The sequence below is a fragment of the Miscanthus floridulus genome, chromosome 8, assembly GCF_019320115.1.
Source record: "Miscanthus floridulus cultivar M001 chromosome 8, ASM1932011v1, whole genome shotgun sequence".
Taxonomy (NCBI): Eukaryota; Viridiplantae; Streptophyta; class Magnoliopsida; order Poales; family Poaceae; genus Miscanthus; species Miscanthus floridulus.
Window position 1 is genome coordinate 70,796,945 of NC_089587.1, and position 66,709 is coordinate 70,863,653.

Here is a 66,709-nt window from a genome sequence, read left to right on the forward strand (position 1 = left end):
CCGAGGGTTTCCCACGGGAGAGAGTTCAAGCGAACACGTAGGGACGGGTGAAGGTAAAGATGCATAAGGTGATGGAAAAATGCAGATTAAATGTCCATTAATTTGTTTGAAAAAGATGAAATCTGCCTTTCTTACACGAGCGCCCCGGGTATTTATAAACCACACCCGGGGTCGTGGTGAAGTTACACTAGGGTCGGACCTAAGAAGACAATAGCTATACAACAGTCAGGGGTATGGTGGTAATTCCCTTCCCTTGGCCAACCACTCTGTGCCCTAATCGCCTAGACAGGGCTGTCGCCCGCAATCACTGAAGCGGGCCCTTCCCGCGATGGGCACCAAACCCTCGTGCATCCCGGACAGGGGTCCGCTCTCCGTCGCCGGAGCTTCGCTTGTCGTGGATCTTCAGTGAGGCAAGCCTTCAACGGCGACACCTGCGCACATGGATAAAACAAGACGAGCGTAAACCCTCGCAGCGAAGAGGTGAGCGCCCATCGTGAGGGTCGTTAGATAGGCTAGCAGAGGTCGGGGACCAGGGTAGGAGCTATGCCAGGCGAGCCTTCGCCCAACAGTGTTTGGATTGGTGGGGATTAGAGTGGCTTAAAGAGGTTAGGGGATTAACCGAATAAGATATTAATGAGCTGCCAATCGGGGGGTATATACGATTAGTGTTGGATCATGTGGGTTTTTTACATATGTTTTGCAAAAAGAGATAGAAAGAATATCTAGAAAGAAGTTACAGAAGAGGGTTTATGGATGAGAAACTTGAGGAGATGTATGTTGCACTTCAAGTCATGATTTCGACAAGTTTCTAGGCTTCAAAAACACCTCTAGATTCACAGCATCCACCACATCAGCATGAAAAAGTCTAAAAATAGCTCAAAAAAGATCAATTTAGGATTTAAAGAGGGGAACAAACTTGCACAAAATCAATACTTGGATTACCTTAATTAAGACATTTGATTAGAAGCCTCTCCCAGCCTAACATAAATCTAGAATGGTAAAAATCTCAAGAACAAAGAGACGCTTATCTCTCCCTGATCTCTTTCTCTGACCATTGAAACGGAGTAGGAATTTCTAACTAGAAATTCCAAGGCTTTTGCATTTCTGTGATAATCCCAGGGCTCATATACGTATAGAGCATTCACACCAATTTATATTGCAGTAGATTGAAGTTACATTTGAGTAGACCTAATACAAGACTACATGTACAAGTCTATATAGGGTATGATTAGTTGGTCCCATAAAACTTATGTTTTATTAAGAGTTGTGCATTATAGGCTATTCCTGCACAAGTGAACACAATTTGGTGTTGTTTGGTAAGGGGGGTGAACTGAAATTGCCTCATCTTAAGGAGTCAGAGTAGGGGTTCAAGGCATCGGGTTGTGAAGGAAGATCACACACTTAGGTCAAAGTGGTTGCCTGGAGAACAGGAGAAGGCCGACGGAAGCACCAAGGCACCAAGCCTGGGTAAAAGGACCGAAAAGCTCCAAGAAATGATGAGTTAGGGCTCTAAAATTTAAAGCAACAAACTTTATCTATGCAATTCTATTTCACCCCTTACATCGTTAAGTCCTAATAAAACTAGATAAAGCAAAACTAAAGAGTGTCCATAGGGCCACCAAAGTAAATCGAGGTCTTACAAATGCCGCACCATGTCTAGGTTTACCATATCCCACAATAAACCAAGGGTCTCTAGCCTAATTCAACTCAAAAGATTAATCTCATAGATGAAGGCTACTTTACCTTATATGACGTTCTCCCTAACCTTCAACATGAAACTAAACCTAACAAACTCGACAACAATGATGCAAGGATGCTGCTCTCTAACAAACTCGCTAACGATGATACATTAATGCTCTATTATGTTGTTTGCATCCAAAGTGTTAGTCGTCCGAGAAATTGTGCGTTGGGAAAAATATTAGCTTGATATTTTTCTATCTATGGTAATGGAAAAGTATTAGCCTGATATTTTTTGTATCTACGGTAAGGACTTCATTTTGAGGCTAGCAATTCTTGTTAGCCTACATTAGGACCTTTAGCAGTTTTTTTTTGGGAAAAAAAAAGGAACAATTGGGTCGCTGGGAAAGTCACGAGCCAAATAAGGGGTCAATTTGCAAACTTTGTTGACCGAGTCCACCATCTCTCCACCGTTGTCGCCGGCGGCGGAGGGCACAGCGGACAACGGATGCTCCCGCCGGCGGCCGGCCTCCACCCTTGTTCCGGATGGAGAAAGTTTCCAGCATCACGTTGCTCCAGTTATTCGCCGGGTTTGTCGGAGGACGCCAGCATGAGACGGTGCTCTACACTCTACAGGACGGACGCCCCCAGGCGCAACCGCCGCCAAAGCTTGGTGGCGCTGCCTGCAGAACTCGCAGCCCTGAAGCGCCGCATACGAGGATGATGCCAATGATCCGGTGAGCCCACCTCTTCCCCCTTCAATTTATGCCCTGGATTTGCTTCCCAGTGTCTCTACTACAGCACCTATACATAGACCTATAATGTTCAGCGTTGCATATGAACGGGACGGGAATGGGTAGGGTAACGGAATTTGGTCCTGCATTTCATTCCGGGATTGCTAGTTCAGTTGCACTCTTGTGATCGGCCACTTGATTCCTCATCGTTTCAGAGCTGCATCATCCCATCATACCTGGGTTGCAGCCTTGCAGGAACATATGTTTTCGAAGACAGGAAGCGTCGAGAGTTCAATGAGATCTGTGATCGAGAGTGCAAATCTGGATTCAGAAAAAGATCGAAGGGAAGTGATCTGAGATCGTACGATCAGATCCAACAAAGCATTGAACTGAACAGTAATGAAATTTCTTTGCACATAGCAAGAAATATTCTTTGCGCCTATGATGCCTTGACTGTGAATGATTCTGGCTTATATCAGGTACCAGCTAAAATCAAGATTTTTCTGTGGCTTATGCTGAACAACGCAGTGTTAACAAAAGATAACATGGTGAAGAGGAAGTGGCCAGGTGATCCAACCTTCTATTTTTGTAATCACAATGAATCTCTTTCTCATCTATTCTTTCAGTGCAGCACAGCCAAGGCTGTGTGGGCGATAATTGCAAAATGTATTGGTGCTAATAATGTGCCCAGATCATTTGACCAGTGCTGAAATTGGCGTGACATGTGGTTGCCTGCAGGAAAACAGTTTCACACTGTTGGGATTGCGGCAATATGCTGGGCTATTTGGAAAGCTCGAAACAAAGTGTGTTTTGAGGGGAAACCTCTAGTAAATCCCATATCAATCATATGTCATGCATATGCCCTCATGAATTACTGGGCAGGTTTATTCAAGGAAATCGACAAGGAGGCTCTGGAAGCTGGAGGGAATACAATGCTGAAGATTGCTGCTTCTCTGCTGGGCAAGAAGAGGAGCCAGGATGGTCAACTGTTACTGAAGGATGACGATGGCGGCAACAAGAAGGGATGAGAAGCTCTCCTATTCGAGATTTGACTACCAAAGAGTCTGGTCCAGTTTTGTGGGTGGGTGGGTGGGGGGGGGGGGGGGGGGGGGGGGGGGGGGGGGGGGGGGAGGGATTGGGATCCTTTAGACAGTATGTTTTGGGGTATCAAACTTCTTCTGTTATGGCTCCTCAGCATCTCTGCTGTTGGTTCAGGTTTATCTAGTTGGAACATGTATGCTAGCGTTAGTAGTTGTAAGTTTGCCTTGGGTCCTGTTCTTCTTTCTATCTGAACTGTCTTCTAAAATGGTGTATTTCCGTTAGTAATAATGGAAATGGGGTTTGCCTCCGATTCAAAAAAGAGAAATATTCTTTGCAGGTAACGGAGGAAAGGGAGTAACATTTATTTATAAGCAAGGTCCTGACTTAAAGCTCGTAACAGAGTCAGATTTCAGAACAGCATATTCTTAACAATATTGATTAAAATACATAGGCTTATGTCTATCACACAATTTCCTTCTGAATGTCTGAACTGAGTGAAATATTCTCTATATAGTTGATTGATGCATGTAATAATATTTACTTTTTGAGTATGGCTCTCACATTCTTAAATACATGGGAATTCCAATCCTTCAAAATATTCGAGAAAATAGTTGCCGGAAAACCAATGAGAGCAAAACAAAGGCTAAGCCAAGTTGTTGGAAGGGTAACTTACTCTAGGAGGGCGGGAGGCGCTTGTAAAATCTTTTTTTTTAACGCAATGGCAAGAGCTCTACCTTTCAATTAAGATAGAGAAAGAGAGTTTATGTACAAGGAGGAAGACACTCCGAAAAGGGTTTTAAGGACCCCAGGTGCAGGAAAACACCACAAAAACACTTTCCTCACGGTTAGAAAAAGGGGAGACTGCTAAGCGTAAGCGAAAGCCCTCTTCCTTTGCTCTGTGTCCTCCTTGATTCTTGTGGCCACTTGTGGCACCGTCTCTGTGGTATTGTTGAAAATTCTCCTGTTTCTCTTTCCAAATATTCCAAAATATATAGATCACTACCCCATTGAGCCGTCTGCGTTCAGTGGTTGGCACTTTTTTGCCGCTTCTTCCCACCATGCTCTGATCTCGACGGGTCCCCCTGAGGCTGTGACTGCAGCACACTGAAGTTCTCCCAAGAGAGGATTTGGTCCCAGACTGCCTTTGCAAATGGGCAACACAAACAAAGGTGTAGGCCGGTTTCTAAGGGCCCGTTGCAAAGCACACAGTGATCTTGATGTGGCCACCCTCTCTTTTGTAGGTTTTGTGCTGTGAGAATTTTGTCTTGCACTAGAATCCAAGCGAAGATCTTGCATTTGTTCTTTATCTGTGCTTTCCAAATTATGTTAGTACGGAAAAACCGGAATGAACCTTGGAATTGGATTCGGTAAGCTGAATGGGTGGAGCAAACCCCATCCGGGGTCCATCGCCAGGTGATGGAGTCCCGAACGCCCTGCTGCAGATGGACGTCCTGAATTCGTATCCAAAGGGACACAAATTATTCAATGTGGACAGCCGATGTGATCTTTCCCCTTAGTGAACGCATACAATTGTTGTTCCAGAGTTCGTGTTGCACCGATGAGTTCTTTCTTGAAACAAGTCGAAACAGGTTTGGAGCTAGGTACCTTGGAGCTTCCCCATCCAACCAATTGTGGTGCCAGAAGTGAGTCTTTGCGCCATCACCCAAAGTAATTTTGATTGAAGCGTTGAAAAGGAGGTGATCCACATCACTACATGGGAGTTCAGAGCCTAGCCATGGCTTAGAATCCTCCACCCATTCTTGCCATAGCCAGCGTAACCGGAGAGCTCTTCCAAATCTATCAAGGTCAGGCACCCCCAGACCTCCTAGGTCTTTGGGTCTGGTAACTGTTGGCCAGTTGACCAAGCAGTGTCCGCCATTGGCGTTGTCCTCCCCCTTGCAAAGGAACGATCTCCTGATTTTATCAATCTTCCTTCTAGCCCATGCTGCCAAGGGAAACACCGTGAGGTGGTAGGTTGGCATGGAGGAGAGGACCGAAGTGACTAGTGTAAGATGTCCCGCTTTGTTCAACCATCGCCCTTTCCATTTGGGCAACCTTTGCCCCATTCGCTCGATGAGAGGTTGTACATGGACTTTCTGAAGTGATCTAGTGTGGAGTTGCAGCCCCAGATACTTGCAGGGGAAGGCGCCCCTGCTACCGGTGAAGGGTGACAGGACATGGTCAAGGTCAACATTTTCACACCGGATTGGATGCACAGAGCTTTTTTCTAAATTGATGTGTAGTCCTGAGAAGATGCCGAAGGCTTGGAGGATAATTTTGATAGCTTCTACATCCTCTATTTTTGGGTTGATGAAAATAGCCGCATCATCTGCATACATGGAGGTCCTCCATTTTGCCGCCGTAAGGGGTAAGGTGGTGAGTATCCCATGTTGGGTTGCCTGATCAAGCAATCGCTGTAGCGGGTCTATGTCCAGAATGAAGTGCATGGGTGAAAGTGGATCTCCCTGCCGGACTCCTCTGGCATGGCTGAAGCTGGGGCCATGTCGCCCATTGAGCAGCGCAATCGAGGAGGACGTGCGGAATAGGATAGAAACCCATTCACGCCAGCGTGGTCCGAAGCCCAGGGCTTGTAGGACCTCTAAAAAGTACCCCCAATTCACCGTGTCGAAAGCTTTGTGGATGTCCAATTTCATGAATAATGCTGGTATCTTCTGCCTGTGTAGCTTTCGCACTGCTCCTTGAATATAAATGAAATTGTCATGGATGCTTCTCTGCAATTGTTCCTCGACATTGGTTTCACCAGAGCGAGGGGTTGAAGGCACACTTGCAGATCTCAGATGGAAGGCCATGGTTGTGATGGATGTTTTGAAGCTTCTCTTCGCTGGGAATAGAAGAGAAGGCAAGCTGCTGCTTCTGTTGCTGCAATGGTTTCTTTCTGGCCTTGTGTTTCCTCTTTATATAACGAGAGCTGGTGAAGCAGTTGAGCATGAACCAGCAGACATCACAAATCATTCTCATCTGTAGCCAAGTGGTGACCTGCAACAGAAGACACAACCCAAGAAGCATCCTAGTTAGTTGAGTTTGATTATAAGGCTGTCATGTCTGCATTTTTGGCAGCAAACTCACCTGCACGGGTGAAGAACGCCAAGATCAGAAATCACTGCATCAGATCCAGATCTGGATTAATTAAGATGCAAGTTGCTGGTTGATGAGTGAGCAGCATGTTGACTTTGCTCACCTCCAGCAGTCCAGCTCCAGGCTTCCAAGCAAGCCGCGTGTTAACATCTGATTCTGATCTGATCACAGAAATACACGGTGGCTTAATGATAGCACTCGTGTCATGTCTTGGTCTCCCCAACCCCAATGTTTCTCCAATTTTCTAGTGCACTAGGTGAAGGCATGCGGCTCCTGCATAATCAGCTTATGGTGCTGTAATGTCCTAATTCCCAGCAGCAAAGAATCTGCTCGAGTGTGTAATATGAACTAGGTTTCTGCAATGTCCATCCCTTCCAAACATTATGAGAGAAATATAAGTTCTTTCTAAGGGAAACAAGAGAGAAACAGCGACAGAGAAGATAACTTGTTAATTCAAAAACAACATACTTGTTGCTCCTCAACTTTATATAGGCCAACATGTTTCTGTTTTCAAAAGGGACCAGCATTCAAGTCATGTCTAGCAAGGAGAGATTGCAAGAGCCCTTCCTCGTTATCAATCTTATGGTGAGCAATGTGCAACATCTTGTCTTCTATCAGTTGTTGTCAGAGTAAGGAAAATATCACGGTGCAAAAAAAGTACCATCTAGTAATTAACTAGACCCAGGTGTACCCATGTAGATAAAGGCGGTTTAGTGGTGATTGACCCTGGTTTGTTAATTTTAAATCTCTTAGGAAAGTATTTGTTGAAGATTGATAACGAGGAAGGGCTCTTGCAATCTCTCCTGCTAGACATGACTTGAATGCTGGTCCCTTTTGAAAACAGAAACATGTTGGCCTATATAAAGTTCAGGAGCAACAAGTATGTTGTTTTTGAATTAACAAGTTATCTTCTCTGTCGCTGTTTCTCTCTTGTTTCCCTTAGAAAGAACTTATATTTCTCTCATAATGTTTGGAAGGGATGGACATTGCATAAACCTAGTTCATATTACACACTCGAGCAGATTCTTTGCTGCTGGGAATTAGGACATTACAGCACCATAAGCTGATTATGCAGGAGCCGCATGCCTTCACCTAGTGCACTAGAAAATTGGAGAAACATTGGGGTTGGGGAGACCAAGACATGACACGAGTGCTATCATTAAGCCACCGTGTATTTCTGTGATCAGATCAGAATCAGATGTTAACACGTGGCTTGCTTGGAAGCCTGGAGCTGGACTGCTGGAGGTGAGCAAAGTCAACATGCTGCTCACTCATCAACCAGCAACTTGCATCTTAATTAATCCAGATCTGGATCTGATGCAGTGATTTCTGATCTTGGCGTTCTTCACCCGTGCAGGTGAGTTTGCTGCCAAAAATGCAGGCATGACAGCCTTATAATCAAACTCAACTAACTAGGATGCTTCTTGGGTTGCGTCTTCTGTTGCAGGTCACCACTTGGCTACAGATGAGAATGATTTGTGATGTCTGCTGGTTCATGCTCAACTGCTTCACCAGCTCTCGTTATATAAAGAGGAAACACAAGGCCAGAAAGAAACCATTGCAGCAACAGAAGCAGCAGCTTGCCTTCTCTTCTATTCCCAGCGAAGAGAAGCTTCAAAACATCCATCACAACCATGGCCTTCCATCTGAGATCTGCAAGTGTGCCTTCAACCCCTCGCTCTGGTGAAACCAATGTCGAGGAACAATTGCAGAGCCTGAAGGTGACCGTCTCTGCGCCTTCCATGACTGTCCAAACCATGAGCGATGGTCTGACAAAGCTGGGGAGCATCTACAGCTGCATCGACGAGCTCACATGCTTCCCTAGCAGCCAGAGGAAGTTGGCGGAGGAGGAGCTCGAGCGCTCTCTCGTTCTGCTTGACCTCTGCAGTGCCATGCAAGAGAGCTTTGCAGAGCTCAAGACCATTGTCCTGGAGATGCAATTGGCTCTCAAAAGAGGAGATGAAGCAGCTGTTCAGGCCAGGGTTCAGTCTTATGCCCGCTCTGCGAAGAAGGCGCAGAAGCAGTGCAAAAAAATCAACAAGGCTGCTTCTGGCATTGAAGGAGGCAGGGTGGTCAAGCTGCTGTCTGAAGCAAGGGAGGTCACTGTCATAATTCTCGAGTCAACACTGCAACTCCTATCGAAGCAAGTTGCGCTTCCAAGTCCTGGCAAGTGGTCTCTTGTATCCAAGGCATTCCAGAAGAAGAGAGTTGTATGTGAGGAGGAGCAATTGCAGATGTTGGCGTTGGGCATTGTGGAACTTGAGAGCGGAGTTGAGACTTTGTTCAGGAGGTTGATCCAGAGCAGAGTTTCACTTCTAAATGCTCTTAGCTTGTAGATAGGTCCTACACCAACTCTAACCCTGCGATTAGCGTCCGCCTTTTAGAGGATTTGCTGATCATCCAAACAAATTTTGTTGTATATATGTGACAGAAAATGTACAAAAAATTATTTGACTGAAAAAGAAAAAGTTTTTGGTCCATTTCACCGTGTAGAACTACTTTGTTTATGGTTGCCCATGTTGCGTATACATTTCATTTCACATCTCCATGATTGAATTGTTATAGAAGTACACATCATTCGTCTTCATCGTTAGTATGAGAAAATGAGTTGACCATGATATTCTTGTTCACATGAGATGTGCCTCAACAGCAAGCACAAGATCCATATGCAGTGGATCTTCCTCTCAATAGCCAAAGCATGCACCTTCCAAGAAACGGGTACCTAAACAATTACAAATGCAAATGAGTGTTGAATCCTTGGAGACTCAGCAATATTCTGTTAGGGTTGTATATTTCTCAGAAAACAATCTCCATTAAACAAGTGTTAGAGCATGCACGTATGCACACTTTGGGAGTTGGAAAATGAGTTGGTCATGATGATTCCTGTTACCGATAGCTGGAACAGGACATCGTGATAATCTTCATTAGGAGTACAAAATACACCACTGAGGCCATAAAATTTTATAGCATGTGGATCCTCTTGAGATTGCCAAAGATGCCACATGAAGGTTCAGCAGGCATGGACAGTGAAGTCAACTGCTGCCTCCACCGGCAAGTAGCAACCAGCGTCGGCACAGCTCTGCATCGCCCATTGCATAGCTTGCTCACTGATGCTGCGATCTGGATCCAACATTAAATTAGGCACTCGTGCACTTCATTTTGCCGCTTACCTGAACAACAACAAAAGGAAAGGCATCAGGTTGTCGTGCAGACAGGTGGTTTTGTTGCAGCTGCACAACAACTCCCATTGATGAGATTACTTGCTGTCAGACACCGCCAATGATGACATTTCTTCATCTTGTTTGGCTATATAAAGAGGTGAACTACAGACCGGTGGAAACCACCAATATAGTTCAGCATCTGCTCTCTTCTCTTACATTTCTAGAGAACAAAAAGACATTACAATTTCCATTCCTACCATGGCTTACCACCTCAGATCTGCTAGCGTGCCTTCTAGCCCTCGCTCCAACGAAAACGATGCTGATGAGCAGCTCCAGAGCGTGAAGACAACAGTTTCTTCATCATCTGTGACCATTGGAACTATGTGCCATGGCTTCAGAAAGCTTGGAGAAGTATACAACTGCATCGGCGAGCTCGCGTGCTTACCCAGCAGCCAAGTTACACGGCAGAGGAAAGCAGTGGAGCAAGAGCTGGAGCGCTCACACGTCTTGCTCGATCTCTGCAACACAATGCAAGAGAGCTTCGGAGAGCTCAAGATGAGCATCATGGACATGCAGATGTCTCTCAAGAGAGGAGATGATGCAGCTGTCCAAGTCATGATCCAGTCCTACATCCGATTGGTGAAGAAAGCACAGAAACAGTTCAAGAAGATCAACAAGAAGGCCATTGCAGTTGATCAGGAAAACTGCAGGCTCATCAAGCTATTGTCTGAAGCCAGAGAGATTGCGATCTCCATGCTAGAAACATCATCACATCTCTTGATAAAACAAATTGCGGTGCCAAGTTCTAGCAAGTGGTCTCTTGTCTCCAAGACATTCAAGTAGAGGAGAGCTGTGTTTGAAGAGGAGCAATTCCAGGAGTTAGTTGGACATTGTTGATCTTGAGAGCGGAGTTGAGGCTTTGTTCAGGACACTGATCCAGAGCAGAGTTTCTCTTCTTAATGCTCTTAGGGCCTGTTTGGGACTACTCTGCTCCACCTTTTTCAGCTCTGCTCCACCAACTCCACCACAGAGCAGCTTCACTGTGGAGTTTCTGGAGCAAGTGGGCCTGTTTGGCACGTAGTTTAGCTCAAGCTCTGGAAACATGAGGTTTCTATAGGAAAGGTGTACTATGCCCCTGATTGATGTTTGGTGTATGTTCTGTTATATGCAGAGCATGTGTAATTGAATATTTTTTTTACCAATTCAAATATGGTGTAAATATTATAATCTCATTTAATTTATTGGAGAAAAGTAAAAAACAAATATTTCGGCCAAATAATTTCATACTTTTGTCACGTAAATTTCAAAGCGCTTGATGGATAATTGACAAAGTTCATATTTCGGATACAAATAATTGTCCATATATGACTAATGATAAATAAGATAACAAAGTCCATCATTTTAATAGAAATAGTTGTCCATAGATAACTAGAGAATAGTGACTGATACATAATTCTAGTTCTAAGCTAGAGAAAGAGCGGTGGCCAAGTCATCACGGAATTTGTCCATAGTAGGAGCATTCGGTGCATCAGTAGAGCCATTTGATCTAGCCACATATTTTAGGTACCTTTCCAGAATCTCTGGAACATAATTTGGATCACGGTCGCACCGAGGGAAGTCCAAGTCTTCACCGCTATGCTCACGAATGAAGTTGTGAAGGACCATAGTAGCCACAACAATCATTTTTTGCTTGAACATTGGGTAGGACGTCATTTTATATAGAATCTGCCATTTCATTTTTAGCACTCCAAATGATCGCTCAATAACATTGCGGATGGATGAGTGAACACGATTGAACCTTTCTTTAGGAGTCTTTGGTTCCATTCCTCTATGCCACTCCGGCATATGATACCTCTCACCTTTATAAGGACAAAGGTACCCCGGACGATTAGGATATCCCGCATCGACAACATAATATTTGCCTATAATTATTAGAAACAAAATATCAGATCACATTTGTAAGCATTTGATCAAACAATAAAGTGCATGGTCATATTTTTAATACCTTTCGGAGGGTGTGGAAAAAAGCTCTCGTCCACTCTAATTGCATTGTACAGGACACTAGTATCATGCATAGAGCCCGGCTGGGTGGCAATGTCATGCTGATCTGATTTGTCATTGTGCCTCTTCCTAAGTCAATTGAGCCTAATTTCTCTAGTAGGCAAGGTCATAAACATTTCTCTGTGTTCCTTCTTCACAAACAGCTGGGTGGCAATGTCATGCTCATCTGAACCATACGCCGCACCACAGTCCTTCACATGCTCCATTATTTCCGTGATGGTGATCCCTTCTTGCTTCTTTGCTGTAAATGAACTTGAACAGTCAGATATCTTCGAAATTGCTTCAACCATTAGAAGAGTTGTGCTTGACTTTGCCTTTTTCCTATCCACAGCAGCAACACGAGGTTTTTTATTTGGAACCACACTTGGAGTGACTTCCTAAACCTCCTCATCCCCCACCTTGTTGGCATCAAATGGGTCACCTTGGGCATTATTCTCTCCATCAACATATTCATTGTCGTCTACATCAAAAGATTGCTTGTACTAACTTGTTCAGCCATCAACTTGTAGGCTAATTGCAAATGTGCATCGTTCTAGTCCATTTGATCACCCTGACCATGATATTGCAATAGTATGTTCAAGCACTCAGGACAATCTATTGAATTTTGCTAGCACTGTCGCACAAATACTATCTATTCAAGGCATCATGAAGCTCATTTTGAAGTTTTACAGCAAGGAGCAATACCTGTTCATCTTTCTTCTTCGCTGGTAGTGGTCGTTTGCATGAAGCACATGCCAGAGGGCGTTGGTCGGCCGTGGCTTGTGGGGCGGCCTACCCTGATCGGCCAGCAGCTGGTCCTGGACGGCCACCACCCGTCCCGCCCTAGATGGAGGCCACCGGCGGCGCCACCGGAGGAGGCCGCGCCAGTCCCACCCTAGGCGCCGGCGAGCTTCCTCGACCCATGGACACGCCAACAGCAGCTTCATGCGAAGTTGGGGGAGGGAAGACAGAGGGGATTTGGGGGTAAGAAAAGAGAGGATCCAGTTCAGGATCAACGGGTCTATCTTCTCCGTCCATCACCTGGCCGGATGTCTTGCCGTGGCGACCGAAATGAGCGGCGTCGGCGCTAGGGTTTGGGGAGGACGGGCTGGAGCCTAGAGGAGAGAGGCGACGGGAGTAGAGGATGAGGGCGTCGGGAGGAAACAGGAATAGAACGAAACGGTATTTGCGTAACGAGTGGCAATTGCGGGTAATTACCTCCAACTCCACGAGGACATACGAAACGTTGGTTCGTGGAGTACCCTCTGAGGAGCTCCGAGGAAAACATGGAGTTGGACCAAAACTATCTTTTTTGGGAGCAGAGTTTGTGGAGTTGGACCTGTTTGGCAGGAAAGTTTAGGAGCAGAGCTACAAAAGGTGGAGCAGAGCAGTCCCAAACAGGCCCTTAGTTTGTAGATAGATCATACAAAGTCTGACAGCCTATGATTAGCATCCACCTTTTATAGGATCAGCTGATCATGAAAACAATTTTGATGTAAATATGAGAGAAAGTATATAGAAAGAAATCCAAGTTATATAAAAGAAATATTTTGGTCCATCTGGTGCTGTCATTTTTTGTCCTCTCCTTAATTTTCCTATGACTTGGCATGGATAACAGGTAAACAATCACCTGAAATTGGGTGTTTGATCCTATAACTTGGCATCATGAAAGAAATTAGTAGCAATTTATGTTTGTATTTGAAAATTATAGATGATATTGTTAAGTAATCTGCTGCTCTCCTCTATACAGTACGGCAGGGGCAGGTGCCGAAAGGGCTCCCCTACTGCTGCATTGTAGCAGCTGCAGGGGCAGGCGCCAAAGTTAGCCCTGCTGTCACATCTAGTCACTGTAGCAGCATGACAGCCTGACATGTCTATACACTAGGATTAGATGGGTAGAGTTGTATATATAGCTTCCCACTGCAACTCAGTAAAGTGGACGAGTTCAGTTTTACTATCTCCTCTGCAGAGCTCCGACTAACGCTGGTGCTTGTGCTGTGTGTGCGCTCTGTTCTCCCTCCCTTCTTCTACCTCTAGCCATAGCGTGTGGTCGGCAACGCCGGTGAGCGGTCGGCTCACCCGTGTGGAAGATGGGGCCAACAAGTGGTATCGAAGCCATATAAGCGCCGTCGTTGGGCTAACTGTTGTCGATGACGGACGGTTCAGAGATGGGCGACAGCAGAGGCGCTGCTATGGCTGCCCAACCATGACAGGAGGTCGTCGTGCGCATGGTGCGGGAGGTCAGTGGCACCAGTTGGCCGACGCTGACTCGCACCAACTATGATGAGTGGGCGGTGACCATGAAGGTCAAGCTCAGAGCCCGACAGCTGTGAAATGCTATTGACAAACCGACAACGAAAAAGACGACATGTCAGCGTTGGAGACTATCCTCACTGTTGTGCTAGCGGAGTATAGGGAGCTATTGGGGGCGAAGAACTCTGCTAAGGAGGCGTGGGAGGCCATTGCAGCGATGTGTGTCAGCTCCGACCGCTTAAAGAAGGCGATGACCCAGCTGCTGAAGCAGGAGTACACCAACCTCAAGTTCAAGGATGGTGAATCAGTGGAGGACTTCTCCCTCTGCCTCTAGCCACTCATCAGCAAGCTGAGGAGCCACGGCGTCACCATCGATGAAGAAGAGGCGATCTCCAAGTACCTCCACTCCATGCCGGCGAAGTACATCCAGATCGCTCTCTCCATAGAGACGATGCTGGACTTGTCCACCCTCACCATTGAGGATGTGACAGGCTGTCTGCGGGTGGTGGACGAGCGCATGAGTAGCCCACATCAACGATGGACAGCAGCAAGCTGCTACTGACAGAGGAGGAGTGGGCTGCCCAGATGAAGAAGTTCGAGGAAGCCTCCTTGAAGGGTCGAGATGGCGACTAGAGGGGGGGTGAATAGTCTTTTCTAAAACTTAATCGCGTCGGCTAACCGATACAAATGCGGAATTAAAACTATCGGTCTAGCCAAGACTATACCCCACTATATATGTTCACTAGCACCTTGCAAAGATAACAATTATGCAACAAAGGTGCCGGGCTAGCTAGAGCTCTCCTAAACAATTTTAGGAGCAAGGTTACACAAACCTATGCCACTAGTACTTTAAGCGACAAGGGAGCTCCTACACATGCTAGTAAGCAAAAGCACAAAGCTAACTAAGCTCACTAGCAATGCTCAATAACAAGGCAACCAATGCCTAATTAGAGAGCGCAAATACTTAGCTACACAAACTAAGCAATGTGACTAACAAGGTTACTAAAACCAAATTAGCCACGCAAGGGAGCTACTTCTATGCTACACAAGCAAGAAGGTAATTAGCAAGCTACACAAGCTATCTAATTACAAGAGCAACAACACAAGCTTAATGTATATGAAAGTAAACGCAAGCTTGTGTAACGGGGATGCAAACCAACGGGAAGAACAAGGTTGACACGATGATTTTTCTCCCGAGGTTCACGTGTTTGCCAACACGCTAGTCCCCGTTGTGTCGACCGCTCACTTGGTGGTTCGGCGGCTAATTAGCATCACCCGCTAAGCCCGCACGTCGGGCGCCGCAAGAACCTACCCCTTGAGTGAGGGTAGCTCAATGACACGCTTTACTAGAGTTGCTCTTCGCGGCTCCCGCGGGGCGAGCACAAGTACCCCTCACAAGCTCTTCTCCGGAGCTCCGCACAATCTTCTTGCGGGCTTCGACGGAGACCACCACCAAGCCGTCTAGGAGGTGGCAACCTCCAAGAGTAACAAGCACCACCGGCTTGCAACACGATCACCTAGTGCCACTCGATGCAACCTCACGATGCAATCGCACTAGAATCGCTCTCTCACACTATCGGATGAACACTATCATGTATGTGTGAGATGGAGGGCTCCCAAGCACTACTACACAAGCCACCAAGGCTCTAGTGTGCTCAGCTCCAGCCATGGCCGAGGGCCACTTCTATTTATAGCCCCAAGGGCTAAACTAGCCGTTACCCCTTCACTGGGCAACGGTCGGGCCGACCGGACGCTCCGGTCCGATCGACCGGACGCTGGACCTCAGCGTCCGGTCACGCGATACTCGCCACGTGTCCCCTGCGTTCAACGGTCATCTTCCGATTCCAACGGTCATCTACCGACCGGACGCAGCACTTCAACTGACCGGACGCTGGACCCTCAGCGTCCGGTCGTTTCCAGTAAGCTCCCGAGCATGACCGGACGCGTCCGGTCGAACGCGATCGGACGCAGCCAGCGTCCGGTCGAACGCGATCTACTGCGTCACCGTACGTCAGCCTGACCGGACGCAGCCAGCCAGCGTCCGGTGCTTTCAGACCCAGCGTCCGGTCAGTTGACCGACGCCAGCGTCACTCCATGTCAGCGCGACCGGACGCAGCCTGCCAGCGTCCGGTGCATTCAGATCCAGCGTCCGGTCAGTTGACCGACGCCAGCATCTTCTCCATTCTCTTCACCCTTGCTCAAGTGTGCTAACCACAAGAATTTGCATCCGGCACAATAGAAAATAGGCATTCCATTTTCCCGAAAGCGCCGAATCCCGCCTCACAAGCTCGGCGGGAGGGAGAGAGGGACCCAAACCCATCTCACCCCTGCAAACACCACCTCCTTTGTAAATGTGCCAACACCACCAAGTGTACACCACCATGTGTATGTGTGTTAGCATTTTCACAATCATTTCCCAAAGGATGTTAGCCACTCAACTTGCCACGCCACTCGATCCTAGCGACAATGCAAAGTTAGATCATTCGAGTGGCACTAGATGACCGATATGCAAACAAGTTTGCCCCTCTTGATAGTACGGCCATCTATCCTAAACCCGGTCATAAACTTCTCTACACACCTATGACCGGTGAAATGAAATGCCCTAGGTTATACCTTTGCCTTGCGCATTCCATTCCATCTCCTTCAATGTCGATGCAACACATGCACCAACACGATCAATAATGATATGATCCACTTCATATCATCACATGATCATATTGGTTCATCGATCTTGACTCTACTTGCTCTTCACCGTTGCCATCGTCCATCGGCGCCAAGTCTTGCTCAAGCTTCACCGCCACGCGGTCCATCACTCCAAAGCCTCCGACTTGCCCTTCACGCTTGCAACCGGTCCATCAAGCCAAGTCTTGTCTTGATCTTCTCCACCTTGATCACATGACTCAATGTCATGTCTCATGTGCAATAAGCTCCTTCATCATCACATGTACCTGTGGACTAATCACCTGTGTATCTCACATAAACACAATTAGTCCACCTAAGTTGTCACTCAATTACCAAAACCAAACAAGGACCTTTCACTCCTCCAGCCACGGTGGCGATGGCAAGCACCGCGGCAAGGCTTCTTTGAAGAAGAAGAAGAAGAAGGTCGACTCCAATGCCTGCCGGTGCTGTAGAAAGATAGGCCATTGGACAAAGGAGTGTCCAAATCATAAGCAGGAGAAGAAGGCTGAGGCTCATTTAGCGCATGCTGATGAGGATGGTGAGGCCACTCTCCTAATGACAATGTTCTGTGCACAACACGACATTGAGGCCAAGGAGAAGGGAGAGGTGAAGTTCGGTGAGCTCGACGGCAACATGACCGGCATGGTGAAGTTCGGTGACGGCTCAAGGGTGTCAATCCGAGGGCGCAACACCATCATCTTCAGGTGCCAGAACGGCGAGCACCACGCGCTGAAGGATGTGTATTACATCCTGCAGCTACGTTCAAGCATCATCAGCATCGGGCAACTAGATGAGCACGGATATGAGGTACTGATTGAGAGCGGGATCCTAAAGATTCAGGATCGGGAGCGGCATCTTCTCACGAAGGTAAAATGCTCACGTAATCGATTGTATATGCTCGACTTGAAGGTGGAGCAGCTGGTGTGTCTGGCAGCACAGCACACCAAGGAGCCGTGGGTGTGGCATGCCTGTTTCGGCTATCTCAGCTTCGACGCGCTCGATCGGCTAGAGAAGATGGTCCGAGGGCTGCCCAACATCAAGCACGGAGGCAAACTGTGCGATAGCTGCCTGGCCAGGAAGCAGAGGAGGCTATCATTCCCAAAGGCGGCCAAGTATCATGCGGCGGACGCTCTCGAGCTCGTCCACGACGATCTCTATGGGCCAATCACGCTAGCCACAAATGGTGGTCGGCAGAACTTCCTCCTACTCGTGGATGATTGCAGTTGCTACATGTGGCTATAATTCATGACGAGGAAGGATGAGGCAGTGGAGGAGATCAAGAAGTTCAAGGCACGTGTGGAGACAAAGAGCGATAAGAAGCTGCGCGTGCTGCAGACTGATCGGGTGAAAGCTCTAGTTTGGTTTTGGTGAATTGATGAAACCCTAAGTGCTAACCTAGTTTATCAAGTGATTATGAGATAGGTAGCACATTCCAAGTGGTGAAGCAAATGAAGATCATAACATGATGATGGTGATGCCATGGTGATGATCATGTGCTTGGACTTGGAAAGAAGAAAGAGAAAAACAAAAAGCTCAAGGCAAAGGTATAAATTATAGGAGTTATTTTATTTTGGTGATCAAGACACTTAGAGAGTGTGATCACATTTAGGTTTGATAGCTGTACTATTAAGAGGGGTGAAACTCATATCGGAATGCGGTTATCAAAGTGCCACTAGATGCTCTAACTCCTTGTATATGCATTTAGGATCTAGTGGAATGCTAACACCCTTGAAAATGTTTGTGAAAATATGCTAACACATGTGCACAAGGTGATACACTTGGTGGTTGGCACATTTGAGCAAGGGTGAAGAAGTTAGAGGTGAAAATGAGTTAGTCTTGCTAGTCACTGAGTGACCGAATGCTGGTCTCAGAGGGACCGGCGCGTTCGGTCAAGTGTGGCAGCGTAGACGCTAGCGTGGGTCATCGACCGGACGCTAAGATCCAGCGTCCAGTCTTGTTGTCGGCAGTCCAAAGAAAAGTCACTGAGTGACCGGATGCTTGCAGGGTCTGGTCAACCATGACCAGACGCGTCCGGTCAAAGAAAATCATATTAGGAACCTTACTGGAAATGATCAGACGCTGGAGGCTGAGCGTCCGGTCAGTTTGTGCACAGCGTCTGGTCAGCTGATGACCATTGAAATCTGACGAACAGTATTTGAAGTAGGGGACACATGGCGTGAATCACATGACCGGACACTAAGGTCCAGCGTCTGGTCAATCCGACCAGAGCGTCCGGTCACCCTGCGCTACGCCCTGTGAAGGGGTACAACGGCTCTATTTCATGGGGGCCTCTATTTAAGCCCCATGGCTGGCTGAAGCTCATACCTTTGCCCATTTGCATTGACATAGCAACCTTGTGAGCTTAGCCAAAGCCCTCCCACTCATCTCCATCATTGATTCATCATCTTTGTGAGATTGGGAGAGAATCCAAGTGCATTGCTTGAGTGTTTGCATCTAGAGGCACTTGGTGTTCTTGTTTTGCTGTGGGATTCACTTATTACTCTTGGTGGTTGCCACCAGCTAGATGGCTTGGAGCGGTGAGGATCGTCGAGCGGAGGGTGGTGATTGTCTCCGGCTCCGATCGTGGTGATTGTGAGGGGTTCTTGACCTTTCCCCGACGGAGAGCCAAAAGGTACTCTAGTGGATTGCTCGTGGCTTGTGTGATCCTCATCTTGTGTTGGTTGTGCGGCACCCTATTGAGAGTTTGGCGTGTGATGCCAATTAGCACGTGAACCTCCAAGTGAGTGAATCGCCACAATGAGGAGTAGCTTACCGGCAAGTAAGTGAACCTCGGTAAAAATCATTGTGTTCATCATTTGATTCCAAGGTGATTGGTCTTCATTGTTATTCATCCTTGTGATTGATTGGTTCCTTCATCTACACGGTGGTATAACCTTTTTGATCACTCTCATTACATTACCGCAAACTAGTTGTCAAGCTCTTTAGTGTAGCTAGTTGTGAGAGCTTGCTTGCTTGGTTGGTGTGGCTCTTTAGTTAGCCTTTGAGAGCACACTAACATAGGGTAGTGCCATAGCTTTTGTGTGAATAGATACTATCTAAACTAGAATTGTGATAGGTGGCTTGCATTTTGAGTAGGCTAGCGCAATACTTGTTTCGCCTCATAATTGTCTAACCATTTTGTTAAGTGTTGTTGTAGAAATTTTTTATTAGGCTATTCACCCCCCCTCTAGCCATTAGGACCTTTCATCGGGGCGGCGAATTCACTTCGGTGGAGTTCGCTGCGTACTGCACGGATCAGGGTATGGTGCGACACCACATCGTGCCATACTCACCACAGCAGAATGGTGTGGTGGAGCGGCGGAACTAGACGGTGGTCGGCATGGCTTGATCCATGATGAAGGCCAAGAGCATGCCGGCAAGGTTCTAGGGTGAGGCGGTGACCACGGCGGTGTTCATCCTAAACCGCGTGCCCACCAAGGCCCTGAAGGGCAAGATGCCGTTCGAATCTTAGTATGGGCACAAGCCGAGCATGTCCTTCCTCTAGACATTCGGCTACATTGGCCACGTCAGAAAGACGAAGCCGATCCTCACTAGGCTGGAGGACAGGAGCACACCGATGGTGCTCCTAGGCTATGAGGAAGGTACCAAGGCGTACCGGCTCTATGACCCATGCGGAGGCAAGGTGGTTGTCTCGCACGATGTCGTGTTCGATGAGAAGGTGGCCTGGGACTAGGACAGTCCGAGCATGGGGGAAGCTGGCGGCTTCACCAGCACCTTCGTCGTCGAGCACTTGGTCATCCATGATGGTGGAGACGCTAGAGAGGTGCTGACCACTCCAGCAACAGAGCCGAGCACTCCTGGGGTAGTGCCGAGCACTCTAGGAGGGGTGTCGAGCACTCCAGGAGCAGTGCCGAGTGGTCCTATAGTGGTACCGACCACTCTAGGATGGGTGCCAAACGCTTCCGTAGCGGAGCCAAGAGGTCTTGCATTGGTGCCGACCACTCCAAGACTGGTGCCGAGCACTCTTGCAACGATGCCGACCACTCCAGAAGTAGTGACGAGTGGTCCAGAAATAATGCTGAGCACTGCAGCCAAGGTGCCAAGCACTCTGGCGAAACAGGGGACTCCATCGACGCCGATCGAGTTTGCCTCACCTCGAAGCGATATCACTGAGTTCGTGGATGCCTTCCACGATGGTGAGGAGGTGCGGTTCCGTAGGCTGGACGACATCGTCGGTGACATAGGGTCCTCAGGCCTAGCGGGTCGGCTGCTCAATGACCCAGAGCTACTTCTCGTCAGTGCAGAGGAATCACCCATGTTCGTGCTGGCCGAGCGCGATGCAAATTGGTGATGGGCGATGCTAGAGGAGATGAAGGCGATCGAGGAAAATGAGACTTGGGAGCTCATTGATCCACCTCTAGGATACCGTCCGATCGGCCTAAAGTGGGTGTATAAGGTCAAGCGGGACGAGCACGGCACCATTGTCAAGCACAAGGCGCGCCTCGTCGCCCGAGGCTTTGTCCAGCATGAGGGCATTGACTTTGAGGAAGTCTTTGCGCCGGTTGCACGCATGGAGTCTATCCGACTGCTGCTGGCCTTGGCAGTAGCGAAGGACTGGCACGTCCATCACCTGGACATAAAATTAACCTTCCTCAATGATGAGCTAGCGGAGACGGTCTTTGTCGGTCAACCTTCGGGTTTCACCATCAAGGGAGCGAAGCATAGGGTGCTCCGACTGCGCAAGGCGCTCTATTTAAGCCCCTTGGCCGGCTGAAGCTCATACCTTTGGCCATTTGCATTGACATAGCAACCTTGTGAGCTTAGCCAAAGCCCTTCCACTCATCTCCATCATTGATTCATCATCTTTGTGAGATTGGGAGAGAATCCAAGTGCATTGCTTGAGTGTTTGCATCTAGAGGCACTTGGTGTTCGTGTTTCGCTGTGGGTTTCACTTGTTACTCTTGGTGGTTGCCGCCACCTAGATGGCTTGGAGTGGTGAGGATCATCGAGCGGAGGGTGGTGATTGTCTCCAGCTCCGATCGTGGTGATTGTGAGGGGTTCTTGACCTTTTCTCGGTGGAGAGCCAAAAGGTACTCTAGTGGATTGCTCATGGCTTGTATGATCCTCATCTTGTGTTGGTTGTGCGGCACCCTATTGAGGGTTTGGCGTGTGATGCCAATTAGCACGTGAACCTCCAAGTGAGTGAATCACCACAACGAGGAGTAGCTTGCCGGCAAGCAAGTGAACCTTGCTAAAAATCATTGTGTTCATCATTTGATTCCGAGGTGATTGGTCTTCATTGTTATTCATCCTTGTGATTGATTGGTTCATTCGTCTACACGGAGGTATAACCTTCTTGATCACTCTCATTATATTGCCACAAACTAGTTGTCAAGCTCTTTAGTGTAGCTAGTTGTGAGAGCTTGCTTGCTTGGTTGGTGTGGCTCTTTAGTTAGCCTTTGAGAGCACACTAACATAGGGTAGTGTCATATCTTTTGTGTGAATAGATACTATCTAAACTAGAATTATGATAGGTGGCTTGCATTTTGAGTAGGCTAGCACAACACTTGCTTTGCCTCATAATTGTCTAACTATTTTGTTAAGTGTTGTTGTAGAAATTTTTTATTAGGCTATTCACCCCCCTCTAGCCATTAGGACCTTTTAAGTGGTATCAGAGCCGAGGTCACCGTGATTTGAGGCTTAACAACCTTCGGTGTAAAATGGCTCAAATCAACAACACCAAGAAGCCACCCCAATTTGATGGATCAAATTATCCATATTGGAAGTCAAAGATGACCACACATATCAAGTCAATCAATAGAAGAGTGTGGAAGGTGGTAGAAACTAAAATTGAGATTGAAGATCTAGAGAATCCCACCGTGACCGAAGAAGTGCTTCTCCAAAACAATGACATTGCTCTAAGTGCTATTCATGATGCAATTGATGAAAGAACATTTGAGCAAATCAAGAATATTGAGATGGCTCATGAGGCATGGAAGAAGTTGGAAGAATCATTTGAGGGCACTCAAGCCATGAATGGTGCAAAGGCATACATCCTCAAAGAGAAGTTTTCAAGCTTCAAGATGAAGGAGGATGAGAGTGTGCCAGAGATGTTCCATAGGCTTCAAGTGATTGTCAATGATCTTAAAGCACTTAGTGAAGAGGTGAAGGACAAGGACTTCTCACATAAGTTCTTGAGATGTTTGCCTTCAAGATTTGGTACATTGGTCACCATTCTAGTGAGAAGCGGTTTGGACACCATGACACCAAACTAAGTATTGGGGGATATAATGACCGATGATACATATAGAGATGATGATGAGAAGGAAGAAAAGAAGGAGAAGAAAGATGAGAAGAAGGATGACAAGAAGAAGAGCATGGCATTCAAAGCCACATCATCCAAGGGCAAAGCTAAGCAAGAAATATCAAGTGAAGATGATGATTCATGGGATGATGATGATGATGAGAAGATGGCTCTCTTTGTCAAGAGATTTGGCAAGTTCATGGTGAAGAAGGGCTATCGTGCTAGGAGAAAGAAGTCTTCATCCAAGAACAAAGAAGAGTCAAGAAGATGCTTCAAGTGTGGAAGCAAAGATCATCTTGTTGCTCAATGTTCATAAAATAGCGACAATGATGATGACAATAAGAAGAACAAGAAGAAGGACAAGAAGGAAAAGAAAGAGAAGAATGATAAGATGGCCTTCAAGAAGAAGAAGGGTGGTTCATATGTAGTCACTTGGGATAGTGATGCTTCATCAAGTGATGATGATGATGATAGTGATGATGACAAGACCACCAAGAAGAAGGCACTTGCAAGCATTGCTATCAATAAGAAGCCTTCTCTCTTCGACACTCCATCATGCTTCATGGCTAAAGCCACTAAGGTATAAATTTGTGATGATGGAAGTGATGAGGAACATGATAATGAAAACGAAAATGAAAGTGATAGTGATGATGATGAACCTACTAAGGATGAACTATTTGACATGCTAGAAGATGCTAAAGAACACTTTGACATCAAGAGAAGGGAATGCAAAAGCTTGCGTAAGGAACTAATAGTCCTTAAGCAAGCCTTTGATGAGCTCAATGCATCTCATGAGAGGCTAGAGGAAGCCCATGAGAAGCTTGGCAAGGCTCACAAAAAGCTTGAAAAGGCTCATTCCTCTTTGCTTGATGAGCAAATTAAAAAGAAGCATGTTGAAACTTGCAATGTAGGCTTAACTTGTGATATAATTGATGAATCATTATCTATACCTATCATTATTGCTCCCGCTAACCCTTCTTGTAGTACTTCTACTTCCATCTCATCTAGTAGTGATGGTTTCACTTGTGATGCATCACTAATAGTTGAAAATGAGAACCTCAAGAAGGAGGTCAATAAGCTCACTCACACCTTGGCTAAGGCCTATGATGGTGAGGACCGCTTGCTTATGTGCTTGGATAGCCAAAGAGCTTCTCTCTACAAAGAGGGATTGTGCTATACCCCCAAGAAAGGCAAGGCGGCCTTTGCTCCTCATAAGACTAGTTTTATGAAGAACAATGGTCGGTTTTGCACTAGTTGCAAGCAAGTTGGTCATGTAGAGCAAAAGTGCATGAACAAGAAGTTACAAGCTAATGTATCCTTCATTAAGCTTGATTCTTTCTATGTACTTACCAAGAGTGCAAATGGTGTAAAGGCTAAGTTCATTGGTAAACCATGGATGGGCTCAAAGAAAAAAAGCCATTTGGGTACCAAAGAGCTTAGTAACTAACCTTCAAGGACCCAAGCAAGTTTGGGTACCTAAAAAGAATTGATCTTCTTTTGTAGGTTAATTATAAAGCCGGAGGAAGGCATTGGGTTCTTGATAGTGGATGCACTCAACACATGACCGGTGATGCAAGAATGTTCAACTCAATCAACATCAATGGCAATGATGGTTATGATAGTATTACATTTGGTGACAATAGCAAAGGTAATGTCAAAGAACTTGATAAGATTGCAATATCCAATGACATGAGCATATCCAATGTGTTGCTAGTAGAGAGCTTGAACTTCAATTTGCTATCCATGGCTCAATTGTGTGATCTTGGATTCAAATGCATATTTGGGGTAGATGATGTAGAGATCATAAGTATAGATGGCTCTAACTTGATCTTCAAAGGCTTTAGATATGAGAATCTATACTTGGTTGATTTCAATGCTAATAAAGCTAAATTATCTACATGCTTGTTCACTAAGTCTAGCATGGGTTGGTTATGGCATAGAAGGCTTGGTCATGTTGGAATGAAACAATTGAATAGATTGGTTAAGCATGACTTAGTTAAAGGCTTGAAAGATGTTGTGTTTGAAAAGGATAAGCTTTGTAGCTCTTGTTAAGCCGGTAAACAAGTTGGAAACACCCATCCCAAGAAAAGCATGATGAGCACTAGTAAAGCATTTGAGTTATTGCATATGGATTTATTTGGGCCAACACAATACACTGGCATCGGTGGTAATAAATATGGCTTTGTGATAGTGGATGATTACACTAGATACACATGTGTATTCTTCCTAGTGGATAAAAGTAATGTGTTTGCAATATTCAAATCATTTGTCAAGGGCATTCACAATGAGTTTGAAACAACCATCAAGAGAGTTAGAAGTGACAATGGTAGTGAGTTCAAGAACACTAGAATTGATGAGTTGTGTGATGAATTTGGAATTAGACATCAATTCTCGGCCAAGTACACTCCACAATCAAATGGCCTTGTTGAGAGGAAAAATAGAACAATCATTGATATGGCAAGGTCTATGCTTAGTGAGTACAATGCGAGTCAATCTTTTTGGGCCGAAGCTATCAACATGGCTTGCTATTGTAGCAACCGCCTCTATTGTCACTCATTGAAAGAGAAGACACCATATGAGCTCTTGAATGGTAGAAAGCCCAACATTGTATATTTTCGGGTCTTTGGTTGCAAATGTTACATCTTAAAGAAAGGCACTAGATTGGGCAAGTTTGACAAGAAATATGATAAATGATTCTTACTTGGTTATTCCACTACAAGCAAAGCATATAGAGTTTGGAATTTAGATAGTGGTACTCTTGAGGAAGTTCATGATGTTGAATTTGATGAAACCAAGGGTTCACAAGTAGAGAATGAAAACTTGGAAGATGTTAGAGGCATTCAACTTTCAAATGCCATGAAGAACATGGATGTTGGTGAATTGAGGCCTAGGCAAGTGAATGATGATGAAGATGATCAAGTGCAAGTGCTCTCTAACTCAAATGTGCAAGATGATACAACTCAAGCTAATACAAGTGGATCTCATGATAATGAACAAGATCAAGTGGCTAGTACATCATCTCAATCCAATGATCAAGCAAGTGCAAGCAATCAAGTTCCAATACTCTAACCAACCAATGTTGCAAGGGATCATCCATTAGACACTATCATTGGTGATATTTCTAGAGGTGTACAAACAAGATCAAGATTGGTATCATTTTGTGAGCATTTCTCATTTGTGTCATCTATTGAACCAAAGAAGATAGATGAAGCATTGAAGGATATTGATTGGGTGAATGCTATGCATGAAGAATTGAATAACTTCACAAGAAATCAAGTATGAGAATTAGTAGAGAGACCAAAAGGATACAATGTGATTAGAACCAAATGGATCTTTAGAAACAAGCAAGATGAAGATGGGATAGTAGTAAGGAACAAAGCAAGATTGGTAGCACAAGGCTATACACAAGTTGAAGGTCTTGACTTTGGAGAAATATATGCCCCGGTTGCTAGATTGGAAGCAATAAGAATCTTGCTAGCCTATGCTTGTGTCCACAACATCAAGCTCTATCAAATGGATGTTAAGAGTGCATTTCTCAATGGCTACATCAATGAAGAAGTATATGTTGAGCAACCTCCCGGTTTTAAAGATGATAAAAAGCCCAACCATGTGTACAAGTTGAAGAAGGTATTGTATGGCTTGAAGCAAGCACCTAGAGTATGGTATGAGAGATTGAGGGACTTCCTACTCTCTGAAGGGTTCATAATAGGCAAGGTTGACACCACTCTTTTTATCAAGAAGATTGGAAAAGATTTATTTATGTTGCAAATCTATGTTGATGATATCATATTTGGATCAACCAATCAAGATTTTTGTGATGAGTTTGGAAAGATGATGGCTAATAAGTTTGAGATGTCCATGATTGGAGAGTTGAGTTACTTCCTTGGTCTTCAAATCAAGCAATTGAAGAATGGTACTTTTATGAGTCAAGGCAAGTATATCAAGGACATGATCAAGAAGTTTGGCATGATTGATAGTCAAGCCTTTAGCACACCAATGGGACCCAATGGCAACTTTGATAGTGATGCAAGTGGCAATATGGTGGATCAAAAATTGTATCGGTCTATGATTGGAAGCCTACTCTGTGACCGTATCAAGGCCGGATGTCATGTTTAATGTATGCATGTGTGCAAGATTTCAAGCCTCACCTAGAGAAAGTCATTTGAAGGCTACAAAGAGGATATTGAGGTACTTGAAGCATACACCAAATGTTGGCTTGTGGTATCCCAAAGAAGCAAAGTTTGAGCTAGTTGGTTACTCCGACTCGGATTATGCGAGATGCAAGGTTGAAAGAAAGAGTACATCGAGCACATGTCAATTGTTGAGAAGATCACTTGTTTCATGGTCATCAAAGAAGCAAAATAGTGTTGCATTATCAACCGCCGAAGCCGAATACATATCCGCCAGTAGTTGTTGTGCACAAATTCTTTGGATGAAGGCCACCTTGAATGATTTTGGAATCAAGTTCAAGAAAGTGTCATTGCTATGTGACAATGAGAGTGCAATCAAGTTGACCAACAATCCGGTTCAACATGCAAGAACAAAGCACATTGATGTCCGCCACCATTTCATAAGAGATCACCAACAAAAAGGAGACATTTGCATTGAGAGTGTAGGCACGAAGATCAACTTGCCGATATATTCACCAAGCCATTGGATGAGAAAATGTTTTACAAGCTAAGGAATGAGTTGAACATATTGGATTTCTCAAATATATGTTGATGCACCCCCCCACTCATATGACATGCCTCTCCTTCGAGCAATCCAAGGTAAAAGATGATTGGCATGACATACATCCTTGCTAAGGATATGTTTAGTGCATCTAGTCATCTCTCCATTTTATTAGGCTCATTCATGAAAATCAAATAATTTTGATGTTTATATGGTATCACTATTGCTTCTATGCTTGACTTGATCTAGTGGTAGCATATGACATGTTTATGGGCTTGTAAACCTAGTGTTTGATCTAGAAAATGAGCTCTAAGTGTTTAACTCAACATGGTACAAGATAACCCTTATTTGGAGGTGTGAAGAAGCTTGTCCTTGGATCAAATCGAGTTAAATATCTTTGGTAAATGATCTAGATTGGACCAAATTTGGGAATATGATCCTCACCCCATTGATTGACATTGATAAATCTCAACCTATCTATAATTTAAGTCTTAGTGATCATTGATGACAAAGGGGGAGAGAAACAAACATATAAGTAATAGATATAAGTAATAGGGAGAGAGTTTGACATAGGGGGAGAGATATGACAAAGGAAAGAGATCAATTAAAATTTTGAGCACACAAGTAGGGGGAGCCAGCTCATGAACTTGTATGGTGCATTTGAATGTGCATTTCATATGTTTGCTTACATGGCATAAGTTCTAAATTTAAAATATCCATGCTTGTGTGATGTATGCTAGTTGTAAGATTGAATGATGAAATGAAATCACTAGATAACTTTCATTTCCAAGTATTTCCAAGTGGTATCAAGCTAACCATGGTGCTAAGGATGGTATAATGGTGCACTCCGATTGGTATCACGCTTCAAAGGTCCGTCTTTTATACCTTAGCATCATTTGGTAGACATTGTCTCCTATATTTCTTATCTAAGCATATGTGCAAGCTACAATCTAAACTCTTAGCACATATGTAGGGGGAGCAATAGCTACCATTTGGAGTTCATGAAACTTGTCCATATCCTTTTACATATGGTAAATATGCTTGGGCAAGCAACATGGATTCAATTGAATTTTAATTCATATCTTTGTGAAAAGGTTGTCATCAATTACCAAAAAGAGAGAGATTGAAAGCTCTAGTTTGGTTTTGGTGAATTGATGAAACCCTAAGTGCTAACCTAGTTTATCAAGTGATCATGAGATAGGTAGCACATTCCAAGTGGTGAAGCAAATAAAGATCATAACATGATGATGGTGATGCTATGGTGATGATCATGTGCTCGGACTTGGAAAGAAGAAAGAGAAAAACAAAAAGCTCAAGGCAAAGGTATAAATTATAGGAGCTATTTTGTTTTGGTGATCAAGACACTTAGAGAGTGTGATCACATTTAGGTTTGATAGTCGTACTATTAAGAGGGGTGAAACTCATATCGGAATGCGGTTATCAAAGTGCCACTAGATGCTCTAACTCTTTGCATATGCATTTAGGATCTAGTAGAATGCTAACACCCTTGAAAATGTTTGTGAAAATATGCTAACACATGTGCACAAGGTGATACACTTGGTGGTTGGCACAGTTGAGCAAGGGTGAAGAAGTTAGAGGTAAAAATGAGTTAGTCTTGCTGGTCACTGAGTGACTGGACGCTGGTCTCAGAGGGACCGGCGCGTCCGGTCAAGTGTGGCAGTGTAGACGCCAGCGTGGATGATCGACCGGACGCGGGGTCTTGGACTGATCGAACACTGAGATACAGCGTCCAGTCCTATTGTCGGTAGCACAGAGAAAAGTCACTTAGTGACCGGACGCTTGCAGGGTCCGGTCAAGCATGACCGGACGCATCCGGTCAAAGAAAATTGTTTCAGGAACCTTACTAGAAATGACCAGACGCTGGAGGCTGAGTGTCCGGTCAGTTTGTGCGCAGCGTCCGGTCAGCTGATGACTGTTGAAATCTGACGAATAGTATTTGAAGCAGGGGACACGTGGCGTGAATCATGTGACCGAACACTGAGGTCCAGCATCCGGTCAATCCGACCGGAGCATCCGGTCACCCCACGCTGCGCCCAATGAAGGGGTACAATGACTCTATTTCGTGGAGGCCTCTATTTAAGCCCCATGGCCGGCTGAAGCTCATACCTTTGGCCATTTGCATTGACATAGCAACCTTGTGAGCTTAGCCAAAGCCCTCCCACTCATCTCCATCATTGATTCATCATCTTTGTGAGATTGGGAGAGAATCCAAGTGCATTGCTTGAGTGTTTGCATCTAGAGGCACTTGGTTTTCGTGTTTCACTATGGGATTCGCTTACACCTAGATAGCTTGGAGCGGCGAGGGTTGTCGAGCGGAGGGTGGTGATTGTCTCCGACTCTGATCGTGGTGATTGTGAGAGGTTCTTGACCTTTCCTCGGTGGAGAGCCAAAAGGTACTCTAGTGGATTGCTCATGGCTTGTGTGATCCTCATCTTGTGTTGGTTGTGTGGCACCCTATTGAGGGTTTGGCGTGTGATGCCAATTAGCGAGTGAACCTCCAAGTGAGTGAATCACCACAACAAGAAGTAGCTTGTCGGCAAGCAAGTGAACCTCGGTAAAAATCATTATGTTCATCATTTGATTCCAAGGTGATTGGTCTTCATTGTTATTCATCCTTGTGATTGATTGGTTCCTTCATCTACATGGCGGTATAACCTTCTTGATCACTCTCATTACATTACCGCAAATTAGTTGTCAAGCTCTTTGGTGTAGCTAGTTGTGAGAGCTTGCTTGCTTGGTTGGTGTGGCTCTTTAGTTAGCCTTTGAGAGCACACTAACATAGGATAGTGTCATATCTTTTGTGTGAATAGATACTATCTAAAGTAGAATTGTGATAGCTGGCTTACATTTTGAGTAGGCTAGCGCAACACTTGCTTCGCCTCATAATTGTCTAACCATTTTGTTAAGTGTTGTTGTAGAAATTTTTTATTAGGCTATTCACCCCCCTCTAGCCATTAGGACCTTTCATTGGGGCGGCGAATTCACTTCGGTGGAGTTCACTGCGTACTGCGTGGATCCGAGTGTGGTGAGACACCACACTGCACCATACTCACCACAGCAGAATGGCGTGGTGGAGCGGCGGAACCAGACGGTGGTCGGCATGGCTCGATCCATGATGAAGGCCAAGAGCATGCCGGCAAGGTTCTAGGGTGAGGCGGTGACCACAGCGGTGTTCATCCTAAACCGCGCGCCCACCAAGGCCCTAAAGGGCAAGACGTCGTTCGAATCTTGGTATGGGCACAAGCCGAGCGTGTCCTTCCTCTAGACATTCGGCTGCATCAGCCACGTCAGAAAGACGAAGCCGATCCTCACTAGGCTGGAGGACAGGAGCACACCGATGGTGCTCCTGGGCTACGAGGAAGGTACCAACACGTATCGGCTCTATGACCCACGCAGAGGCAAGGTGGTTGTCTCACGCGATGTCGTGTTCGATGAGAAGGCGGCCTAGGACTAGGACAGTCCGAGCACGGGGGAAACTGGCGGCTTCACCAGCACCTTCATCGTCGAGCACTTGGTCATCCACGGTGGTGGAGACGTTGGAGAGGTGCCGACCACTCCAGCAACAGAGCTGAGCACTCCTGGGGCAGTGCCGAGCACTCTAGGAGGGGTGCCGAGCACTCCAGGAGCAGTGCCGAGCGGTCCTGCAATGGTACCGACCACTCCAGGATGGGTGCCAAACGCTTCCGTAGTGGAGCCAAGAGGTCTTGTAGTGGTGCCGACCACTCCAAGACTGATGTCGAGCACTCTTGCAATGATGTCGACCACTCTAGAAGTAGTGATGAGTGGTCCAAAAATAATGCCGAGCACTACAGCCGAGGTGCCAAGCACTCCGGCAGAACAGGGGACTCTATCGACGCCGATCGAGTTCGCCTCACCTCCAAGCAATATCACTGAGTTCGTGGATGCCTTCCACGACGGTGAGGAGGTGCGGTTCCACAGGCTGGACGACATCATCGGTGGCACAGGGTCCTCAGGCCTAGCGGGTCGGCTGCTCAATGACCCAGAGCTACTTCTCGTCAGTACAGAGAAACCACCCACGTTTGCGCTGGCCGAGCGCGATGCAAATTGGTGACGGGCGATGCTAGTGGAGATGAAGGCGATCGAGGAAAACGAGACTTGGGAGCTCGTCGATCCACCTCCAGGATACCATCCGATCGGCCTGAAGTGGGTGTACAAGGTCAAGCGGGACGAGCGCGGCGCCATTGTCAAGCACAAGGCGCGCCTCGTCGCCCGAGGCTTTGTCCAGCACGAGGGCATTGACTTTGAGGAAGTCTTTGTGCCAGTAGCGCGCATGGAGTCTATCTGACTGCTGCTGGCCTTGGTAGCAGCGAAGGACTGGCGCGTCCATCACCTGGACGTAAAATCAGCCTTCCTTAATGACGAGCTAGCGGAGACAGTCTTCGTCGGGCAACCTTCGGGTTTCGCCATCAAGGGAGCGGAGCACAGGGTGCTCCGACTACGCAAGGCGCTCTACGGGCTGCGGCACGCCCCGCGAGCGTGGAACGCCAAGCTTGACGCCATGCTGGGCGAGCTTGGGTTCATGCGGTACGCAACCGAGCACGCGCTCTACACACGGCGACTGGGGGAAGGAGGAGCTCGTCGTCGGCATGTATGTGGATGACTTGATCGTCACCAGTGCGCGTGCGGAGGACATCGACAGCTTCAAGCGCGAGATGGCGGCTCATTTTTGAATGAGCGATCTCGGCGCGCTCTTCTACTACCTCGACAGCGAGGTGAGACAGGGGAAGGAGGCGCTCACGCTCGATCAGAGCATGTATGCCTCGAAGCTGTTGGAGCAGAGCGGCATGGCTGAGTGCAAGCCGTACGTGACTCCGATGGAGGAGCGGCTGAAGCTGACGAAGGCCAGTACCGCGGTGAAGGTAGATGCAACACTCTACCAGAGCATCGTCGGTGGTCTGCGCTATCTAGTCCACACGAGGCCGGACATTGCATTCGCCGTGGGCTACGTTAGCCGCTTCATGGAGGATCCCGAGAGAATCACTGGGCTGCGGTAAAGCGGCTGTTGCGCTACGTCAAGGGGACGATGGATTAGGTGATCGTCTTCCCCAAGACCGGTGAAAGTGGGCTACAACTCACTGTGTTCAGCGATGCAGACATGGCGGGGGACATCGACAGACGGCGGAGCATCTCTGGCGTGCTCATCTTTCTCGAGTCGGCTCCAATCTTATGGCTGTCGCTGAAACAGAAGGTGGTGGCGCTATCCACGTGCGAGGCAGAGTACGTGGCAGCGGCCATAGCGGCGTGCCAAGCTGTGTGGCTGCGCCGACTGCTGGGCGAGCTGACCAGTGTGGAAGCTCACCCACCAGCACTGATGGTGGACAACCACCCCGCCATCGTCCTCGCGAAGAATTCGGTTCTCCACGACCGGAGCAAGCACATCGATGTCAAGTTCCACTTTCTCATGGACTGTGTCGATGGAGGGCAGATCATCATTGAGTTCGTCGAAAGTGGTCGGCAACTCGCGGACGTCCTCACCAAGCCGCTCAACCATCTTCGGTTCACGGAGCTGAAGAAGATGATCGGCATGGTGGACGTTCTAGGGTTAGCGGCAGAATTAAGGGAAGAATTGTTAAGTAATCTGCTGTTCTCCTCTATACGACGCGGCAGGGGCAGGCGCCGGAAGGGCTCCCCTGCTGCTGCACTGTAGCAGCTGCAGGGGCAAACGTCGAAAGGCTCACCTGCCGCACTGTAGCCACAGCAGGGGCAGGCGTCAAAGTTAGCCCTGCTTCACATCTAGTCACTGTAGCAGCATGACAGCCTGACATATCTGTGCATTAGGATTAGATGGGTAGAGTTGTATATATAGTTTCCCACTGCAACTCAGTAAAGTAAGCGAGTTCAGTTTTGCTATCTCCTTTGCAGAGCTCCGGTCAATGCTGCTGCTTGTGCTATGTGTGTGCGCTCTATTCTCCCTCCCTTCTTCTACCTCTAGTCATAGCGTATGGTCGGCAACACTGGTAAGCGGTCAGCTCACCCGTGTGGAAGATCCAGGGGCCAACAGATATGGCCACTGTTAATATTCACATGGGATGTGGTTCAACAACAGACACGAGATCCCTGTAAACTGGATCTTGATTTCAACAGCAGATAGCATGCCAGTTTCTGGAAGATGGAATAAGACAGCGAATATGACATCAAACAGCACTAGAGTAAGCTGCCATGCTGATTCATGTTCCCAATACTTGGAACATGAAGATGCGGTTCAGTTCAACCTAATGCATAATAAATCTGGACAGCATGCGGACCATCTTGAAATCACAAAATTCAGATTCTACATGCTGTAAGTACAGCAGGCAGGCCAAACATGCCAGCAATGCAATCGCACATGAAGAATCATGAATTGCGAAGCCAACTGTTCCTTCTGTCTCTTTTACTTTGGATGCAACCAATCTCAAAATCTGAACCAAACATTTAAGTATTCACTTGTGCAAATGACTTCTCCACTTCAAAGACATCACACGTGGATCATAAGCTCCACTGCAGTTAGAGATGCCTGTCAAGCTGAAAATAAGGTACAGCATGTCATGGAGGGAGCTGGCTTAGTTGCGGCAGCATGAGATTATTGTCAATTTGATCTTGCTGTCTACAGGGTGAGCAACTTCTCTTCTTCAGCTTGTTTCAGCATATATAGAGGCAAAACCATAGCTAAGAAGACACCATTGAAGCAGCTCTCTTCTACGTCCTTCTATTCTGTTTCTAGGGAAAAATAAAGCAGTGTGGTTTCCACTGCAACCATGGCTTTCCACCTCAGATCTGCTGGTGTGCCTTTGTCCTTGCTCCAATGACATTGATATTGAGGAACAGTTGCAGAGCTTGAAGACAAGCATCTCTTTGCTTTCTAAGACCACTGGAAACAAGTGCACCAGTTTGAGAAAGCTTGGAGAAGTGTACAGCACTACAGCACCCCCAGTGACCTTGTGTGCTTACCCAGTAGCCAAGTTACTTGGAAAAGGAAAGCAGTGGAGCAAGAGCTTGAGTAATCGCTTGTCATGCTTGATCTCTAACAACGCTATTCAAGAGAGCTTCTACGGGCTCAAGGAAACTATCCTTGATATGCAGTTTGTACTCAAGAGAGGAGATCATACAGCTGTCCAAACCAAGATCCAGTCCTATACCCGCGTTGCCAAAAAGGCACAGAAACAATTCAGGAAAAACAGGAAGAAGTCCACTGCAGCAGATCAAGATGTTGTCTTACGCCAAAGAGATTGCCTCCTCAATGCTGGAACCCTCATTGCATCTCCTGTCGAGGAAAATTGCGATGACAAGTTCCACCAAGTGGTTCCTTCTCTGCAAGACAATCCAGAGGAGAAGAGTTGTTTGCGAGGAGGAGCAACTGCAGGAGTTGGAGTTGGACATTGTTGAGCTTGAGAGTGGAGTCGAGTCTTTGTTCAGGACATTGATCCAGAGCAGAGTTTCTCTTCTGAATATCCTTAGCTTGTAGACAGATCATCCAAATCTGACCTATGATTAGCATCTACCTTTTAGAGGACCACCTGATCATGCAAACAGTTTTGATGTACATATGAGATATAGAAAGAAAGTCAATTTAGATAAAGCAAAATTCTTTTATCCATTTCATGCTGTCAATTATTGTGTTTCTTCCAGATTTCTCATAACTTGACATGGTACCAGGTAAACAGTTAAATAATCACCTAAAATTGGGAGCTTCATTTGAAGCTTGATCATGAAATAAGTAATTTACTTTGAAGATGTTAACCATTATTTGTACCATGAAACAATTAGTAGTGGTTCATGTATGTATATGAAAACAACAAATGAGAGGACCGTTTTGAATATTTACATGGGATGTGGCTCAATAACAGGCACAAGATCCTTGTAAACTGGATCTTGCTCTCAAGTCTCAACAACTGATAGCATGTCAGGGAGTGTGATGGTAGCCAGTAGTAGCGTAAGCTTCAATGCAGATTCTTGATACTAATACTTGGAACATGATGGTGCAATTCAGTTAGACTCAATGCATAATAAATTTGATGGCATGCACATCATCTTGAAACTGCAAAATTCAGATTCTATATGCTGTACAAGCCAAGATCCAGTCCTACATCTGCGTTGCCAAGAAGGCACAGAAGCAGTTCAAGAAAATCAGCAAGAAGCCCACCACAGCAGATCAAGAAAGTTGCAGGGTGGCGAAGATGCTGTCGGAAGCCAGAGAGATTGTTGCCTCAATGCTGGAATCCTCATCGTACCTGCTGTCAAAGAAAACCATGATGACGAGTTCCACCAAGCGGTCTCTTTTCTCCAAGACATTCCAGAAGAAAAGTTTTGTTTGCAAGGAGGAGCAACTGCAGGAGTTAGAGCTGGACATCATTGATCTTGAGAGCGGAGTTGAGTCTTTGTTCAGGACATTAATCCAGAGCAGAGTTTCCCTTCTGAATACTCTCACCTTGTAGATAGATCATAAACAACTCTACCCCCGCGATTAGCACCCGCCTTTTAAAGGGTCTGCTGATCATGAAAGCAATTTTGATGTGTGTATATATGATAGAAGGTGTACCTTATCTAAAAAAATGATAGAAGGTGTACAGAAAATTACTCAATTGAGAAGCAAAGTTTTAGATCCATTTCTTGTCGTCATTTCAGTATTCCTATTTGTGCACAGAAATTTATTGCCTAACAGCATAAACAATTTCTTATCCTTTTCTCCCCTTGACAATGTACTTCGTCAGTTCGTCATGGCACCAAGGAAAAGTTCAGTATATTCAGTGAAACAGCCAAGCATTCCAACTGAAAATAACACTGATGTTGCCAAGCATAAAAAAAAGGATTAATTGGATACATGCCATTACAAATATTGCGTTTCAGAGATATACCATTACTATTCATGATATGGGAAGCGTACCATTATAATTTTGCATATCTCTACAATATACCATTACTTACCCATTTGACATGTGTATCGCAATTTAGACCAAATTGATTGCCCTCATCTTCTTCCTCCCACCTCCCTCTCTCATATTTTGTACGAGCTGTTCACTGCTGGACATGGCCGGGTGTGTGAATATCTGTGCGCAGTGCGCACCTCCCTGCTCATTAGCCCACAAGTATCGCGCTCTCGCTGCCCAGCTCGTCAGCCCCGCCACTGCCCACTGTGGCCGTGCATGCGCACCGGACCCGCACCTCCTGCTCCCGGTCCGCCACAATGGCACATCCGCGGCACTGCTGGCTTGCGAATGGATGGAGCACTCCAGCTTGTCCCTGCGGCACGCCGCACGCTAATTAGATGGTCACAGCGGAGCTAGCTACTCTACAATAATGGAGCTAGCTACTCTATAACTAATAAGCGAGGTACATCACGTACATGGACCTCCGTGCAGCCGGTGCTCAGGCACATACGGAGTACTGGCAATCCAGGACTTGCTCAGGCACCTATGAGAGAGAGGGAGGTGGGAGGAAGTAGATGAGGGCAATTTGGTCCAGAAATTGTGATAAACAAGGCGAGGGGTAAGTAGTGGTACACTTCAGACATATACAAAATTAGAATGACATGTTTTTGATATCGTAAATAGTAATGATATATCTTTGAAATATGATATTTGTAATGACGTGCATCTAATTAACCCTAAAAAAAAGGTGTAATCTCTACTAAGTTAAAGGCCGTTCGGATGGTTGAAATTTCAGTCGGAATTCACTGTTCACGCTGAAATTCACTGTTGACCCTCTCATAAATTCCTAAAAGGTTCTTTCAAATTCCTCCCAGCTACCGAGCTTTTACAAAGAGACCTACAATCCTAGCAAAATGTGTAATATCTAGTACTAAATATATGGGCGGCTGAGAACACAGGAGCTTCTCACCGTTGAGCTCCGTCGAGCGTCCACAGCAAGGCGCCCCTGACGCCGAGGAAACATATGGATGCATGATTTGGCGGAGGGACGCACAGGGAAGAACACCAGGTGGAGCAAGCGCGACTGGAACATCCACACCCAAGAGCACCCGCTGTTCTCCCGCAAGCCTCAAGTCCATGTCGCCGGCGGCGGATATCGCCGGACTGGAATGGGGGACTAATCTGGAAAATGCCGGATCCGATATGGCCATATGGCCATATGGGGTGCTTCATGTTAATATATTCGGATCGCGATTAATATTAATTATCTAAATGAGGGGGCTATTTGCAAAATGTAGGCCCCACGTTTCATAGTCGCGACACTTCCCCTCCGGTCGGCGGCGGCGGCGGAGTCGCGGACGCGACGAGTTCTGCTGCCCCTGCTCCGGATGGAGAGTCATTTTAGCGCCAGCATCTTCACCGCCGACGAGCCGTCCCCATGGTCGCCGAGGCGCAAGGGCACCGGCGGGACGACCCCAAGGTCGCCGCCACCACCGTCTCGGGTTCGCCACTGAACTCGTGGGGTGGGAGCTGCAACCTAGGACTGCGCTCCGGTCTCCGGCAACGCTCTGGTGAGCCCCACCTGCCCCTTCCATACCTTCTTCTCCCTGTTGTTCTCTATTTTTATCCATGGCAAGCGAATCCGTTGTCACCGCTAGTTGCGACATGACAGCGCGATAGCAAGCTAGATCCATGCGAGCGTGCAATGCTGAACCCACCGGATCGGATTGCTTGGGACCCTCGAGGCTGGAGGCGAGCCAAGTCAACTAGTGTTCGTCCCTCCACCGGCAAGGTGGCAACAATAACAGACTAATTAATCAATCTCACGATCTGGGAGATGCTAACCTCGACGCCCTTTGGCCCGTGCAGGCGAGCTTGCTAGCCATAATGCAGACATGACAGCCTCGTAATCAAGCTCAATGAGCGATGAGATTCTTGGCTTCGGTTGCTGCGCAAGAGCACGCAGTTGGTCACACATGAGAATGATTCTTCCTGTCTGCCGGTCAGCTGTGCAGTTGCTTCAACCTTCAACCTCTCTGGCTATATAAAACAAGGAAGCCGAAGCCTGGAAGGGACACCATTACAGCAGCTTGCATTTTCTCTTTCCTTCTCTTCCACATCCAGTGCTTCGTTCAAAGGATGGCGTGCCATCTGAGATCTGCGAGCGTGCCTTCTAGCCCTCGCTCCAACGAGACTAATGTTGAGGAACAGCTGCAGAGCCTGAAGGCAGCCGTCTCATCGCCTTCAGCGACTATCGAAACCATGGTCGATGGTTTGAGCAAGCTCGGGAGCATCTACGACTGCATCGATGTGCTCACATGCTTGCCCACCAGCCAGAGAAAGGCAGTGGAGGAGGAGCTCGAGCGCTCCCTCGTCCTGCTCGACCTCTGCAGTGCTGTGCAAGAGAGCTTTGTTGAGCTCAAGGCCAATGTCCAGGAGATGCAGTTGTCTCTCAAAAGAGGAGACGATGTGGCACTCCAGACCAGGGTTCAGTGCTATGCACGCTTGGTCAAGAAGTCACAAAAGCAGCTCAAGAAGGTCAACAAGAAGACTGCTTCTGACATCGAAGGATGCAGGGTGATTAACCTGGTTGCTGAAGCGAGGGAGATTGTTGTGTCCATCCTCGAATCGACATTGCATCTCCTGTCAAAGCAAATTGCGGTTCCAAGTTCTAGCAAGTGGTCACTTGTCTCCAAGTCTTTCCATAAGAAGAGAGTCCTGTGCGAGGCGGATCAATTGCAAGGGTTGGAGCTGGACATTGTTGATCTTGAGAGCAGAGTTGGGACATTGTTCAGGACATTGATCCAGAGCAGAGTGTCTCTTCTGAATACTCTTAGCTTGTAGACAGATCATCAACAACTCTGACCCCCTGCGATTAGCATCCGCCTTTTAGAGGATTTGCTGATCATCCAAACAATTTTATGTGTACATATATATGAGAGAATGTACAGAAAATTACTCAATTGAGAGACAGTTTTTGGTCCATTTCCTGTTGTCAGCTGCTGTCTCTCTTGTGATTAATTTTATGGTGTGCATTCTTACCCATGATGCCTTTGTGTTTTACATCATGCAAAGGCCAGCAAAACAGGAACTGAGGTCAATATGATTTGAACTGTTATGCAAATACACACTCTCCTGTGTTCAACATCATTATGAGAAAAATGAACTGGCCAGAATATTCTTGTTCACATGAGATGTGCCTCAACAGCAAGCCCAAGATCCTTATACAGTGGATCTTGCTCTCCCTAGCTAAAACATGCCAACTCCAAACCATGAGAATTTATCTCCTCCTACCATGATTTGTTTCCAAGAAGCCAATAACTTAGCATTTATTATTGAGTGGAATCCTGTGCAGTTGCACAGTTGATATTAATATGGTCCCTTTCTTTGTATACACCTTTATCTCCTTGATTAAATATATAATGATTATGGGTTTTACTCCTCCCGTTTTCTCCCCAAAAAAACATGGATCTGTTATAGTTGTATTGTATTTCACAGGACTTTGTGCCATCTACTTCTGATCTATGTATGAGTATAATTAGGCTATACACTCATATTTTTTTCCCACCAAAATGAATTTGTTAGATCTTTTTGTCCTTGTTTTTCTTATTAATATGGTTCCTTCTAGCCTCTTATAATTGTTTTTTTCAGAGCAGGGATCTTCAGAGTGAACCCTAGTGAACCCAAAGGTAAGAAAGTTTCATTAATTTCATCATGATTTCACTTGAATGATACATAGCAAATTCATTAAAATAAGTGTTTAGCAACCAGATGACCTGCATGAGACCAACACTGCTCCATCCATGAGGATGCACGGATGCGCTAGACTGAATTGTCATGATTTGTTGCAGACAACAGGAGCACAACATGCTCTACCAAAGCCTCAAAATTATAAAACACATCTGTAGCTCATCTTGAGATTGCCAAAGGTGTTGCACGCCTCAATTAACAAACAAGAGTGAGCATGCCAGCGATGCTCACTTCAATTTAAACATATGAGAACCCACCAGATCGGAATGCATGGGAACCTGGAGCTGGGAGGCGAAGTCAGCTGGATGTTCGCCCCTCCACCAGCAACTTGCATGCTAATTAACCAATCTCACCATCTAGATCAGATGCTAATCTCGACGCCCTTTCATCCGTGCAGGCGAGCTTGCCAGCCATAGCGCAGACATGACAGCCTCGTAATCAAGCTCAATGGCCAATGCAGTTTTTATTATTTGGCTTTGGTTGCAGCGCGTGAGCACGCAGTTCTTCGCACATGAGAATGATTCTCCCTGTCTGCTGGTTCAGCTCTGCAGTTGCATCCGATTCTCCCTGTCTGCTGGTTCAGCTCTGTAGTTGCGTCCACCTTCGTCGCTATATAAACAAGGAAGCCGAAGCCTGGAAGACACCATTGCAGCAGCTTGCCTTTGATCTTTCTTCTCTCCCACTCCCAAAAGTTTCAGCGTTTCACAACTTTCACCAATTCCAAGGATGGCTTGCCACCTGAGATCTGCTAGCATGCCATCGAGCCCTCGCTCCAGCAAGACCTCTGTTGAGGAACAGATTCTGAGCCTGAAAGCAGCTTTCTCTCTGCCTTCAGCGACCATTGAAACCATGGTAGATGGTCTGAGCAAGCTCGGGAGCATCTACAACCACATAGATGCACTCACATGCCTGCCCAGCAGCCAGAGGAAGGCAGTGGAGGAGGAGCTGGAGCGCTCCGTCACCCTGCTTGACCTCTGCAGCGCCATGCAAGAGAGCTTTCTGGAACTCAAGGCCAGTGTCCAGGAGATGCAATTGGCTTTCAAAAGAGGAGACAACGCGGCTCTTCTGACCAAGATTCAGTGCTATGCCCGCTCAGCTAAGAAGGCGCAGAAGCTGTTCAAGAAGGTCAACAAGAAGACTGCCTCTGACATACAAGGATGTAGGGTGATCAATCTGGTCGCTGAAGCGAGGGAAATTGCCGTGTTGATCCTTGAATCGACATTGCATCTCCTGTCGAAGCAAATCGCGATTCCAAGTTCTAGCAAGTGGTCACTCATCTCCAAGTCGTTCCAAAAGAAGAGTGTCGTATGCAAGGCGGAGCAATTGCAAGGGTTGGAGCTGGACATTGTTGATCTTGAGAGCAGAGTTGGGACATTGTTGAGAACGTTGATCCAGAGCAGAGTGTCTCTTCTGAATGCTCTTAGCTTGTAGACAGATCATACAACAACTCTGACCCCCTGCGATTAGCATCCGCTTTTTAGAGGATCTGCTGATCATCCAAACAATTTTGTGTGTACATATATAGGAGAGAAAATGTACAGAAAATTACTCAATTGAGATTTGAGAGACAGTTTTTGGTCCATTTCATGTTGTCAGCTGGTGTCTCTCTTGTGATTAATTTTATATGGTGTGCATTCTTGCCTGTGTTGGCTTTATGTTTTACATCATGCAAAGGCCAGCAAAACAAGAACTAAGGTCAATATCATTTGAACTGTATGCAAATACACGTTCTCCTGTGTTCAACATCATTATGAGAAAAAATGAGCTGGCCAGAATATTCTTGTTCACATGAGATGTGCCTCAACAGCAAACCCAAGATCCTTATACAGTGGATCTTGCTTTCCCTAGCTAAAACATGCCAACTCCAAACCATGAGAATTTATCACCTACCACGATTTGTTTCCAACAAACCAATAATTTAGCATTTACTATTGACTGGAATCCTGTACAACTGCACAGTTGATATTAGTATGGGCCTTCTCTTCGAGTACATCTTTACCTTTTTATTAACATATATATCACTAGGGGTTTTACCCCTCTGATATGATATGAAAAGGCTAGCAGAGAGACCCCGGATAGCCGCCCTTCCTCGGGACTATCTTAGGATTTCTTCATACATGATGGTCCCTTTTATAGAGACAACTTACTTGACCCCTAAATAATATCCAAACCAAATCAATCTATCTTATTTCTTTCCTAACAAACCAAATCCATCTAATCTAATCTGCCAGGCACGGTTAACGCGGTTCTGTTCACGCGCTACAGTACCATGTAGGCCCCTGGGCTGGCTCCACTTGCCATATCACCCTCGAGTTTGCTCCAAAAAACATGAATCCCTTATAGCTGTATGGTATTTCACTGGACTTTGTGCCATCTACATCTGCTCTTTGTATGAGCATCTGTAACAGAACCGACCAATTATACGAAATTAAGTAAGAAAATCATCCGCCAGAGCAGACGATTTGGCAAACTTAAGCCCGTATAACCCGGTAGTTCGTGAAATCACGAAGGATTTCAAACCAACTTCCATTCCAGCCAAGATCGTAATAAGTTTAGCGGTCACCATCACATATTACATAAAAGTTCGCAATCTCAGATACATCAGAGTTTCAACATAGTTATTACAAAACAAGTTCGAATAAAAGTAGCGGAAGCCATTTGTTCAAACTACACACACTCACGCGGAGTTCAAATATAGTGCCAGCGAATGATCATCTCCAACAAAAGCATCAGACGAGACGTAAGGAATGACCATGCCCATGGTCCTAAGCATCACCCATCGCAGGATAAAGGCAGTTGATACAGTAGCCGTAATACATCTGTCCATCTGCAACAAGTGGGAATAAAACCCTGAGTACGAGAAGGTACTCAGCTAGACTTACCCGACATAACCGAAAATAAGTGACACCAAGGATTATGAAGGGCTTTATAGTAGGGTAGCTGACTCATTTACAAAAAGAAGCATTTTTAGCATTTCAAGACCCTTTTCAAAAGCATTATTGCCAAGTTAATTATTATTAACTTGTCGACTAGATTTGCACCTATACTAGAGTAAACATGTGATTAAGCAGATAATGATAACCAATGATCATTAAACAACTTCCATACTGTCATATTCATTATAACTGTCCAAGTGTTCCATAAACATTTACTACGATGAAGTCACTCAAGTCAAGTGCTCACTATCCAGGAGCGATGGCGATTCGAATCGATTCCTAACCAGCTGGTGATTTATTCCTTACACAAACCTCACTCACCCGCTAAAGTGAGATATTGATCACCGAGTCAACTATCTAGGAATCTCGAGTTTGCCAGGAACCACATGTACCCGGGGGCCGACCGACTGCACTTTGGTCTTATCATCTCGCCCCCGTGTCCTACCACACCTGCTCCGGCACAGTGCGCTGCGGGCAATCTACTCGGCCCGAATAATCTCCCAGCTTCGCGGTCGGAAGGTACTTTATTCGGCCAGCTAAATGTAAGGCATGCGTTCAACATGACTCGAGGCCCAACAACGGTCGGTCCTTAATCGACACAGACGGAAACACTACAGTCCAAAACTCTGCAAGTCTCCGTCCGGTCTCAACTTCATTTAACACTTAGTTATACCATGACTTCATAGTCATCCAAGCAGATCCAGGTAACCACCTATAGCTCGCAGGTGACAGGAAATCACCCGACTTCTACCGGTCTAAGCCAGCTAAGCATTGACTCGACTGCGGATACCCGGGTAACAAGGATATAGTATAACAAAGGTAAACAAGGTATAATGCAGCAACGGTTGCAAACAACTCCTGAACGTAATGCATTAATTAAAGTAAAGCATTGAATTAATAATTGCAAACTGGGAGAAAATGCTCCGGGGCTTGCCTCTCTCGAAGGAGCTCGGACGGTGATCGGGGCACTCCGGAAGTTCCTCAACGTCCTCCTTGTCGGCTTCGGGCACTTCCTGCGGCTACACCTCGAACTGCTCCTCGGGCTCCTCGGGTATGACGACTGGGTTCTTGGTTTGCGGTCCTGTATGATGCAATGTGCGTAAGTGCTTATGCAATCGGTGCATCGAATGAGACGAATACAATGGATATGTTTGAATGCAAGGTAGTCAACATCATTCAAGAAAATATACTACAAGCACATGTCATCTACTGCATTCTCTTCTACTAGTAATATGTTAAGTCAACACATCTTATTAAATGCTTCAAAGATACACCAAAGCTTTACTAATTTCTTAATCCCACAAAAAGCAACACTTAATTAAACCCTAATTAATAATAGGTTTGAATAGCAACCTCTATTTTTCTTGCTTAGAAAAATCTTAGAAAATTACCATAGCACATTACTACCCTAAGTAGTCTACTATCAGATTTTCATGGTATTTGAATGAGTGGATTAGCCTACACAAAAATAACAAGCTACGGCATGATTATGAACATAAAAATACTTTGAACAGTGAAAAGTGTCAAACAACAGAGTTAGTATTTTTCCTAGGTTCTTCATAGCATACAATGACTGTACAAAAATTATCACATGCATGTTTTATACAAAGTTTGCTCTCTAGCTAAAATAACAAAAATCAGCCATTAAAGGTACTTGAACTACACCTCAAAATTTTCCCACAGCACATGCATGAAACATATTTTTCCTAGGAAGTACATTACATAAGAAGATTAACAAACTTGGAAATCATATTTTTCTGAAGCCTATAGATTTTTCTACACATTTTTCAAGTTATCAGCAATATACATGATTAAATAAAGTTCTACAGAAAAGTATCTCAAAAATGACATGCAATAATTTTCCCAAGTAGATATGATGATAAGGAACATAGACAAATTTATTTCAACAGATTTGGAGCAACTTTGAGTATCCAAACATTTTTCAAACCGTTTCTATTTTCAAATAATAAAGAATAATAGAAACCGAATACTCCTATTGCTACTGGGTCAGCCCGCTGGAATCAGTTGGCCCACGGCCACATTTGGCCTGCGCGGCCCGAGCGAAGGGAAGGGGGAGGCGGCCCGGCAGGGCGTCGGCCCATGGCCTCATTGGCCCAGCTTCGGCTGAGGCGGAGGCCACGCCGACGCTGTGACGCCGCGGCGGCGCGGCTCGGCCACGAGGCCGGCGGCCATTTCTGGCCATGACAGGGCGAGCTAGCGGGAGCACGTGGTGCGCGAGAAGCTGGCGAAGGCGGGAAGGTAGCTAGGCAGGGTGGAGAAGAGGAGGAAGGTGCCTTCCATGGCGGCCGAGCACTGCGGCGCCATGGCCGACGGTGGCGGGGCTCGAGACGGCGCTACCTGGGCTCAGCAGTCGGCACAGGCGCGAGCACGACGTGCCGGAGAGCGAGGCGGAGCTGCGGGCGCACGATCGCTGGCCGAGGTGGAGGAGACGTGGCAGATTTTGCCGGCGGGTGCGGTGGCGCGGCGAGGGGGAGAGTGAGGGCGCTCGGTGCTTGCGGAGAGGAGAGGCAGCGCGGGAGTGAGCAAGCGAGCGCACCGGCTTCAGCAGAAGTAGGCGGGCGCGTGGGCGCGGGCGCAGGCCGGCTGCGACGCACGACGGCATCGACGGCGCATGGCCGCCACGCGGCGGGCGAGCTCTGCCGCGGTCGGGACGCGACACGGCGCGTCAGCGGGCGGGCGAGCGCGGAGGCAGGCCAGGCGTGGCGCTGGGCTGGGCTGGCGATGCGCGTGGCGCTGGCGCGGGAGGCTCGCGGCTGTAGGCCGGGCCGGCTTCGGCCGTGGGCCGGAAACGAGGCGGCGGCCCGCGAATGAGAAAAGCCCTTTTTTATTTATATTTTCAAGAAATTTTTAAATGCCATCTTTCAAATATTATTTTGAGCAAGAAAATGACATCTTTTGAAAATGTACCAAAAATGAAAATTGATTGGAATGTAATCCTCTACAACTTTGCTTTTATGACCAAAGCCAAATTCTTTCTAGATTTTGAATTATAAAATCAAAGTCAATGTTTAACTCAAAACCCTATTTTTTGGGAAATTACTTTGGAAGCAAAATTTTGAATTAATTTGAATACAAACCTTGCTCCAAAAATTGAACTAAATAATCCTAGATTATTTACAATAGTAGCCAAACATGTTTTACTAACCTAGCAAGCAAAATCAGGGTAAAACAATTCTAACAAAGGTATGCAACATTCAGGTTTCACAACATGTTTCATATGTTTCGAAGCAGTGTTTCAGTTGTTATTTACATGGTTAGGCATGTATGATTAGGATGCTTGATGATGCATGATATGTATGATCTGCAGTGCCTAAATGCAGGCATAACATCGGGGTGTTACAGCCCTCCCCCCTTATAAAAATTTCATCCCGAGATTTGGGTTACGAACCATTTGTTATAAAAATCTTCATAAGCTTTTTGTAGATACTCTCCCGTTTCCCAAGTTGCATCTCCCTCATCATGATGATCCCACTGTATCTTGTATGTTTTCACCACACTATTCCGAGTAGCACGTTCCTTAGTGTCTAACACCCGGACTGGTTGCTCACGATACACCAAATCTGATTTGAGTTGGATACCTCGAGGTTCTATTCTTTCCACCGGAACACGCAAACATTTCTTGAGATGTGATACATGAAAAACTGGGAAAATGGTACTCATTGTCTCAGGTAACTCTAACTTGTAGGCTATCGGACCTCTTTGTTCTAAGATCTTATATGGTCCTACGAATCTCGCGGCAAGCTTTCTTCGGACTCCAAATCTTTTCTTCTTCATTGGCGTGACTTTCAGATAAACATAGTCACCAACTTCAAACACAAGGGATCTCCTTCTTCTGTCTGCATAACTTTTCTGACGTGATTGGGCCGCTTTCATATTCTGCTGAATAATATGAACTTTCTTCTCGGCTTCTTCTACAAACTCAATGCCATAATACCTTCTATCACCAGGCTCGACCCAATTCAATGGTGTTCTACATTTTCTACTATATAAAGCTTCGAATGGGGCCATCTTGATGCTTTCTTGATAACTATTATTATAAGAAAACTCAGCTAACGGCAACCATGACTCCCATGATCCCTTAGAAGACAATACACATGCTCTTAACATATCCTCCAAAACAGCATTCACTCGTTCAGTCTGACCATCTGTCTGAGGATGATAAGCGGTACTGCGAATCAAACTAGTTCCTAAGCCTTTGTGTAAATATTCCCAAAAGTGAGCCGTGAACTGTGAGCCTCTATCAGATACTATGGTCTTTGGTATACCATGCAACCTCACAATTTCTGCGATATACTTCTCGGCATATTGAGGTGGTCGATAAGTTGTCTTGACAGGTAGGAAATGAGCGGTCTTGGTAAGACGATCCACAATCACCCAAATTGAATCATGTCCTTTTTGAGTAGTGGACAAACCCGTGATAAAATCCATACTGATATCATCCCACTTCCAACTAGGGACTGATAAGGGTTGCAACATACCGGCATGTTTCATATGAATGGCTTTCACTTGACAACATGTGTCACATCTGACAACATATGCTGTAATTTCTTTCTTCATTTTGGTCCACCAATAGCGAGATCTTAGTTCTTGATACATCTTACTACTTCTGGGATGGATAGATAGCTTAGAAAGGTGAGCTTCATCCATGAGTTTATTCCTAAGCTCTCGATCCTTGGGAACCACAAGACGGTCGTCAAACCACAACACGCCCTGTTCATCCACTTTAAAGTGTTGAGACGACTTTTCTTTTATTTTCTCTTTGATGTGGAATATTCCCTTGTCGGTTTTCTGTCCTTCTATTATCTTACTCTCCAAAGAGCAACTAATCTAAATACTATGTAACACAGTAGGATGCATTAGATCGAACCCATCTTCAAGTAATGGCTGCACATTCAAGTAATGTGACTTTCTGCTCAAAGCATCTGCCACCACATTGGCTTTTCTAGGATGATATTGCACATTCAAGTTGTAATCCTTGATCAATTCCAACCATCTGCGCTGTCTCATGTTCAGCTCGGGTTGGGTAAAGATGTACTTAAGACTCTTGTGATCTGTGAAAATGTTGCACACATTACCAAGTAGATAATGTCTCCAAATTTTTAGGGCGTGCACAACTGCAGCAAGTTTAAGATCATGTGTTGGATAGTTGACCTCGTGCTTCCTCAATTGACGTGAGGCATAGGCAATGACTCTCCTTTCTTGCATAAGAACACAGCCCAATCCAGTCTTTGATGCGTCGCAAAACACATCAAATGGTTTCTCGATATCTGGTTGTGCGAGAACAGGAGCAGTGGTCAACAGTTTCCGCAAAGTGTGGAAAGCTGCTTCACACTCCTCTGTCCACACAAACTTGTGATCCTTCTGTAGGAGACTTGTCATCAGTTTGGCAATCTTCGAGAAATCTGGTATGAAGCGACGGTAATAACCGGCTAGTCCTAAGAAACTTCTAATCTCAGGAACTGTGGTCGGTGCTTTCCAATTCATCACTTCTTGCACCTTACTTGGATCGACTGAAACTCCATTTTCTGACAGAATGTGACCAAGGAAAGGAACTTTCCTTAACCAGAATTCGTATTTGCTAAACTTAGCATACAGTTGATGATCCCTAAGTCTGGTCAAGACAGTTCTCGGATGCTCTTCATGATCTTTCTCGTTCTCAGAGTACACCAGAATGTCATCGATGAACACTACCACAAACTTATCCAATTCTGGCATAAAAACTGTATTCATCAAAAATATAAAGTATGCAGGAGCATTTGTCAAGCCAAAGGACATGACAAGATACTCATACAACCCGTATCTGGTGGAAAATGCAGTTTTCGGTATATCCTGTGGCCTAATCTTGATCTGATGATAACCGGATCTCAAATCTATTTTTGAGAACACCTTGGCCTTGGATAATTGGTCAAACAGAACATCAATATGAGGCAAGGGATACTTATTCTTGATGGTCACAGCGTTGAGTGGCCTATAATCTACGCACATTCTCAAAGTGCCCTCTTTTTTCTTCTTCACAAACAAGGTGGGACATCCCCATTCAGACTTGCTTGGCCGTATAAACCCCTTTTTTGATAAATCTTCTAACTGCTTCTTCAGCTTAGCTAGTTCATCTGGAGGCATCCGATAGGGTCTCCTTGAAATCGGAGCTGTTCCGGGGACTAACTCAATTCCAAACTCAATCTCCCTATCCGGCGGAAGACCAGGTAGCTCATCTGGGAATACATCCAGAAATTCACACACTACCAGAATCTGATGAATAGGAATGACTGCCGTAGCACATGTAACACTTATAAGGTCTGTTCTTCGAGGCAATGGTACTTGGAAAGTACCCTCACCCAGGGGATCCTTAAGGGTAAGTACTCGACTTCCAGTATCTATGACTGCTCCCCAATCCTTCATCTAATTCATCCCTATAATGACATCCAAAACTAATCCAGGCATAACTATCAAGTTCACTCGGAACTTCCTGCTACCTAATTCAAGGGTTGCCCCTCGAACCATCCGGTTGGTCAAAACATCAGCCCCTGCTGAACTTATACGGTAACCATAACCCAATTCTGTGCATAGTTGTTCATGTTTCTGTGCAAATGCTTGACTCATAAAAGAATGCGATGATCCAGAATCAAATAGAACAACTGTAGGGTTTTTGTTGATAGGAAACTTACCAGCAGTGACGGGCTCTCCCTCAGGAATTTTATCAACAGTTGTACTATGCACCCTAGCATTATAAGTCTGCTACTTCTTCTTGGGCGGGTACGGACAAAACCTCGAGAAATGGCCGGGTTGATCACAGTTATAGCAGGGTCCTCTCACTGTCCCGGCAGATCCCACAGCTCCCTTGGAACTGCCTTGTACCGCAGTTGTGGCTGCTTTGTTGGGCTGTACTGCCATCTTGTAAGGCTTCTGGGGTCCATAGAAATTCTGACTTCTTTGCTGAGGTGGCCTGAACCTAGCGCCGGGTGCCGATGGGCGATATGGAGGACGACCTCCCATAGGTGCTCTAGCTTGCGACGGACCACCTTCAAGGGCTCTCTTGCGTGTCTTGGCTGCGGTGCTGGCGTTGTTATTCTTCTCCTGCTTCAGATAGTCGCTGATGAAGTCATTGAATCTGACGCGGTTGTTGGTACCAACATGCTTCATCATTTTTGGATTGAGTCCCCTCTTGAAACTGGCTATTCTTTTAGCATCTGTGTCAGCCATGTCGGGAGCATAGCGACATAAGTTGTTGAAGGCATGCAAATATTGCGTCACGGTCTTGGTGCCCTGGTTCAACGCCAGAAACTCTCCCAACTTCATCTCGGTCAGCCCGGGTGGAATATAGACTCCACGGAAGGCCTCAGCAAACTCTCTCCATGAAATCTGAGCATTTGGAGGGAAGGTGGTGCGGTGGTGCTTCCACCACATTCCCGCTGGTCCTTGCAACTGAAGTGCAGCATACTCCGTTTTCAACACCTCAGTCATCCTCAACACACGGAATTTATCTTCCATCGTGTTGATCCATTCCTCAGCATCGAGTGGCTCTGTTGCTTTCTTGAATACTGGTAGCCTAGTGTCCATAAAATCTGTGAAGCTGCTATATTGGTTCACTCCCATGCCACCACCCTAATTATTACCGCGTTGAACGTTGTTGGCGATGGTATGTAGAAAATCCTCCATATTCTTCTGGGATTGTTCCGCGTTGTGCTGACTCCCGAGCAGCTGTGCGAGGAACATCTCGGGGGTAAACGGGGGAGGAGGTGGCAAATGCGGTTCATGGGGAGGTTCATTGTTGTTGCCGTGGTTTCCACCACCACCACCACCGGTCCCCGCACCGTTAGCACCGATCTCAACGGCCTCATACGTGGTTCGGCGAGTGTTTGTCATCTGCATATTTCAGCAACAAGTAATGATTGAGTGAAGCTGTAATAATTGCGAGTGAAGGAAAAATTATGCCGTACTGAATTTACTGGAGAGAATAAATTCATACAATAAAACAAAGGCACAACAATCGCATCCCAATTAAAACAACAGCGCTTAATCAAATTACTTCAACGGCAAACATCGCGTCCATACAACCAAATTTGCCAGTATACATACACTGGACTTTTTATGCGTTCAGATATCGCATTCGAAATCAAGTTCCAACCACATGCCAAGTCTCATACGTTCGAAGCAACATACAATAGGTTACATGCCAACAAAAGAAAGGTCATCGCGACAGGACCTAGATACTAGCGCAAGGCAACTAGCCTACTCCTCGGGGCCATCGTCGGGATCGGAGACGTCACCATCGCCCCCAGGTGAAACTACAGGCTCGTCCTCGTTGTCGTCGTCGATATCCATGCCAGCGGCGTCCGGTGGAGCATATGGGCCAACCCCATTGTAGAGCGCGTGAAACTCCTCGTGCAGGTTGCCGTTGTATTCCTCTAGCTCATCAACCCTCTGCAGCAGAAGGTCCCTCTCGTCCCAAGCTTCATTCCTTTCCTGAACCAACTGTCCAATCATGCGGTCTGCATTATTGTTGGCTTGAGTCAACGTATGCACCCGCTGCATAGCTCTATCACCTCTCTCAACCGCCTGATCTTGCTGTAAGTTCATATCAGCCAACTGCTCCTGCAAACTAGCTATAGCACGTGCCTGTCTCTTCTTCTGCTTTCTCCCCTTGAGCTTATCCTCACCACGCAAGCCAGTCAAAGTCCAGTAGGTACTCTCGAGACCCTCATACGCTCTGATGGCGGTGAACATAGCACTCATTGCCTGGTTGTCGCTAGCCTGTCCCTCAGCTGGACCTCTGACCAATGCACTTCCCTAAGGCTGAACCCAAATGGCATCACGAGGATCATCCCTAGGAAAAGTGCCAGCTAGAGCTGCTGCAAGCTCACTGGGAAATCTGCTCATAATGTCTCTGATGACACGGAAGGCTGCTCCTTCTGCACCCTCAGCGGGAGTGCGACCCTCAAACTCCAAGTGCCAACCATCCCAATCTAGAGCATCACCGAGAGCAGGAACCGTGATCTCTACCACTGCGAGTCCATCCTCTGCTAACTGGCTCTCATTCCAAGAGTACACCGGTTCTTGACCCTCTGGGTACCCCAAATCATGGAGCACTCTCCAAAGCAAAGTCGGCATGCCAAACTCGCTCAAGAAGGTGTCCGTGGTGTGGTGTTCCCTCAGGGCCAACGGACGTCGAGGTGCTCTTCCTTCGGTGGACTTACGGGCGGTCTACTTTGTGCGGGCCATCTGTAGCAAAAGTTCTTTTATTACCCCGGGGAAACATATTTTAGGTGATACAACTTTTATCAAAAAGAGATAATCAATTTATACGGGGATGAATGCATGACATGAATGAAATGCACAAGTAATATGATGTATGTACGCGCCGTACGTTCTCACAAACTTATGAAATAAATAATTTCTAACGACGAATTCGGTGGCATACAAACGATCTCTCAAATACGTAGCTAATACGTTCTACACGATAGCGTTGTGATGTACCTGCAGAAGATTCATTTCAGCCCAATTCCCAATGAATGCATAAAAGCAGTAAATTTTATCTACACGCTCTACACGAATCCCCAGATACGTGTACAACGGTAGTAACTACCCGAACCATCGTCCTATTGACGGCATCGCCTCAACAGACGGAAGACCCATACATGAGATACCTTTGTAAAACATGCGTAGAACATGTAATTACTCCAGCATCATATAAGCATTCACCCTAGATCGGCAGTGTATCCGATCATGCTCTCACAACTCACACTTACCGAGGCGTAGAGGCAAATGATCCATATATTACCACTCAAACAAGTGGCACTCATACAATAGCACGCCGTATGAGCGACGAAAGAGAAATATGATGCAAGAACCCCAAGTCAGTACTTAATTAAGCCACCTAGAGTCCTTAACTGGGCATAAAGGATATGATCACTAGCACACTTTATAGTTTGAAAATCACGTTTTCCAAATGCCTTTTTGTTTTAAATACACTTGTGAACAGTAACACGCTAAACCATGCTCTGATGCCAGCTGTAACAGAACCGACCAATTATACGAAATTAAGTAAGAAAATCATCCACCAGAGCAGACGATTTGGCAAACTTAAGCCTGTATAACCCGGTAGTCCGTGAAATCACGAAGGATTTCAAACCAACTTCCATTCCAGCCAAGATCGTAATAAGTTTAGCGGTCACCATCACATATTACATAAAAGTTCGCAATCTCAGATACATCAGAGTTTCAACATAGTTATTACAAAACAAGTTCGAATAAAAGTAGCGGAAGCCATTTGTTCAAACCACACACACACTCACGCGGAGTTCAAATAGTGCCAGCGAATGATCATCTCCAACAAAAGCATCAGACGAGACGTAAGGAATGACCATGCCCATGGTCCTAAGCATCACCCATCGCAGGATAAAGGTAGTTGATACAGTAGCCATAATACATCTGCCCATCTGCAACAAGTGGGAATAAAACCCTGAGTACGAGAAGGTACTCAGCTAGACTTACCCGACATAACCGAAAATAAGTGACACCAAGGATTATGAAGGGCTTTATAGTAGGGTAGCTGACTCATTTGCAAAAAGAAGCATTTTTAGCATTTCAAGACCCTTTTCAAAAGTATTATTGCCAAGTTAATTATTATTAACCTGTCGACTAGATTTGCACCTATACTAGAGTAAACATGCGATTAAGCAGATAATGATAACCAATGATCATTAAACAACTTCCATACTGTCATATTCATTATAACTGTCCAAGTGTTCTATAAACATTTACTACGATGAAGTCACTCAAGTCAAGTGCTCACTATCCAGGAGCGATGGCGATTCGAATCGATTCCTAACCAGTTGGTGATTTATTCCTTACACAAACCTCACTCACCCGCTAAAGTGAGATATTGATCACCGAGTCAACTATCTAGGAATCTCGAGTTTGCCAGGAACCACATGTACCCGGGGGCCGACCGACTGCACTTTGGTCTTATAATCTCGCCCCCGTGTCCTACCACACCTGCTCCGGCACAGTGCGCAGCGGGCAATCTACTTGGCCCGAATAATCTCCCAGCTTCGCGGTCGGAAGGTACTTTATCCGGCCAGCTAAATGTAAGGCATGCGTTCAACATGACTCGAGGCCCAACAACGATCGGTCCTTAATCGACACAGACAGAAACACTATAGTCCAAAACTCTGCAAGTCTCCGTCTGGTCTCAACTTCATTTAACACTTAGTTATACCATGACTTCATAGTCATCCAAGCAGATCTAGGTAGCCACCTATAGCTCGCAGGTGACAGGAAATCACCCGACTTCTATCGGTCTAAACCAGCTAAGCATTGACTCGACTGCGGATACCCGGGTAACAAGGATATAGTATAACAAAGGTAAACAAGGTATAATGCAGCAACGGTTGCAAACAACTTCTGAACGTAATGCATTAATTAAAGTAAAGCATTGAATTAATAATTGCAAACCGGGAGAAAATGCTCCGGGGCTTGCCTCTCTCGAAGGAGCTCGGACGGTGATCGGGGCACTCTGGAAGTTCCTCAACGTCCTCCTCGTCGGCTTCGGGCACTTCCTGCGGCTGCACCTCAAACTGCTCCTCAGGCTCCTCGGGTATGACGACTGGGTTCTTGGTTTGTGATCCTGTATGATGCAATGTGCGTAAGTGCTTATGCAATCGGTGCATTGGATGAGACGAATACAATGGATATATTTGAATGCAAGGTAGTCAACATCATTCAAGAAAATATACTATAAGCACATGTCATCTACTGCATTCTCTTCTACTACTAATATGTTAAGTCAACACATCTTATTAAATGCTTCAAAGATACACCAAAGCTTTACTTATTTCTTAATCCCACAAAAAGCAACACTTAATTAAACTCTAATTAATAATAGGTTTGAATAGCAACCTCTATTTTTCTTGCTTAGAAAAATCTTAGAAAATTACCATAGCACATTACTACCCTAAGTAGTCTACTATCAGATTTTCATGGTATTTGAATGAGTGGATTAGCCTACACAAAAATAACAAGCTATGGCATGATTATGAACATAAAAATACTTTGAACAGTGAAAAGTGTCAAACAATAGAGTTAGTATTTTTCCTAGGTTCTTCATAGCATACAATGACTGTACAAAAATTATCACAAGCATGTTTTATACAAAGTTTGCTCTCTAGCTAAAATAACAAAAATCAGCCATTAAAGGTACTTGAACTACACCTCAAAATTTTCCCACAGCACATGCATGAAACATATTTTTCCTAGGAAGTACATTACATAAGAAGATTAACAAACTTGGAAATCATATTTTTCTGAAGCCTATAGATTTTTCTACACATTTTTCAAGTTATCAGCAATATACATGATTAAATAAAGTTCTACAGAAAAGTATCTCAAAAATGACATGCAATAATTTTCCCAAGTAGATATGATGATAAGGAACCTAGACAAATTTATTTCAACAGATTTGGAGCAACTTTGAGTATCCAAACATTTTTCAAACCGTTTCTATTTTCAAATAATAAAGAATAATGGAAACCGAATACTCCTATTGCTACTGGGCCAGCCCGCTGGAATTAGTTGGCCCATGACCACATTTGGCCTGCGCGGCCCGAGCGAAGGGAAGGGGGAGGTGGCCCGGCAGGGCATCGGCCCATGGCCTCATTGGCCCAGCTTTGGCTGAGGCGGAGGCCACGTCGGCGCTGTGACGCCGCGGCGGCGCGGCTCGGCCATGAGGCCGGCGGCCATTTCCGGCCGTGACAGGGCGAGCTAGCGGGAGCACACAGTGCGCGAGAAGCTGGCGAAGGCGGGAAGGTAGCTAGGCAGGGTGGAGAAGAGGAGGAAGGTGCCTTCCATGGCGGCCGAGCACTGCGGCGCCATGGCCGATGGTGGCGGGGCTCGAGACGACGCTACCTAGGCTCAACAGTCGGCATAGGCGCGAGCACGACGTGCCGGAGAGCGAGGCGGAGCTGCGGGCGCACGATCGCTGGCCGAGGTGGAGGAGACACGGCGGATTTTGCCAGCGGGTGCGGTGGCGCGGCGAGGGGGAGAGTGAGGGCGCTCGGTGCTTGCGGAGGGGAGAGGCAGCGCGGGAGTGAGCAAGCGAGCGCACCGGCTTTAGCAGAAGTAGGCGGGCGCATGGGCGCGGGCGCAGGCCGGCTGCGACGCGCGGCGGCGTCGACGGCGCATGGCCGCCACGCGGCGGGCGAGCTCTGCCGCGGTCGGCACGCGACGCGGTGCGTCAGCGGGCGGGCGAGCACGGAGGCAGGCCAGGCACGGCGCTGGGCTGGGCTGGCGATGCGTGCGGCGCTGGCGTGGGAGGCTCGCGGCTGCAGGCCGGGCCGGCTTCGGCCGTGGGCCGGAAACGAGGCGGCGGCCCGCGAATGAGAAAACCCCTTTTTTATTTACATTTTCAAGAAATTTTTAAATGCCATATTTCAAATATTATTTTGAGCAAGAAAATGACATCTTTTGAAAATGTACCAAAAATAAAAATTGATTAGAATGTAATCATCTACAACTTTGCTTTTATGACCAAAGCCAAATTCTTTCTAGATTTTGAATTATAAAATCAAAGTCAATGTTTAACTCAAAACCCTAATTTTTGGGAAATTACTTTGGAAGCAAAATTTTGAATTAATTTGAATACAAACCTTGCTCCAAAAATTGAACTAAATAATCCTAGATGATTTACAATAGTAGCCAAACATGTTTTACTAACCTAGCAAGCAAAATCAGGGCAAAACAATTCTAACAAAGGTATGCAACATTCAGGTTTCACAACATGTTTCATATGTTTCGAAGCAGTGTTTCAGTTGTTATTTACATGGTTAGGCATGTATGATTAGGATGCTTGATGATGCATGATATGTATGATTTGCAGTGCCTAAATGCAGGCATAACACCGGGGTGTTACAGCATCAAAGTTCAGCTAGGCGCTAGGCGGAATCTAGGCGCTGACCCATTGCCTAGCGCCTAGTCGGAAGTACTCGGTCCTAGGCGCTCCTAGGTGTTTTTCTAGGCGTTTTGGCAATATAGCCATAAATTATATATATATATATATATATATTATGTATATAACTATATATATGTATATAAGTATATAACTACTATATATGAGTCACAATAAGTATAAAAAGAGGGCCAGTAGACATATCTGATTCCTAGCTGGCTTACTCTTGCATGTTCCTAGCCCCTACAACACATTTTGATAGCTAGTAGTTAGTAAATTAGTCAATAGATAGCTAGTTGTTCATAAAAAAACACTAAGTTGTGACTTATCTGGATGATTTCAGCAGCCTTCCATCCATGAGCACACCATATCAACAGCTGGTAATTACAATACAAGTGGATAGGACAGTAATACAAGTGCACAACACAATTTATAAATAAAGGACAGCACAAGCACATAGTTCTTAGTTCAGGTCTCACAAATCGCAAAAGAAGACACACAGACACAAAGTGACACAGCTGCAGTTCATAAGACCAGGGCATCACAAAAGGCTTCACTACTAGATGGAGATGGTCCAGATCATATTTCTTCTTCACTGTAGTACACATCCTCATCGTCATACTCTTCATCTTCAGACTCAAATTCTTCTCCTTCATAGAGCTCCCTCACTCTTGCACTTCTATGGAGCTAAAGCTGTTCATCTGCTCCCACTGCCTCTCCAATGACAGACCAAGGTATCCCTGTACCTTCCATCTCATCTTCCTCCCCATCTCTAAAGTCAACTAATGAACAATCATCCCCACCCTCTTGGAGAAAACCTTGAGCTTCAGTTGTATCACTAGACAAGAGAACATCAGTGATTTTGTTTGACTTGATCTTTTGTCTCTTACTAAGCAGCTTGGAGTTGAATTGGATATACACCAGCTTGTTGAGGCGGGTTGTAGTAAGCCTATTCCTCTTCTTAGTGTGTATCTACAATTTAAAAAGAGCATTCTCAGTTCTACAATTTAATTATAATGCTGCTGAAACTGAAATGTTCATAATAGATAGGTACTAACCCCTTCAACCCCACTCCAATTTCTTTCACAACCAGAAGAGCTTGATGTCAAAGATAGGATCCTTGTAGCCATCTTCTGTAAAGCTGGTGTTTCATATCCATACAGTCTCCACCATGATGCTGAAATAAAAAAAACACCTCTATTAGTTTAGAAAACAACAAACAGCCATGAGCCATGCAAGCTTATAGGAAGTACCTCTACCTGGGTTGTAATCAAAGTTTTCAAAAGTCCTAGCAAGCTTCTTGCTAAAGGGTCCTTCTCTATTCTAAAACTTCTTTAGTTCAATGTTGGCAGCCTGATGCTGCATGTCCTCATCATGATAATAAAATTTCTCAACACAAGCTATAAACCCTTCTGATATTTTGGGCTGATCAAAGATTGATGGGTCACTATAGCTATAGTGAGGATTCAGCAAATAGGTTGTCAAATGCAATGGAGAATCAAGTCTTCCATTCATCTTCTTGTCAATAACAGCTATTACATCCTTGAACCGAGCCTCAACATTTCCAAAGGCCTCTTTGATCTGTCTCTTTGCCTTTAGTAGTTCTCCATAAAGGAAACCCATGGATGTCCTCACATCCCCATCAACCAAACGTAGGACTTTGACCAATGGCTAAAAAATAGTCAATGTTAGCTTCACATCCTTCCAAAAGCTTGGACTCAATATAGTTGCTGTTGCCTCTTTTCCTTTCTTTGATTTCACATCCTTCAATGAGTCCCACCTACTATGAACCACCATCTTCCTTAACTGGTCCTTCTCTTGCATGCTACTCAAAGTGAGAAAGTTTGAAGCAAACCTAGTCACTCCTGGCCTCACTACCTCTTTCCCCTCTGTGAAGTATCTCAAGCACTCCAATGTCCTTGTGTGGCCATAGACAAATATGGTAAATGCCTTTGCTTGGTCAACCACTTTCTTGAACCGAGTCATGTTGCTAATTCCTTGGAGCATAAGGTTGATTGTGTGAGCTGCACAAGAGGTCCAAAATATGTGTGGTCTCTTTTCTTCCAATAGCCTCTTTGCTCTCATGTTGTTAGAGGCATTGTCAGTCACTACTTGCACCACATTGTCTGGACCAATCTCTTCAATTGCTTTGTCCACAAGATCAAAGATGACCTCACTGGTATGTGAGACATGTGACATCTCCTTAGAGCTGATGAAGGAGGTTCCATCAGCACAATTGGTGCACAGATTCATTATGCTTCTCCTCTTCCTATCTGACCAAGCATCAGTCATAATAGAACACCCATTTTTCATCTTCTCGGCTTCACGCTCCTGCAGCAAACCCTTAGTTCTTTCATATTCTTCTTCCAGCAACTTCCCTCGCAGTGCATCCTGAGTTGGAGGTACAAGTCCTGGACCAAACTGTCCAATTGCTTCGCACATTTGCTTGAACTCATCATTATCACATGCATTGAAAGCAATTCCCGCCAATACAACATTGAAAGAAGCATAATTAGTGTTCAGTACAGGAAAACAACATCTAATGAACTTTGAAATGTAAAAACAGCATAGTATACTAGCAATTTACCATGTGTATAGGCCCATCTTGCAATGTACTTATGCACCTCATTGGTTCTTTCTTTCCAAAGTTCCTTGTTCAGCTGCTGTTGCTTCAAAGAATCAGACTTGGTAGCTTTAGGATCAATAGCACGTGTCCATTTGTCAATGGGTCCTAATTTGTGGGGCTCTGAACTTCCAACACAGGTGACTTCATCTGAATCTGTTCCAACCCTAGATACATGAACTTCCTCTCTAATTTCTAGCTCACGAACAGTCTTCTCCTCCCTCTTCCTTTTTGCATCAGCTAGTGCCTTCTTGCACTTCTCTTTAGCCTCCATAGCCTGTGGTGTTCTTGATGTGCATTTCTTCACATTCTTTCCTTCATGAGCCAAATGCTCCTTCAACCTATGAATCCCTCCTCTCATCTCCTTGTCACAGAGCTTGCACTTCACCTTGTCCTTGTTGCTAGCATCAACAAGAACACCATATTCCCATCCAACATCATCTGAGTTCCTTTTCAGGAGATTAGTTGCCTCAGTTCCTGTTGCATCTGGTGCAGAAACACCTTGTTCTGTCGACATCCTACATTCAAATTCAAGAGTTCACCAATGAATTCAAATACAGGGGAGATGAGCAGGGGAGGAGCTACCGACATGGGAGGGGAGAGGAGCATGGGAGGGAAGGGAGCTCACCTTGGGGACTTTGGGTGGTCGACGGGGAGGGGTTCTAGTCAAGGACGAGCAGGACGGTGGCGGCGAGTCGACGACGAGTAGGACCGGCGACGCGCGAGTCGGGGACGAGTAGGGGATGAGCTTGGACGAGTAGGGGAGGAGCAGAGGAGGAGCAGGACTGACGGGAGGAGCAGGACCGGTGGGAGGAGCAGAGGAGGAGGACCGGTGGGAGGAGCAGAGAAGGAGGACCGGTGGAAGGAGCAGAGGAGGAGGACCGGCGGGAGGAGCAGAGGCGGGGACGAGCGAATGGCGCCGCGCTCCCTTCTAATCCTCCCGCGGCTGGGTCTCGTGGCCGTGCGCGGGCCTAGCCATGCGGGAATTCCTCCCGCGCTCCGATTTGGCGCGCCAAAACTGGCCACCCTCGAGCTCGCGCTCATCTCGCGTGCCTACGCGCCGCGTCCGCACCCGCCTAGCGCACCTACGCGCCGCCTAGCTCTGCCTAGCGCCGTGATGCGCGACTATGCCCCTAGTCGCGGCGACGGGCTTCGCCCAGTGACTAGGCGCGCATAGTCGTCGAGTAGGCGCCGCCTAGCCGAACTTTGATGAGTATAATTAGGCTATACACTGATAACTTGACCCACCAAAATGAATTTGTTAGATCTTTGTCTCTTTTTATTGGGGAGAATATGGACACAACCTTTCAGTTGGATGACTCTTTTGATGATACTAATAGACTCTTTGTGCGGAGAATCCAAGAATCTGAGGTTAGAGAGGCGTTGAAAAGGATGAAAGGAGGTAAGGCGATGGGACCGGATGTATCCCAATCGAGGTGTGGAGATGCCTCGGGGACATAGCTATAGTATGGCTAACCAAACTGTTCAACCATATTTTTCGATCGAACAAGATGCCTGACGAGTGGAGGAGAAGTATATTGGTACCGATCTACAAGAATAAAGGGGATATTCAAAGTTGTACTAATTACCGGGGAATTAAGTTGATAAGCCATACTATGAAGCTATGGGAGAAAGTTATCGAGCATCGCTTCAGAGCAATAACGCAGGTCTCTATGAACCAATTTGGTTTCATGCCCGGAAGGTCAACCATGGAAACTATTTTCTTAATAAGACAAATTATGGAGCGGTATAGTGAGAAGAAGAAGGACATACACATGGTTTTTATTGACTTGGAGAAGGCTTATGATAAAATACCAAGAAATGTTATGTGGTGGGCTTTAGACAAACATAAAGTCCCAACGAAGTACGTCGGTCTTATTAAGGACATGTACAATAATGTTGTGACTAGTGTTCGAACAAGTAATGGAGACACGGATGACTTCACGATTAGGATATGACTACATCAAGGGTCAGCTTTGAGACCTTATCTGTTTACCTTAGTGATGGATGAGGTCACAAGGGACATACAAGGGGACATCCCTTGGTGTATGCTTTTCACGGACGATGTAGTGCTAGTTGATGGAAGCCGGACATGAGTGAATGGAGTTATGGCGGGAGACTTTGGCATCCAAAGGTTTTAGATTCAGTAGAACTAAAACTGAGTATACGAGATGTGACTTCGGCACTACTACTCGGGATGAGGAAGATATTAGTTTGGAAGGTCAAGTAGTGCCTAGGAAGGATACCTTTCGATATTTAGGATTAATGCTACAGAGAGACGGGGATATTGATGAAGATGTTAGCCATAGAATCAAAGCAGGGTGGATGAAGTAGCGCCAAGCATCTAGTGTTCTATGTGACAAAAGGGTACCACAGAAGTTAAAAGGCAAGTTTTATAGGACGGCCATTAGACCTGCTATGTTGTATGGTGCAGAATATTGGCCTACGAAAAGACAACATGTTCAACAGATAAGTGTTGCGGAAATATGTATGTTGCATTGGATTTGCGGTCATACAAGAAGGGGTCGAGTTCAGAACGATGATATACGTGATAGATTAGGGGTAGCACCAATTGAAGAAAAGCTTGTCCAACACCGGTTGAGATGGTTTGGACATGTCGAACGGAGACCTCTAGAATCACCGTGCGTAGTGGAATCCTAAGTCAGGATAGTAACATGAAGAGAGGCAGAGAAAGACCGAAGTTGACTTGGGTAGAGACAATAAAATGAGACTTGAAATGATGGAATATACCCAAAGACTTAGTCTTAGATAGGAGTGCTTGAAAAACAGCTACTCACGTGCCTGAACCTTGATTGCTTCTGCTGGGTTTCAACTCTCACTACTAGAATCGACGAGTTTCCCTACAGTTTTTAAAGTTCCCTACGGTGTTTTGATCGTCCTAGGGAAAGATATGTTTCCCTAGAGTTGGGTGACAAAACCGTAGGGAAACTTGGCTTTCCCTAGGATTGCACATTTTGGTCGGGGCTGATTCTGAGGAAGAGACGTCTCCCTTGCCATGCTGGCACCTTTCCCTACGACATGGACATAATTCCTAGGGACATTGACCCAACATGGCGCTAACATGATGGCACCAAAATTTTTCCACTCCCCGCAGCATACCGCCACCGTCTCATGCCAATCTTTCTCCAGGCGCTGCCCTTCTCCCGCCGCCACCGGAGCTATTCGGTGAGAGACCATTATGGGAAGTGGGTTTCGATGGAATGCCATCCCGCAACGGGGCTTCGCCAGGATGCCATTATCAAGTACGACACAACTGCTAGAATGCCATCCGAGGGAATTTGGAGCCTTTTATTCCCCTTCTACCCCTCCCTTCTCAAACCAGATTAGCTGGCAGCTGCAATGTATGTCACCAGGGTGTTACTAGTCTGCCACTTGTTGTTCTGGCTGCTGCTCTTTCCGGCGGTCGTCCTCGGTGCCGCCGCGGAGACGATGCAGACCTACATCGTGCAGCTGCACCTGCACGACGAGGGCGATAGCGGCGTGGCCATGCTCTCCGCCTCCAAGTCCAAGGTCGACTGGCACCTCTCCTTCCTCGAGAGGTCCATGGCGTGGGAGCAGGAAAAGCGCCCCTCCTCGCGCCTCCTCTACTCCTACCACACCGTGTTCGACGGCTTCGCGGCGCAGCTCGCGGACGGCGAGGCCACGACGCTGCGTGCGCTCCCGGGCGTCGCGTCGGTGCGCGCCGACCGGTGGGTGGAGCTCCACACCACCTACTCATACCACTTCATGGGGCTCAACTTCTGCCCCACCAGCGCGTGGGCGCGGTCCGGGTACGGCCGTGGCACCACGGCATCACGGGCCGCGCCGATAAAGGCGAGGCAGTAAAAGAAGCAGGCGGCGTAGCCATGGTGCTCGCCAACTCCGAGATAAACCGGCAGGAGGACTCCATCGACGTCCATGTCCTGCCAGCGACGCTCATCGGGTACCGGGAGGCCGTGGAGCTAAAGAAATACATCAGATCGACGCCGCGGCCAGTGGCGAGGATAGTCTTCGGCGGCACGCGGATCGGGCGCGCGCGCTCCGGCGGTGGCCGTGTTCTCCGCGCGTGGGCCGAGCCTGACGAACCCGTCGGTGCTGAAGCCCGACGTGGTCGCCCCCGGGGTGAACATCATCGCGGCGTGGGCCGGGAACCTGGGCCCGTCGGGGCTGGAGAGCGACGCCCGCTGGTCCAACTTCACCGTGCTCTCGGGGACGTCGATGGCGGCGCCTCACGTGAGCGGCATCGCGGCGCTGATCCGGTCCGTGCACCCGTCTTGAAGCCCGGCGATGGTCCGGTCCGCGATCATGACCATGGCCGAGATAACCGACCGGCAGGGGAAGGCGATCATGGACGGCGGAGGCGACGGCGGGCGCGCCGGCGTGTTCGCCATGGGCACGGGGCACGTGAGCCCGGCACGCGCCGTCGACCCAGGCCTCGTATACGACATCCAGCCCACCGACTACGTGACGCACCTGTGCACGCTCGGATACACCCACCTGGAGATCTTCGAGATCACCCACACCGGGGTCAACTGCAGCGGTGGCGCTCAGGAACGGCGCCAGGAATGGCGGTGCTGCGGCCACCACACCTGGTGCTCCCAATCGCGACCGTGAAAGGAAAAGAGAGAAGGGAGGGGTAGAAGGGGAATAAAATGCTCTAAATTCTCTCGGATGGCATCCTAGCGGTTGTGTCGCACTTGATAATGGTATCCTGACGAAGCCCCGTTGCGGGATGGCATTCCGTCGAAGCCCACTTCCTATAATGGTCTCTCACCGAATAGCCCCCGCCACCGCCACCGCCACCAATCTTCTCTCTCGCGCACCAAATCTTCTCCCATTGCTGCCCCAAAGCTCTCCCGCCACCCCAATCTAGTGCGCCACCACCAAAGCTTCCTACTGCTGCCCCAACCCATCCAATGGGGTGCCTCCCAAATCCACTGCCCTCGCTGGATCTGCAAGCACCCCAAGCCTAGCACCACCCAGCCCTAGCTATTCCTTTGCCCCCATCCCAATTTTGTGACCCAAGTGGGCTGCCGAGGTGGCAAGAAGGACCTACGGAGGAGGCGAGGAGAACCTTCTAGGGTGCTGCAGGAGGCGCAGGAGGTGCTGATTTGGATGAAAGAAGGGCCTGCAGTGGAGGCAAGGAGAACCTGTAGAGGTGCTGGTGGCCTGCCGTTGCCCTGCGAAGGTGCTGGTGGCCTGCCGTTGTCCTGCGGAGGTGCCAGTGGCCTGTCGTTGTGTTGGCAAGAAGGTAGGAATTGGCAATACCCCTGCTGCGTGCTGTTGTGTTACTGACAAGGAGATGTGCTTCCTATTTCTTTCGTGCTACTGAATAATGGCTCAAAGTGAGATACGAATCTACTACATGGATTTAACCAACAATTAAGATGTATATATTGCTCACGTGTGATGCACCTGCAGCCTTTATGTTGTGTTTTGCATTTCTTATACTTCCTGAAAACAATCAGGAACTGTTTAATTGACTTGAGTGGTGCAGAGACTATTGTAATTGCTAAATTTGTTTGGTCCTGAACTAATCTTTGGTCATTTCCAAAAAAATAGAAATTCAGGTAGACTGGCTAGTGAGTTATAAGCTACTGAATTTTAACTAGGAAATATGTAAGTTATGGTGCAAACTAATAATTCCGCTTGATGGACTAGAGAAATATACCATTTCACATTTATTCAGATTCAATAACTATGCGCTTGATTTCTTGTTTGTGATACAAAATATTACTGCACTACTAGTTGTCTGCTCATAGTCTCTACACGCTAATTTAGACCATTATCCGCTCTGAATATTAGTCATTCAGATCTGGAACTAATATACTTTGCCTTTCCATTATTCAAACTTCAGTTTGAAGTAGGAGGAGAAGATCTTGGCTTTGTAAGGAAGACTCAAATGCGATAAAGAAGGCAGGGATCTACATCTATGCTGCTGTGCAAGAGAAGCTTGAAGGTGAGAAGCAGATTTATCTTTTCACATCTCTTCCATACATTGGTACTAAACTATTAATTTTTTAGTAGCACAAATTGTTATCTATGGGTTTGCTCAGGGTTTTAGATATTGAACAGGGGTTTATTATTGCTACAATAACTAGCCATGTCAATAGAAGACCGTAGTTGGATGTACAAAGGGTGGAATGACAATGGACGTCCTCCTTGGTGCATACTAGAATGCTGGGAAGTTTTGGCCACGGAATGGAGCAGTCCTGAATTCAAGAAGAAGTTAGAGAAAAATCGTGCAAATCATCTCAGTCGTAAATTTAAACCTCACAAAGGAGGATCCAACTCTATCGCAACAATACGACAGAAGATGGGTTAGTGTTCACCTTGCTGATTTTCTATGAGATACTCTTTTGTAGGAAATAGACAACTAATTTCATATACATTCAAATGTAGTCCAAGAAACTCGGAAGAGAAATATCTGATATTGAGGCATGGGTACATACTCATAGAGGCTCAAATCATGAAGATATTACTTCACTAAACACAGAAGAAGCGACTTCATGCTTGGTAATTGCTAGATGCTGATTTTCCAATTTTGTAGAATTTTCATTTTACTTATTTTGCAAATGTTCACACAATCATATACATATACACACATTGGACAAGAAAAATACAGAGCTAAGGCCATTGAGTTAAATGGACCGGATTTTGATTGGTTGCACTCTTCGGTGGATCCTAGAGCTCTCTATGAATGCACTTGTGGTAGGCCACATGGCAAATGGGCCACTTTTAATGGGACCATCAATGATAGAGAAGTCCTTGCTGATTTGAAAAGAGGTCGATCATGGCTGCTAGGCATCAACGTCAAGAGGAGGAGGACTGTATGACGAAAGAAGCAAGTGATGGTCGTTTGGCTAAGGAATATGCCCAAAATATGTCAAATTGGGCAAGAATGGTACATACTCATAATGAAAACATGCAAA

At 46.3% G+C, this 66,709-nt stretch overlaps 4 protein-coding genes, 2 long non-coding RNA genes and 2 pseudogenes across 7 annotated transcripts; 6 read left to right on the forward strand and 2 right to left on the reverse strand.

Moving 5' to 3' along the window:
- Positions 1-2,198: 2,198 nt before the first annotated feature.
- Positions 2,199-2,980, forward strand: LOC136472491 (uncharacterized). The gene is made up of 3 exons (XR_010762366.1): positions 2,199-2,414; positions 2,627-2,807; positions 2,891-2,980. It is a non-coding gene; the product is annotated as an uncharacterized lncRNA (long non-coding RNA).
- A 5,074-nt stretch (positions 2,981-8,054) lies between these two features.
- On the forward strand, positions 8,055-8,884 carry LOC136472492 (uncharacterized). The gene has a single exon (XM_066470192.1). The coding sequence runs from the start codon at positions 8,183-8,185 to the stop codon at positions 8,882-8,884; it is 702 nt and encodes a 233-aa protein (XP_066326289.1). The 5' UTR covers positions 8,055-8,182.
- A 1,083-nt stretch (positions 8,885-9,967) lies between these two features.
- Positions 9,968-10,552, forward strand: LOC136472493 (uncharacterized). The gene has a single exon (XM_066470194.1). The coding sequence runs from the start codon at positions 9,968-9,970 to the stop codon at positions 10,550-10,552; it is 585 nt and encodes a 194-aa protein (XP_066326291.1).
- Positions 10,553-37,796: 27,244 nt separating this feature from the next.
- LOC136472496 (uncharacterized) lies at positions 37,797-41,778 on the forward strand. 2 transcript variants are annotated; one of them, XM_066470195.1, is made up of 3 exons: positions 37,797-38,076; positions 40,157-40,194; positions 40,653-41,778. In XM_066470195.1, exon 3 carries the CDS (start codon positions 40,982-40,984, stop codon positions 41,684-41,686), a length of 705 nt encoding a protein of 234 aa, XP_066326292.1. In that variant the 5' UTR covers positions 37,797-38,076; positions 40,157-40,194; positions 40,653-40,981; the 3' UTR covers positions 41,687-41,778. The 2 variants fall into 2 exon arrangements, with proteins under 2 accessions (XP_066326292.1, XP_066326293.1); XM_066470196.1 differs by lacking the exon at positions 40,157-40,194.
- On the forward strand, positions 38,071-39,589 carry LOC136472497 (uncharacterized). The gene has a single exon (XM_066470197.1). The coding sequence runs from the start codon at positions 38,645-38,647 to the stop codon at positions 39,347-39,349; it is 705 nt and encodes a 234-aa protein (XP_066326294.1). The 5' UTR covers positions 38,071-38,644; the 3' UTR covers positions 39,350-39,589.
- Positions 41,779-57,494: 15,716 nt separating the features above from the next.
- On the reverse strand, positions 57,495-58,758 carry LOC136472494 (uncharacterized). The gene is made up of 3 exons (XR_010762367.1): positions 58,414-58,758; positions 58,213-58,331; positions 57,495-58,126 (listed from the first exon to the last, which is right to left on the reverse strand). It is a non-coding gene; the product is annotated as an uncharacterized lncRNA (long non-coding RNA).
- A 705-nt stretch (positions 58,759-59,463) lies between these two features.
- On the reverse strand, positions 59,464-60,404 carry LOC136472495 (uncharacterized; annotated as a pseudogene).
- Positions 60,405-63,137: 2,733 nt separating this feature from the next.
- On the forward strand, positions 63,138-64,391 carry LOC136469339 (subtilisin-like protease SBT1.2; annotated as a pseudogene).
- Positions 64,392-66,709: the final 2,318 nt, after the last annotated feature.

Coding starts and splice junctions, on each gene's coding strand:
- LOC136472493 (XM_066470194.1), top strand. CDS start 9,968: ATGGCTTACCACCTCAGATCTGCTAGCGTGCCTTCTAGCCCTCGCTCC.
- LOC136472492 (XM_066470192.1), top strand. CDS start 8,183: ATGGCCTTCCATCTGAGATCTGCAAGTGTGCCTTCAACCCCTCGCTCT.
- LOC136472497 (XM_066470197.1), top strand. CDS start 38,645: ATGGCGTGCCATCTGAGATCTGCGAGCGTGCCTTCTAGCCCTCGCTCC.
- LOC136472496 (XM_066470195.1), top strand. CDS start 40,982: ATGGCTTGCCACCTGAGATCTGCTAGCATGCCATCGAGCCCTCGCTCC.